The 72,089-nt window shown below is 34.2% G+C and overlaps 4 protein-coding genes across 5 annotated transcripts; 2 read left to right on the forward strand and 2 right to left on the reverse strand.

Annotated features, from left to right (window-relative positions):
* Positions 1-764: 764 nt before the first annotated feature.
* On the forward strand, positions 765-9,980 carry LOC123554325 (inactive pancreatic lipase-related protein 1-like). The gene is made up of 8 exons (XM_045344406.2): positions 765-1,142; positions 4,544-4,772; positions 5,360-5,479; positions 5,724-5,849; positions 7,001-7,237; positions 8,298-8,412; positions 9,158-9,340; positions 9,851-9,980. The coding sequence occupies exons 1-8, from the start codon at positions 801-803 to the stop codon at positions 9,924-9,926; spliced, it is 1,428 nt and encodes a 475-aa protein (XP_045200341.1). The 5' UTR covers positions 765-800; the 3' UTR covers positions 9,927-9,980.
* An 8,283-nt stretch (positions 9,981-18,263) lies between these two features.
* On the forward strand, positions 18,264-27,994 carry LOC123555898 (carbohydrate sulfotransferase 15-like). The gene is made up of 5 exons (XM_045346486.2): positions 18,264-18,381; positions 21,261-21,364; positions 23,870-24,086; positions 26,227-26,328; positions 27,598-27,994. Exons 1-5 carry the CDS (start codon positions 18,288-18,290, stop codon positions 27,756-27,758), a joined length of 678 nt encoding a protein of 225 aa, XP_045202421.2. The 5' UTR covers positions 18,264-18,287; the 3' UTR covers positions 27,759-27,994.
* An 11,042-nt stretch (positions 27,995-39,036) lies between these two features.
* LOC128558557 (BTB/POZ domain-containing protein KCTD14-like) lies at positions 39,037-49,401 on the reverse strand. Of its 2 annotated transcripts, none has more exons than XM_053548210.1 (3): positions 47,461-49,401; positions 42,635-42,967; positions 39,037-41,258 (listed from the first exon to the last, which is right to left on the reverse strand). In XM_053548210.1, the coding sequence occupies exons 1-3, from the start codon at positions 47,509-47,511 to the stop codon at positions 40,575-40,577; spliced, it is 1,068 nt and encodes a 355-aa protein (XP_053404185.1). In that variant the 5' UTR covers positions 47,512-49,401; the 3' UTR covers positions 39,037-40,574. The 2 variants fall into 2 exon arrangements, with proteins under 2 accessions (XP_053404185.1, XP_053404186.1); XM_053548211.1 differs by lacking the exon at positions 47,461-49,401 and adding an exon at positions 43,603-45,282 and having other exon boundaries at positions 39,038-41,258.
* Positions 49,402-59,275: 9,874 nt separating this feature from the next.
* LOC128558558 (BTB/POZ domain-containing protein KCTD21-like) lies at positions 59,276-70,409 on the reverse strand. The gene is made up of 2 exons (XM_053548212.1): positions 70,218-70,409; positions 59,276-60,199 (listed from the first exon to the last, which is right to left on the reverse strand). The coding sequence occupies exons 1-2, from the start codon at positions 70,248-70,250 to the stop codon at positions 59,522-59,524; spliced, it is 711 nt and encodes a 236-aa protein (XP_053404187.1). The 5' UTR covers positions 70,251-70,409; the 3' UTR covers positions 59,276-59,521.
* Between the last annotated feature and the right edge of the window lie 1,680 nt (positions 70,410-72,089).

Below are 72,089 nucleotides of genomic sequence, written 5' to 3' on the forward strand. Positions count from 1 at the left end.
TTTGTTCTAAGTATACGAAACTTGAATGCATTTCTTAACTAATCTATGAGATAGAATGTCCTTAAGAAGGAGACAATAGCTATAACATACATGTATATGTAAGTTAGATAAGATTTTAACGATCGATATTAAATAGCTTATCAAGTATTTCAATTTCATTTGTAATAATAGCCTAAGGGCTTTTTAATGAAATGGCATATTTATTATGATACCACTTGAATCTTAATAAAACTTTCATAAAACAAGATACCTGTTAATTTTTGTATTTCTAAATGTGAGAAGAAATGTCTGACATTACATGTATACATATCTATGTGACCGTATTTCTTATCGTTTTCAATATCTAAAATACATAATATTGCTATATTTGTCACGCGCTAAAAACATTAAACTCGAACAATTTACAAAAAAGTATATTCCTAATTTTGACAAAAAGATAAATATGTACTGACATGATAAAAATAGTCTTTAACACAGAAATTTATACACTGGGGATAATAACAGTCTTCTGGCCTCAGATAAGGCATTATGAATTGACAGCAGCTAAAATGTTTCCATGTTCTGATTTTAAGCATAATTTACAAATAGTTTGAAGACGCAATATTTGAGCTTTCCGGCTATTTTATCAAGTGTAACCTTGGGAGGTTTTAAATAGTATCTGACCGTATAAATGTTTCCAAAATCGGGACATGCATGACTTTGGCACAATTCATTTTCTCTGATAAGATAATCATTTCGTATGTGTTAAATTTAAATTTGTCTTCTTGTATTCCGCTATCATAGTCGTCCTGAACATCAGAATGGTGGTTTCGTGGCTCGTGATTTTAAGTGCCGTGCAGTTTGCCGCTGCTAATAGCATACAAGCACGAGATACGCGATGCTACACAAACCTTGGCTGTTTTTCTTCGTACGCGGATATCCCTGCGCCACAGTCACCAGATCAAATCGCGACCACATTCCGTCTGCACGTTAGAGGCACGAGCAGTTCTTTCAATCTAGCGTCGATGCATTATCAGTCTCAGATAAGCGGCTGGGTGACACATTTTGATTCCAGTAAGAAAACAAAGGTCCTTATTCACGGATACCTCGACTCCGGATCAACAGCATGGATGCCACAAATGTCAAGCGAGCTTCTTAAGAAGGTCTGACTTTATTTTCTTTATTGCATGTAACTTGTTAACACTTATGGCCGAGTTTCTTGCGCTCAATGTTACAAAGACGTCTTTTCTTACATTTGAATTTTTGTTTTTATTTGTGACTTTTTTGGAGTGTTGCAGATTGGTCCGTAGGGCAATATCAAATTATGAAGAAAGTTACTCTTTTCTGAAATTTCTAGATTTTATTTGATAAGTGCAGTTAAAGATCCCACATATCTCGCCTTATTTCAGCTTTGATAGAAACTGATATAGTTGACGGACCATGAAACAGAGCCGTTTGTTTATACACCCCTTTGAACAATCTTAAGGTACTGTAGAAAGACTTGAAAAAATTGAAAGACGCTAACTAGAAGTTGGAGTTTCGTATATTATGTTCGAAATATAGGGTTTGTAGTGGATTTATTTGATTTTCAAATAATTTTGGCATTGTATGTAAGTGTATGTTACTATCTTTAGGTGGTTCTTTTGTCTGTTAATTATGTATAAATATTATTATCACCAGTCTGTTGTAATTGAAGTCAGGCACAAAAAATCACAAAAGGTTCGATCCGGTGAGAAAAATAAGGTCCTTCATATTTACTGAACCCCACCTTTAGGACTTTGGTTAAGTAACCAATTTACAGGGCGAACTAGCATATATTTGCTGCGTAGTCATGTATCATTATGACTGTCACATGTAGAAAGTCAGTCTGACATTGCGTAAATGCTCTTCAAATAGCGTAAAATCATTCAGCCACAATAGGTAGTGATACCAAATGTACGCTTATTTGCAAAATATAAAAATGAAATAACACACACGGAGATTTACCCTTTTCGACTGCAGCGCAAATATTCTTTAATTACGAAGTAATGTCACTCGCTTATATTCACGCTGTGTACGCCGAGTTAATGGTATTTTTTGAGCCTGGATTTTGAAAATAATTGAAAACCGTCTGTTCAAAATTACTTGTCCCGCCATTTGTGTTAAAAGATGTTAGATAAAAAAAATGCCAATCATTCTCTAATAAAACTGAAATGTATATTACTTAACACAAAACCTCTCTAGATAGACTCTCCTGCTTGTTTTCGAACAACTTCGTATATTTTTTTAAATATGTTTGGAGGAGCAATAACCTGTGAAGTATGAACGTTAAGTTGAAAACTCGATGATAAGAAACAACCACTGTACATTACCATTAACCTGAACGTCGGCAAAACTTAGAACCAAATCGGGTCTTGTTTCTAAACACATAAAAAAATGAAATAATGCAGACAAATTCTGGTAACCATTAATTACACAAAATCTGTATTAGTTCTTTAAGCAAATTTAATCAAATATTTCTCTACCGGGCCACGCCCTAGCAGTGACGCCTGTTGTCAGCTTCTGACAAGGTTATTTTATATAATTTTGGTTGGATGGTTAGACCTTTTGGATTGAAATGTCATTACATCCATTTCCACATGAAATACATTGCTCGTGATTATATATTCAAAATCCGTCTCCATTTCATATAGCTTTCTGTTCACCATCCATCATATTATTACTGTGATGTAAAGTTTTCATCTCCTACTCATGAATTCTCAGATATTGAAATTTCTAGAAAATGTCTTTTTTATCTATATCTTTTCACAAAATTGCAGTCATTATTATCTGCACAGTTACTTTTCAGTTGACTCTTACTAACTGTACTTCGTGACACTGTCTTTATAATAGTCTCTACTTTTTTATTTGATTGTGTATAATTCGTATCTTAATAATTCTGTCGTAACATGGTTATCTACAAATTTACCCCCCTTTATAACGTCCTCATATTATTGAACATCTTATATATGTCACAGTGTTGTTGCTTCTTAAACATACATTGTAATCCATCTTCCACTAACCGGTGGGAACGAGATACATGCAGTAACTCGCGGCCATGGGTTTGTTATCGTATGGCTAAGAGATACTATCTTCTGTTAACGAGAGAATATCGCGAGCGATTTATAACAAACCACACATTTGTCCCATCTGGGCATCCGTACATAACAGAGAGATTTCAGATCATTTTTATTCTAACCACATGTACATCTTTTCAGCTTCTAATGTTGCCTTTTCAAAAAAACTTCATACGGTTTTAATGATACTTGATTTGATTGGTCACAAAAACGTTGTCTTTTTCCACGTCAGCCTTTCCTGTAAAATCGTTTAATTTTGCAGGTATAAATTGTGTGTTTTTTTTGTTGTTTTTTGTTTGTTTTTTTTTTTTTTGGACTAAACTGCTCTTTCGTTGGGATAGAAATTCGTGAATTTCAACTTATTAAGATAAAAGAATGGGAACTTGTGATTTTACGGGTTAACGCAAAAACGAAATCCACGAAAACTAGTCCATTACGCATAGTATGTTACAATTGTTAGAGGCTGACTACATGTATGTCCTCGTTTAATTCACCATCATCATCATCATCATCATCTTCATCATCATTATTATTATTACTATTATTTTTATTATTATTAAGGGATTTACAAGTAAGTGCAAATGCACTAAGAACTAAACATAACTCTGTCTGTGAAAATAAAAGCAAAAAAACGAAACTTTCAGGAGATAAGTATGTCTATAAAGTACTATCACCGTATTTTAGGACAGTAAAAGGTCATGGTTTTGTATCTATAAGTGCTACATCGAGTCACGTTTTGATTACCTATAAAGTTGCTATATCAGCGTATCTGGGGCACTAAGTGCAGCTATTTAAACTAAATGACCAAAATTAACTGCACATTTTCGTTCTTTTTATTTTTCGTATGAAAACTACGTATTTCACTGAATAAGAAATACAAGTAATTACTTGGTATTGATTTTCAGAAAAAAGTGCAATTTTAGAAACAGAAATTACTTCTTACTGTCTATAGATCCTTTGATATTTTTTTTCTTTTCGCACTAACACAGGAGGACATGAAAGGTGGACAAACTGCTGGTTATTGTACCGTCGTGTCATGGCGTTTAGACGAAATAAAACACCTTGAAACAAAATTATTAAATGGGCGAACTCACGAATTATTCTTTTAATAGACTTTTGTGCTAAATGTCATATCGATGCCATTTATTTGCCATGTTGTTATGCCTTTGCCTCTGGCACACAAAGACACAAAAGGTGCCATCAAGTCGCATTTAGAAAGTTTATATGAATTATTTAAATTCAAATCATCAGTCGTTTTTAAGCAACAGTATTCATGAATTCTTTTGGATTTTTTAGACGTTTTGACAATGAAATAGCAAATAACCAAATTGCTCTTACATCACGGATCACACTGCGTTTTAAGCAGGTGTGAGGCTGCAAAGGAAAAAGGTTCGTACGCGTGTCTCTCGTACTTAGTAACCTTAGATATTACCCAGTAACCCAATTACAGGTTATTCTTTAAACCTCAGGGTGACTTCAATGTAATAATTGTCGACTGGGGTCACGGATCAAAAACCGACTACCAACATGCGGCTGCAAACACGTTTGTAGTTGGTGCAGAAACCGCGCTACTGTTGAAATATCTCCACGACGACCACGGTCTTAACTACGCTGACGTGCACGTAATTGGACACAGTCTTGGCGCACAAACAGCCGGTCACGTTGGACATGCTATTCCACACTTAGGACGTATAACAGGTATAAAATTTACAAATTACATTTATTAGAATAATTAAGTATATGAAAATAGTCTAACAATAAGCTAATTTGTACACGGATCGAGCGAACTGCCCTGTCATCTAGAAAAATAGTATTGCCGTTACTTCTCATAATAATATAGGCACAGACTAGTTAAAAAGTCACCATAATACCGGCTTAACGTTAAATACTTAACGCAATGATCGCATATATATAACGACATCAAATACTTTTTAAACCTTTTATTTATGTTCTTAATACGCTACCATGTTACGGCCATTTTTTGCTGAATACCGGACCTCTACTAAACGTCTTCTATATCGTCTGTATTAGATATTTAAAATTCTGTTTATTTATTTTCCTATAGCTTTATAATTAGTAACGTGTAACACAGGAATTTTTGCCGGTTTGTTTCACCTCAGTTTGATTGTGTGAAGTACATTTTATGTTTGACCTTCTGTATCGCGAGAAACACGTATAACTGTGAGATACAAACACATGGCTAACACATTCGCTTGTAAGGTCTCGCTTAATTTATAAAGGTCAAACATCCTTAAAAACCCGCGAAATATTACTCTTTGCTACAGGTTTGGATCCAGCTGACCCTGGATTTACTGGACGACCTCTAGACAAGCGTCTTGATGCCTCGGATGCTGACTTTGTTGACGTCATACATACAGACGCTTCTAAATTCAATCTTTTGTCAGGTAAAGGGTATCTAAATTAATAGAATATGGCCAAATAAAATATTATTATGTGGTAGATCTATTTACGTCTCAGATTGGAGAACATGGATTTTGAGCGCAGACTTGATGTAAAGTTATCAATTGTTGCCGATAGTAATGATTATTTTACCATTCATGTTTATGTCACCAAGAAATTTATCAACAAAAATGAAAATAACGACCGTTTGGCTGAGTTTTGTTTTATAGGTTTTGTTTCCATTTTTAGGATACGGAACCCGTGACGCAGTTGGTGATGTTGATTTCTACCCTAATGGAGGGGATCATCAACCCGGATGTGCCGAAAAACCGGCTTCAGGTGCTATAGGAAGTATTATACAGGGATCCATAGGAGGTATTGACTTAATCTTATATACCGGTACCAACTTGAGTGGCTTGCAAACAGCTTCCGGTTCAACCAATCACAGAAGAATGCTAAATTCGAGAATATACCGTCGAACGTTTATAACGGTGTTACTCGTTTTGTGCAAAACGTTTCTTAGCAGTAAAATTTGCGTATCGGATAAATTTCATTGAAATACCTTGGTGATATTGAAATTTCGGGTTTGAATGTAGAGTTGTTGAACAGCTTCAATGAAATATAACAAAAATGGCGAGTTACGTTGTGGAACAGCCCCATAACGAGGTGTAAGCAGTGACTTGAACGTCAACAACGTTTGTCACTTAGCAGTTTGTATCATACTTCTCAATTTAATTTGACGTACATGGTAGGTACCACTATGACTACATACAAGATGTTCATATCTATAGGCTATTTTCGGGTAGTAGAATGTTATTGAGATCAAGCAAGGACGGATCCAGGGGTGGAGGCGCCCCCCCCCCCACCTAAAATCGCCGGAGCATAGGTAATTTGTCTTTTGTTCTTGTTGAAAAATATAAAATATGCAATTTTCTCGCTCGCTACGCTCGCATAGGTAATTTGTCTTTTGTTCTAGGTGAAATATATAAAATATGCATTTTTTCTCGCTCGCACTATAAAAATCCAACAAAGTTTGCATGAGCTCCTATAAAGCTCTTTACCATTCCTATGTTCATAGCCCTTGGTAGCCCCTCCCCATAAAAATCCTAGCTAAGAAATTCCATTGTGAGATACTTCCGCAAGAATAAGTCTGACAAGTCATAAAACGTGGAATATAAATAGCATGTTATTTGGGTTGATTTTGTCACAAATCCTGTCCTTTTAAAAAAACAAATAAAGTACATGTACCTCAGAATGCACCAGATGGATCCATTGTTTTCACAATTTTCCGGGTAGCATGCCCCCGGAACCCCTAGTTGCGCCCACCCCAACACCAAATCCTGGATCCGCCCTTGTCAAGTCTACTATCCCCCAAACAAAAGCACTAATTCCATGATGGAGATGCACTTGTAAGGTAACGCAACTTTTATTACATTGATATGCTTACTTATGAATACCGGGCCATTGAACAAGAGAGGAAACCAGACTGAGTGTACCCATAAACTTATATTTATTTGTAATTACAGGTGTTGCCAACTCAATCACATGCAGTCATTCTAGATCAAGGGAGCTATTTATGGAATCTATAAACTCCCAGTGTAAATTTTACGCACATACTTGTCCAAGCGGCGACGCTTTTGAAGCCGGAAGTTGTCTTGGCTGTCCATCTGGCGGATGTCCTTCGATGGGATATGACGCGGATAAAAATAATGATCTGCGGGGCACCTATTATCTTAGTACTTCCGGGCAAGCACCGTACTGTGGTAAGAGTTTAAATCCACAATTTTGAAGATTGTACTAAATTGTTACACCGTGCAGTATAGTCCTTTGTAAAACGAAGTAACTGTCTAGAAAGTCTGTACATGTAATACCTCTTTTCGTCGGCATAATGATGCCTTTCTCTTTTGTACCTATCATGCTTAGTCCGTCAGAAAAGGGGACTGCTTGCATGAGATTCAAGGCCGAAAAACACTTATCCCCACATTTCATTTTCACGTAATCTTGTGGGTTTTCTTTGAAGCATTCCGAACACATGATTCGTCTTCATAAATCAAACATGACGTAAATTTGCAGGTGAAGTAATGGCTAACATGTATGCTAGCCATAATTGATTTCTTTGCTTGATAATCTTTCATTTTGTGCTTGTATAAATGTTGTGTTTGTATTGTTTTTGTAGTTGTAAGCGCTATACCCGCCCGTTTAGCTCAGTAGGGAGAGCGTTGGTCTACGGATCTCGGGGTAGCGAGTTCGATCCCCGGGCGGGGCGTATGTTCTCCGTGACGATTTGATAAAATACATTGTGTCTGAAATCATTCGTTCTCCACCTCTGATAATTCATGTGGGGAAGTTTGCAGTTACTTTCGGAGAGCAGGTTTGTACTGGTACAGAATTCAGGAACACTGGTTAGGTTAACTGCCCGCCGTTACATGATTGAAATACTGTTGAAAAACGGCGTTACCCCCCCCCCCCACCCCTAAAACAACAACAACAACAACAAAAAACAAAAAGCAACTATCCAGCCTTTAATGTTGGGAGAAGACAGTTGAGGCCCACTCGGGCATGATTTAAAGCACAAGTTGGCGGTTGGATAGAAACAACGATCTGTTGTTGGCCAATTGGGTGCTATCCTCGCTTGAAAGAGTGGAAGCCACAGAGGCGAGGGACAAGTGATTCCAAGTTACTATGGAGCCCCCTCCCCTTTTACACAAGTTTCATTTTGATCAGATGAAAGGACCGAACCAACTTAACAATGTGCTTGTAATTTAATGCAAAGGATCCGATTGTTCACATATTATGTCACAAACAGATAACTGTTATATTTAGGTCACGAGTATTTCATCGATATCCGTATGTCTGACCGGATGTTCCATACTTATGGAGAATTTATCATAACCCTTGTTGGTACAAATGGCAAATCGGAACCACTCAAATTCGAAAGGTTAGTCATTACTTTCGTTCAGAAATGATACATTATTAATAAACACTTTCTTAAACTGCAATATTTGTTTGGGACCGAACAATTGATCTTCATTTGGTGACATGTGGATTCATTTAGAGCCAGAATGTCTTTTTTTTATTTGTGCGAAGGTCATATTTTCTACAAAATTTAAAGACCAATGACATTCTCTTTTTTCCAAATGTTTATTTGTTATAACTTCTATGTCTTATTTGGACCACCTAATATTTCCAAAAATAAAACAAAAATTGCCCCTAATGCCATTCCGTGGTAACAAAAACAGAAGAGTTTGAAATATAAAACCGAAAATCTAAAACATCAAGAATATCAACATAACGGAGAAGTTTGGCGTATAAGTTTTGTAGGTTTTGAATCCAAACAGTAAATAAATTATTTTATTGGGAGACGAGCCTTAAAACTCTAGCATCTGAGTGATCGATTTTGATCTTGATCTGTATGACAACAGACTGCATTCTTAACCTTTAGCCTGCTAGTGGCAAACAATTTTGTCAGGCCAGGATCAGATTTCACGTCCATGCAGGCTGATCATGGTCTGCACTGTTCACTACTTAGTCAGTGAAGTTTCAGTGAACATCCCTTTGAATAATAAGTGGTACTGCCAAAATTAAATGACGGACCAGTCCATTTTTGAAATTTAGCATGGTAAAGGTTAATCTGGTCTCCAAACTCTGTTTTATTACTTTGAATAAACAATTTTTATTTACAGTTTAATGCATTCCCTCGACCACGGCGATGACGAGAAACATGTCATATCTACACACACTGATATCGGAACTGTGACGTCAGTACAGCTTGAGTACGTAAAGTCACGTGATCTCCATGGTGTTTTGGCTGCTCCGTCTGTAAGAGTACACAGTATCGTAGTGGAACCAGCTGAAACATCCCAGAAGTAAGTCTGTTAAGGTTGTCACATGTTCCGGTTTAGACCGAAGAACGACAAATAGACACGCCATTTCAGCAATACGGTACATTAGTCAATACAACAGCAACCCGACAGTTCAGTGCTCAATGAAACCTTACGACATCGCGACAGTACTATTGTACTGACGTGTCGTTAGATCTATAACGGTTTTGTCGTGTCTTAATGTAGCGCGTCATGTCGTATTGTTACATGTTGCGTAGCACTATCGTAAAGTCGTGTCATATTGTCGAAATGCTGTGTTACAATGCATTAATGACATCTTGTATTGTCGTTATGACAAATTGCATTGCCGTTGTCTCGCACCGGTTTACGCGTAGAATTTACACGATATCGCGACATTGCATCACGGCACTACAAAAAAGCGACACAACGTAATGTTTTTGTTTATGAGGTGAGTGCAGCTGTTACCGAACTGATGACAGATAATTTTATACATTTTTAAGCAATGTGTAACGTGAACTGTTTTATTTTCTTCAGAACAACATTCTGCGCACACGAGCACCGCTTCAACTCTGGACACCCTCAAACAGTCACTTCCCATACAGGATGCTAAACGTCATTTTGTTGTAATAAAATTCAATAAATCAAGTCTATTCAGAAGGCTTAATGAAGTGTGTTGTTTTGTTTTAGTTTAAGTATATCGGTTCTATTCAGGAGCCTATACGATATGTGTAGTTTTAAATAGAAATTTTAAAATATTCATAAATTCATAAAGTTAGGTCTACTCACGAGGCTTCACAGTTCAATGCGTCATGTGTATTTAGAAGTCCAAACGACATATATCGTTGCTGTTTGAACTAAGTAGGTACATATATAACTGATTTATTTCCAATCATTTATTATTATATGATAACAATTGTTACATGTTAATAAGAGGTAGTTAGATTTGTACTTTTACAAATCAATACAACAAACTTAGATTCCACTCCATGTAGAATTCTGGAAACCTTTATTAAACTTGTGTATTTACACATTGTACCTTGGCAAATTATTCAAATTGTTTCTGCAATACACGTACAGCATTACAGCAATGAATATGATATTAAGTGTAAATGTTATTGCAATCCGTATTTCCCGGTCGAAACAATATGTTATTTCCTAGTTGTAATTAGCAGAATATATATTAATATTGGAACTTGTGAACAACTTTCACAACGCCGGTTTCACTGAAGGGCTTGAACGTATAAAAACCAACAAAAGTATCAAATATATTATTATTATTATTATTATTTACCAGACTTTTATAGCGCTCTTTTCATCCATAAAATAAACGTCGTTCAAAAGCGCTGTACAGACTACATCACAGAATGATAATGGACACACAATACAACACAAACATATATTTAAATAATAGTTCAACATTAAAAGGTTGTTAGCTAGTATCAGGTTTGACTCTACATATTAATTATACTAGATATTTCAAAGAACAATAAACAACAGTAAATAACTTCTACTGCACAGTCGTACAGCAGCTTGTTTTCCAGTACAAAGTTGTTTCAATAGACCTTGAAGAAAAAGTGTGCTTTTAATGATCTTTTGAAAGCATCCAAACTTTTAGCATCTCTAATGATAGCCAGAAAAGTATTCGGCGCAGCTGACGAAAAACTACGATCGCCGTACCTCACAGTTTTGCTTTTTGGAACAAGTAGTTGTTTTGAGTTGTTCTTGGATCTCAAATTCTTGCTGGCTGATAGAGTTCTAGCAAGTCTTTAACATAGATCGGTGATTGGTCATGCAATGCTTTGTATGTGTGAACTGGAATCTTTAAGTCAACTCTGTGAGTAACTGGTATCCAATACAGTTTTTTAAGACCAGTGTAATGTGATCATAACGCGATATTCTCGTATTGATTCGAGCTGCAGTGTTCTGAAGATTTTGAAGTCTATTCAGCAAGGACTTCGAAACAATATACAAGAGCGCATTGCAATAATCAAGGCGTGAAGTGACGAGTGATTATACTAGCGATTTTGTGGCATCTGCATTTAGATATGTCCTGATACGGCCTATATGACGTACAATGTAGCTGTCCTTATCCTGATCTACAAACTGAATTAATATGTTTTTCCATGCTCATTTTGGAGTCTAGAAAAGCACCAAGATTCCTTACACATTTAGATGTTTTAATGTTCTATTCTCCAATTTTCACAGAAACCGATTCAATATGTTTTTCGTTTCTTTGAAAGGTAAATACAATGACTTCAGTTTTATCGGCATTGATTTTCAACATGTTGCTGACCATCCACGATACAATCTCCACGAGACAGTTTTCACACAGCGTAAAGCATCCTTCTGAGAGACCGGATTTGTTGGTTTAAAGCATAAATAAAGCTGCCCATCGTCGGCGTAAAAATGGTGATTTAGTCCATGTTTCTTGCATATTGTACCAATTGGTTTAGCGTACTTGTGAGACATTTTGGACCGAGAACAGACCCCTGTGGAACACTGTATTTCATTTGCACTGGTTTTGACAATTCACTACCTATGGTCACAGTTTGGTAGCGGTCGCTAAGATATAAAGTTATCCATTCGAGTGGTTTCACTGCGATACCAAAGTGGTCATGGAGGCGGTGCAATAGTGTCTTGTGGTCGATGGTATCGAAAGCAGCTGATAGGTCAAGCATCACTAACATTGTTACATCATTTTAATAAAGGGAGTTGAGAATGTCATTTTGAACCTTCAACAATGCAGTCTCAGTGGAGTGAAATTTTCTGTATGCAGACTGGTGTTCTTCGTGGAGACTGTTCAAAGACAATTGTGGCTTTTCAAACGAGTATCGACTACCTTTTCAAGTATTTTAGATACGTAAAGTAGAGACAGGTCTAAAGTTCTTCAGAACATATGCATCTAGATCTGACTTTTTGATGAGTGGTCTGACCAACGAACGTTTGAAGGATTTTGGTACATATGCTTTCTCCAAAGAATCATTGATAATTTTAGTGAGAGATGGTAGCAGTTCTTCTAAGCATTCTTTCAAAAGCCATGTCGGAATTGGATCTAGCTCACATGATTCACTTGCAGATTTTGAAATAACTTTTTTTTCACTTCATCCCGTGAGACTGGAATAAATTCAACAAGTGTATCTATTTGCCTGTTTGGAATTTCATCGGTGGTAACCGCACCTGTTTGTAATTCTGTTTCTGACCTAATTTTATTTCTCATTCCATAAGTTTTATTGATGAAGAAGTCACTAAAATTCTGTGTCAGTTCTTTGGTAGAGGAAGATGTTGGCAGGATGGCCTCCTCGTCTCGTCTCTACCAAGAACATTTTTTGTTACTTTGAGTAAAGTTTTCTGATCGCGTCCACAGGACTCTATCTATTCAGAATAGAAATTAATACGCGAGTCACTCATGTTTGTTTCAGCAATTTATTAAGCCAAGGGGCGTGCTGGTCAACGAGTGATATCAAACTGTTGTTTAATGATTCCACGTGCTCGTCAACATCAGAAATTAACTTACTTGTGTCGAGAATCTCCAAAGATTTTATTTCGTTTCTGAATGATTCAATGTCGATGGATCTCAACTTTCGAAAGGTCACATTTCCTAATTGGAGCAGGGTTTTTTTTTTGCTCGAATATGAAATATCACAGCGAAATGGTCACGTGATATCTTCCCATCAGAATCAGATAGTCCTAAGTCAGTAACTTCTATATTTGATACGATATTTTCAGTGTCTCTTGTGATAAGCACATCTAAAGTATGTCCTGCAGCATGTGTTGGTCCACGAACATGTTGTTCCATACCAAATGTTTCTAGACAGCTGTTGAATTTGGAAGCGTCACGATCCGTAGGTATGTCAAGATGGAAGTTTAAGTCACCAACAATAACTATTTGCTTGACAATGGTTGTGTATTTTGAGAGAAACAGAGGCCATTCATGCTGAAGGAAGCCATTAGTACTGAAACCGTTCTTTTGTGATGGTGGTCTGTATACTGAAAGACGCAAGGAGTTCTTATTTGTAGCAATATTACAATCAATGTGCTCAAACGTTTAGAAGTGTCCGTCACCGGAAGATGTCAGCCTTTTAAATTCTATATTGGCCTTACAAATAATAGCGACTCCACCTCCGCGCATTTTCCCGGGACGAGGGCTTGCTTCATGTGATGCCCGTCAGGGACAAGCTCACTACTGCATGTATTTTCCACGATATTATCAAAAAACAAAGACAAATATCAAACAGGGATTGTCACGTACCAAAAACGCAGCCTCCCCAAAACGAAAACTACAGCACGCAGACGTGCACACCACAAACACACACATACATACACGCGCACACACACAAAGCTAACACATGAGGACAAAACGAACAAAAAAAGGAACACAGTGGGGCACCGCCTTGGAACGGTCAGTGGCAAAAACACCACTGGGGAGCTTAAACCGGTTTATAGTGCGCACCCAACCTCACTCTTACCCCCACCATGTTCCAAAGACACGGGACAGTATAAATAAAAGTAATCCCCTCCAGGTGAATCTCTAACACACGTAATGGAAACAAAAAGGCATGGCATGTAAAACACAAAAATACTCGTGTATAAATATATAAAAAGCAAACCTTTAGAACCAAAAACGTATGTACTCAATGCCTTTTCAGAAGACAGAGCAACAAGAGAAACACCCTTAAGGGTCCGACGAAACAGGCCAGAAGACAGATATCAAAACAGTTCAGTTCTGGTAGGATTTAAAAACTGCTTATCATAGAGTCCTCCCCCTCTTCCGTCAGATCAAGCCATGTCTCTGTGATGGCAATAACGTCGAAATCGTTTGCAAGGATAAAATCACAAAGTGGTATTGTTTTGTTTTTTTACACATCTTGGGTTTATAGAACATACTTTAAGGGTTTTCTGACCTTTTGTTATGTTGAAAGATTCACATTTTATCTTTGTAATATTATCAATAGTATGTGTATCATTGTTCCTATTTTAGAAGCGTCTTGTTTGAATCACAGCGGGTATTTCTTGTGGTAAAGTTTGCAAATTAATTTCATTCACTCCTTGATTATTATCCCATGTCCTTCTCACGTGATTTTGACCACCTCTCTTTCCTCTTTTGTATTTTTGAATGCGTAATTGCTTGGTTTGTTCCATGACAATAGGATTAGGTCGACTACCCTGGGCAGTCACTGATTTTCCAATATTGTATCTTTCATATTTAATCCGCATTGATACGTGTTCACTCATCATTGCTGTAGGTAAAATATACATTATAGGTATAGATTATAATATTTTAATGCTGCAATTTTATCAACAACTGGATAGTTTAGGAAAATTAAAATAATTGCGACTGATGATTGTACGTAAAACAATTGTGACTGCTGACGATACGTCAAATTGAAGGTCAAAATAATTGCGACTGCTGATTGTACGTCAAATTGAAAATCAAAGTAACTGCTGATTGTACGTAAAATTGTTCTGATGCTATTGAAGACCACTTAGAAACTCTGTGTGTTTTCAAATGCAAATATCTAAACATTATTAAGTAATCAATAAATCTCGGAACGCTTTCCATTTAGTACAGTAAAATTACTTAATGCCCAGACATATTTCTTCTGTGTCGAAAAAAGGGTCCTTGACATTTTAAAAATATTTTGACAAGTTTACACCACACATTTATATGATAACATAATGATAACATAACTAGTTAACATAATAAGACGCTATTTGGACAGAAGTAAACATCGCACGTTTACATAATAACATAACGTATGAACATAATAAAACACTGTTTTGACAAGTTAACTCTACACGTTGACAGGAAAATATAGCATTTTAACGCAACGACACGCTCAGTAGACAAGATCGCACGGTACTTTGACATGATAACACGCCTAATTGACATATTGTCTGTAGAGTTTGATTTTGAGTTTAAACAGGCTATGTTATCTTGTTAAGGTACCGTGTGTGTTGTCTACCGAGCGAGCTTTTATGTTAAAAAGCCATGTTATCTTGTCAAAGTGTTGTGTTATCTTGTAAAACAGTGTCTTATTATGTTGAAAGACTATGCTATCATGTCAAAGTGTTGTGTTATCTTGTAAAACAGTGTCTTATTATGTTAAAAGACTATGTTATCATGTCAAAGTACGATATTAACATATCCAAATATTGTCTTATAACTAGGCATGTAATCATGTAAGAGTGTCGGCCTGTCTAAACAGTGTCGTATTATACTTTTGACATGTTAGTTAACATAATAAGATACGCTTTGGACAATTTATCATCACACTTTGACATGATGACATAGCTTTTTAACAGAATAAGATGCTATTTCGACAAGTTAACACCACACATTGACAAGATAACATGGCTACTACACTGTTTCGACAAGTTAACATCACACATTGACATAATAGCAGATCTTTTGAACATAACAACACACTGTTTGGCAAGTTAATGTCACGCTGTAATATGAAATGTCTAGATAGAAGTCAGCTTCGATGTTCCATACAGATTCATACTTTGTATGAGTGATTGAATCTTCAAGAACGACAACATTAGGGGTCTTCAGATCTGACAGTTTCCACCGAAATATCCCCAAATAGCACTTCCACTATGACATTTTTACTAATCTAAGCTTAAAGCTATTTACCACGATTAGTACACACGTGTGTTTTAATCCTGTGAATTATATAACACAAGCATCTTATAAGCGCATCTGTGCACATATAACACATTTGTTTGCAAGATGTTGACCCCAAATGTTCGGCTTCATTTTACTTGAAGGTAGAGTTGCTTTTGCCAAAAACATAACACTAGCATTGTAAATTGATCTACTATAATCCAGCCCTTCATACTGTTGACATAAAATTTTCGTTACTAATACTGGTTGTTGCTACTGAAGTACCATATTACTAGTACCATAGTACTAAATTGATAGGTTCATAAAAGGTAAATTTATTCCAACAGGAAGAATTTGGACGATGTCGGGAAGTGCATCAATTCAGCAAGGAACTAGGAATGCCAAATTGAAGTTTAGGGCATTAAGTATCAGCACTGACCTCTGTTTGGCATAATAAAACACATGGCATGGTTTTTATTTGTTAGACATAAACTCCTTTTAGGCGATATTGTATGGTATGGTGGATGGGGTTTCCTCGAAATGTGCTTTGAACGAATGTCCACTCAATCGAAAACTTTCTTGAAAAATGCAAACTTCAATAATAATTTTGAGACTTTGAGACATATACCTTGGACCATATCTTATATCAAAATCTATCCGTTGTCAACTAAGTAATCACGTTTTCTAAGGAAATCGAGGTGTTTTGACTAAAAATGCCGCACTCGGAAGTGTTTCGCGCACCCGTGGATGACGTACATTAGCACCACTGTATATTAAACCTACACATTCCACTGAAAATACTTCACGCTATTTGAGACACTGTTTTTTCAGTATGGAAAGATCGGATATCTATCCCTGGTGATTGTTCGGAAAAATACATACATTCTCCGCTAGGCATGCAAGCATTATCATTTCGCAGTCAAAAACATGACTGCAATTATTCTTTGATATTATTTATTGTAATCTTATTTACTATTTCGTGTTCAGCAGACACAGCTGTTTCAAATGATACCAATAAAAAACTATAGGGTCACCAAGCATCGAAGTGTTACTTTCTTTGTGGATCGGATACCTCAAAAGGATCAAAATTAATAAAATTTCTAATTATTAATAGTGCCGCTTACAATGGCTTCAATTGTTCAACATTTAAGCAGAATTGTGACATATAGAGCTATACATAAAAAATAATAAAATAATAATGTAGATCTATATTATTTTATTCTGATGATTTTTTCTGAAATATCATTTTTGATAACTTGTTTCATTGATGTTAAAATTGTCAAGCCCAAATTAAGTCCGTTATAAATCAGATTTCAATTCAACTATTCTGAGGCGGCTAATTGCAAGTTATTTATAAATCTTTGATCATCTATTACTATACATTCAGCGATTAATTATGCATACATGAACAATACTACCCAATTCTAGGACATGCTATCAAATAGAGGGATAGAAATGTATGGTGCATGCTAATCACTTTACAAATAACACGGTATAAATAAACTGGAAATATGTGAATAACATACATCTCTCTGAATGTTCTGCTTGAGGTCATTCGGAAAACAGAAACAGGGACTGGTTAGAATGGGAGATAACTAGACGCATTAAAATTGTATTTTGAATGAAGTAGCACATTCACCTCTCTAAAGTATTTGCTATAGAACATGTACAGAATAAATTAATTGTTTTATCATGAAAAATGATAGAAAGAAACTTATTGTCAACAGATATGGAAGACTTGACGCAAAATAAAGACTACACTTAATTTCTCAGTAAAGTTAATTCTATTCAGCTAGATGTTTAAACGTTTCCTTAAATATTTGAAATTAAAATTCTAAAGTTCACGACAAAAAGGTTTTTAATTTTACTGTAAATTTTTCAATATACAAAGCACCATGGCTATTGTTATCAAATATATGGAGCCAGCATAACCCGACTTTGCAAAATGCAACGCTCAAAAATGGAAAATTTAGACTTCACATATTCTGGCTTCTTAATCAAAATCTCTGTTTTGGTATTCATTTTCAGATTATTCCGTAAAGGTACCGGTAATTCCGCTACATAGATCTGGATCCTCTTAAACTAGACGGATTTCCCACTTGTATTCCGGGTTTTGCAAAACTGTCCTGCCCTTGCGGGAGTCTATCATTCCAGTGCGATAACATAGGATTCAACTGGAATCAAGAAGAATTTATATTGGATTTGCATAGTTATAAAGATATTTGTCTCGATTTAGCGTTAAACCCATACTTAATCGTGCAGATGGCGATATAATCAGTAGTGTAATGTAATATTAATGCGATATTCTATAAACAGCGACAGGTCCAGCATGTTATTGCAAACCAGTTGTTTCCTTTGTTGCTGATGGAAAATTGGGCAAAAATTAGCTTAATAATTATTCTCGCAATATATATTATTTTTTGTTTCACTGCGAAGATGACATGGATTTCTGAAGACGGTAGGTTGCATTTGTTTATGATTAAACAATGTTTTCTCAGAAATAAAAATAAGTAAAACAGTTTATAAATATAATTAACAAACACTTGATTTTTTCATTTAGTGATTAGAAAAGTCGAAATATATGTACAGAAATATATACAGAAATAATCTTATATACCAAACCGATAATATACTGCATTTTTTTTTGCGATACAGGTATATGTTCGTTAATGATAGGATGTACTAGCATGTCAAATCTCGAGGAGTTCAGACAACATTAGCTTAGTGTGTAAGGTCGATGATTTTAAATAACGCCGTTAGATTAAAACTTATTAATCAGTTAATTAAGAACACTGTCTGAAGTTTCAAAAATCAGATTAGATACTTAACCAAACTTGTTTTTATCAGTACTGGTATGCTGGGCTTATCTATTACTGTTAGTGATATTCTTGAATGATGAAACTCCAAACCACAAACAGACCTGGGTTTAATTATTTTCAAAAGTAATTAATTAATTGCAATTAAAATAGAAATGCTTCGATTAAATTACAATTATAATTACTTGTTTTTATCAGAAGTAATTAATTAATTACAATTATTTTAAGGAAAATAATTAATTATATTTAATTATTTGGCAATATATTCACAAATAGAATCATGATGTTACTATCAAAGACATGTTAATGATGCAGATTTATAAGTGCTTATTGAATTTCAAAAACATGAACACCTCAAAGTTTACTGTCTGTCAGTGAACATCATTCACAGATTTATGATGCAGTACTTGTCTATAAGTCCCTATTGCATTTGAAAAAACATTAATGCTTTAAAGTTACTGTCTGTTAGTGCCCTACTCTGTCAGTTTTATATCCTACATTGAACACAGAGCTTGTGAACACTTCTTACTTACCCACTCTATACAACTGATAGCATTAAATTCTCTTCCTTCAGGCTAATTATACCACCAGTTATTGTAATTAAATGGCTTAATATTCATCAATGGTCTATCAACAGTTTCGGGTTCATATCCAGATTACATCAACACCCCTTTAGATGACCAGCAAGTATGAAATTTATACCCCCAGGTGATACCAGCTACTGCACAATAACCTGTATTTTTGCCAATATTGAATTGCTAAATGTTTGTGACAGTTTGCTATATATGTAATTGAAGAGTAATTGAATTTAATTGACAATTATTTTGCATTTGTTTGAATTTTAATTAATTAATTACAATTAAAATAATTAATTTTTGTCTCAATTATTAACTATTTTCAGTTAATTGAAAAAACTGTAATTAATTACAATTAATTCAATTATAATTGTAATTCCACCCAGGCCTGACCACAAACCGCTTAATTTGGCCGTACCATAAGAAGATATATTTAAAAAAAAAGTATTTAAACATTCTGTTATGCATTCTATTTTAAAGTATTTACGCTGAATAAGTTTGGAAGTGGCTTCAGTTATTTTGCCTTTGTTCGGTTTCTTGTGTTCTTTAAATCCATGGATATGACTTTGTACTTCTGTATCGGTTTGTTTATATATAGACTTTTGTCAGTTTGGACAGTGTTTTGGAATAATTGATATTTTTACTCTGTCCAAATATCTAACTGTACACTAAAATGGCCAATGCTGTTGTTTCGCTTCCTTCGATCCTTCAAAAAAAGTCTTTATAGATAGTATATAAAAGTTAACAGTTAGATATCAGAGAAAAGAAACACAAACCACGGTGTCACATTTCCAAAGCTATCCCGGACAACACGCCGAAACATATTCACATAATATGATATAATACTGGCGAGCATTATTAATGAGGAAGGCTTAAGATGTTACACTAAACACTAGTGATTTACATATCAAATTTAATGTGTGCAAACGTCACACTGTAACAGTTGGAAAGACAAAAACACATGTTCACATGTCAGCAATAAATCAAAATAGTTATTTGGTTTTCACACACATTTGTTTTGGCATTTAGCCTATGGTAAATTCTACTGAAGGACCTTCCTATAACATTGAATAAATATTGATTAAATACAACTGCAAATTATATTGGATAGTTTATTGTATTGTTCTCTTACAAACAAAGTTGCAATTTCTAAAGAAATACGAGAGCAAGTCTGTTCTTAATTTTGATTAACATGCATAGTTACATACATGTAAATATTTATCGAAAATGTTTTGTTACTTCAAAGCAAACGTTAACCTGAATAATATAAATGATGAAGAAATATGTATGTTTATTTATTTTTTAGCTGTGATCACTCACCTTGCGTTTTCTGTCAATTGATGAATCTCTAAATTCAATTGATTGGAAGAAGTATTTTTGTTTATAAATTGCTATTCACAAATGTTTAAAAAAGTAAAGCTTCTAAATCTGAAACGTTAGCCTTGTTAAGTTGTTACTCTTTTGGATAAATGTGTTCCACTATTTCTGAAAAATATAGGTTGTTCAAATTAAAAATATCATCAAGATTCCTAGAGGTTCCATTAAAACATTCAATATTGTAAAATTGTTTTTCAGTGGACAAATTGAGCATGAAATCTAGTTCATAACTATACAAGAACAAATCAGCAATGAGTGGGACACAGTTATCCCATCGGGATACCATTTTTTAAATTTTTGATTACTAAGTTTTATTGCAAAATTTAATAAATGTGTTATCTAACAGCTGAAACCTTAGCGCTTCACAAACCTGACTACAACTCCATAATTCGTATTTGGAAAAAATGCTCTAGTTTCATTACATGCCAGACAATTAACATTTTCCCTTGCAAATGTTTTCTAAGTTGATGCTACCGGTTTTTCTGTATATCAGTATAAAGAGTAGAAAAGTCATAAGTTCTTTTTACGAGTATATTGGAAGTTACCATTTCTTATTTTCCTTTTATCAGACTTTCAGCAAAAAGACTTTCCGCCTATGAGTGAAAAGCTGAACAACTGGAATTGGAATTTCACAAAAACTTACCAACGGTTGGATACCACTCCTGAAGAAACGGTTGGTGATCATAGTTTATTTCTGTTTGAATGCCATCTTTCCTATAGAAAAACTTTGAGGCCGTCGGATGTCAAATTGAAGTTCAATGATGTGTTCACTTGAAACGTCTTTGGCATTTTTCGTAGCCAGCCTGCATTTTAAAACACAAGTCAGTTCTGCATTTCTTAGTTTTAAATGGCCAAAAGAATATTAATACTTTTTGTGAAAAAAATCAAAACAACATAATTGTATAATTCAGAAACCGATGCATTGGGTCCGCTGGGTTGTAGTCTACTTAATGTTTGGGACTATCCACCCAAAAATTTCAATTACTGTTTATTATTTTTATATTGTTTGCAATATGGCAACACGTTTTTAAAAAAGTGCTACTTTCAATTTGAAATGTTTGTAATACTTTTATTTCTGAGAATGTCTTGGGAACAAGTCAGGTACACATTTATTACCACACTAAAGAAGTATCTTTTATGTTGAGCAAAGTATGCATTTCCTTACAAAATAACGTCCAAAACATTTGTTTTCAGTAGTTTCACTGGTGCAAGTGCTACGAAATATGTCCAAGTGATTCATGTTACATTAAACGCATGTGTATCTATATACAGTACGTAGTAATAGTTGGAAGAAAATCAAATGATACTTTCGACATACGATTTTATAAAATAATATCTTGTGTTTTGATATAGGGTCCATTGAAAGTTTAAACAAAACATGTTCCCTTTATGGACATAATCAGGCATCATTATCCTTAATATGATGTTGGTTTGGAAATTTACACGTGGATAATATCAGTACAAGATGCTCCATTCTCATACACCGAAACACACAGTAACTACTAAAATAGATGCTAAAGTAAGGTTCTAGATGTAATGCAGTTGTTAAGAGATTCTTTCAAAGCATATACTGCATCTAGCAAAATAATGGCTATCTTTGTTTGATTAGGTTAGTTTTACTTATGAAAGAGAACTAAACGTGCGCTAAAATCATACATTTTTAGCAACACAGCGGCTATTATATGTAATATTTAGATAATCAGCCATTATAACTTGATGAAGTCATCGTTTTATTTTATAACCTTAAAATAATTTAGTCATTCGTGAAACGGTGATAATATGAATGTACCATACCAGTTAATGAAAACATAAAAGTTGAATTACTGTTTGAAATTCTATATAAGTCACCTTAGTGAATTTGGACTTGTAAACTCGCAGAGTGTATTCGCACATCATCTCCAGGAAGATCTGAGGTTGTATAAAATGAATAAAATACAGTGCAATTTTCACAAGGGATGAAAAAAATTTATAACAAATGCTTAATTTCGGAAGACTAGAACAGCCTAGATGTTGTCTAGACGTTCTCTGCTCAAATTATCGTAAATAAATGTAAATTGTGTTTGATTGTTTAATGTTTAACTAAAAATTGCAAATGATTAAAGGAAGTGATTTACATCTATCAATCTTAGTTGTACAATTGATACACAAGTCCAAAAATGGTGAATGATGCGAGTTTATTGGGTTGATATATTGTGTTATGGTCTTCACTCTAACAACCGAGCTTCAAATACAGCCCACTATTACAAAAACAATTAATATAAGCTATCTTAATATCAAACTGAATATGATGATTACTTCCTTACACTACATTGGCAAGCTGTAACGGCGCCACATCTGCTCCACCACTAATCTTTTCTGTCTTTAACTGATGTTTGATTGATTCTCTCCTTTCTATTAATATGTATTAAAGAAAATTAATCCTCTGTAGAGTGATAATTTCGTTCATGAAATCGATTGTCTATTGTTTCAGAACATTTTGATTCATAAGTCCGAAATTTTATAATTGGGACAATTGAGATCCCAGATAGTTTTCAAATATAGAAATATAAAATATACTGGACGTGTAGATGAGATAAAAATTACATGCTTTGTTCTAAAATCGGATTGTTTTTAAAATTATGCAAACGTAATCGACATATTTGACAAGACTGTGATAAACATATGTTTTAATGCAAAATTCGAGTTATTCATTCAGTTTACATATCCTATACCATTCAAATTAAGAGCCATACGCTTACACGCACTTAATTAGCTACAACTACAGGGATATTCTCCATATTATTATTCGTAAAATTTATGATTTAGATTAAGAACACTAAAGCGAAGCATGTACACGTATAAGTGAAATGACTACCTCTCTGATATGATAAATATATGATTAAGTGCAACACTTTTATTTCCCACAAGTGAGCCGTATACATGTAAGCGAAAACACACATCGAGGGCTGAGCGCGAAACTATTGTATCTTGTTCTTTATTTATATACAGTTACAATAGTTTCGCGCTCAGCCCACGACATGTATTCACATCGCTATCTTTCTAATATCATGATTCACTAATCTTTAAGAATTATTTTTTTTTACAGACACTTCTTTTTGCGTGTCTTTGTAAGTCTTTGTAGGTCTTTGCATGTCTTAGCATTTAGACTTCAGATTTAGATATGTTTATTTCCTTACAGGGACACCTGCCGTTTCTACAGAATTTCAAAAATCCTTGTTGGCGAGAAGCTGATTCAAACTCTAGCATGCGCATTCGATGTCTTCCTTATTTCTATCTCGTAGGTGCTTCTAAATGTGGAACTACAGATTTACACAGAAGACTGGTCATGCATCCTCTAATTTCAGAAAAATGTCGAAAAGAGCCTCACTGGATAGCAAGAAAACGATTTGCTGAAGGTAATGCTTTAAGATGTAATATGCTCACCATCATCAAAATATTTTCAGACAAAAACTTAAGTGTCCGTATAATTAAGACAGCCTTGTACGAAATCCATAGTTTACACATACGCATATTTATTATCAAATTAAGGTTAATTTATAGCCCATGTAATGGGATAAATGTTTTTATGTGTTTTGTAGTAAAACAGGAATTTTATCAGTGATTTAGAAGGTAGAGATCCATTTTGAAACTCGCAGAGTTGAAAGAAGCAAACCGATAAAGTATGGGATAAGTTTAACATAGCGCTTTTGTACTAAAACTAGCATCTAGTATCGTATCTAGTGTGACAACCTCTTCGATGAAACCGCCAATAAGCAAAATCGCATTGACCTGACATAACGTCTTATAACGTCATTTGAAATCTTATTCTATTCAAACAGAAGCGTTTTTCAAGATCTTGCAGGTTGTTGACAACGTGACTTTTTTCTCACTTTCCTCGAAAAAAGATCCCAAAAATGCTCTGTGGGATCAAGATCTGGGAAATATGAGGGCCTTGACAAAACATGAACTTTTTGTCCTGCAAGAAATCGTATTTATGAGCAGCTATACATGCTCTGGCGTAATCATGCACAAAATTGCACGGTTGCCGAAGAAATGAAACTGCAGCTAAACGCAGTACCTCATTCACATAACGCTGAACAATTCAAATCAACATGGTTAGTTTTTCTTCCATCTATAATTTCAGCATAGAACATGATCCTTCCGCAATCTAAATGGTTATTAGCAAAGATTTCCCCTTTCAACGATGAACACGAATCCTACCATCTCTAAAACTAAAGCCACCTGAAAACAACATGGCTGAGAACATGATCCTCCTGTTATTAAACGATTTTCAGCAAAAATTTCCCTTTCTACGATAAGCACGAGTCCTACTGTCTGTAAAACTAAATTTGAAGCAAAAATAACGCCTCGAACAACGCAGATTTAACATACGATTACGTCCGGTTAGGATACTTCAACAAACAGCCGAAACTATGTCGGTTTGCAAACGTTTCAATACTTCTTGCGTACCGTGCCGTACACGTCGCCGTTTTGGAACGTTGGCGTAAATGCGTAAGGGTAAGATAACGGTCTTGCCTAGCTGTAGTTTCCCCTCGGTCTACCTGACCTGGGCCTGTGAGAAAAATCTCCAGTGTGTCGAATTTGAACATTGAGACATGAAATTGTATTCCTATGACACTTTACTTGCGTGCAACGTTATGAACGGCACATCTAGAGGCTTACTCTCTAACGGTACTAGCGCTTGCAGTCTCTTGTGGCCTCGGTATTTGTGATAAAATTTAGAATACATGGTTTCTTGTTAGATACCCGTTCGACATTGAAATCACAAGAAAAGACTGATGCATGGTGTCAACGTGCAAAATATTGCATTCTAGAGTACGTCAGATCATAGGACAGTGAAAATAGCAAAATGACCTCAACTGAGTTAACTTTAATGGTATCTGTGCTGAAAATTTGACAAACATCGGTCGACTTGTTACAAAGTTACACGAGAAAGAGACATGCACGCTTTCTTTTATGACTGAGTACTATTTTATCATTAAATATTGATTTTAATCAAGAAATCGTCATGCATATATTTAAGTAACTCATATGTTTATGAATAATACATAATAATAATACTACGACTATTAATGTAGACTTGCAATCACAAAGGTTATTTCAAAATATGACACTTTGGAATAATATTTCTTTAAAACGTTTGCTTTGTATCTGGACCAAAGAGAAACTAGTACGGAAGGGCCTTTTAATACAACACTGTTTTGATGTTGTTTTATATATATTAATCTGATGTAATTTATCTTAATTCGATATAATATAAAAATAGGGCAACATTTCAGTCAATATGCAGTTTACGGACATTGTAGTAAGTCCTATATACTAAATACTATTTGGTAAATATCTCACTGCAAGCATATGTAATTGCTCTTTATCATACAATTCTTTAATTTTATTTTGAAAAATAATTGCTGACTATAAAATATACAACTTCTCAACTTCTTTATATTTAAATGCTATAATTCTCACTCCAAATATATCAGAGAACGATGCAATTGTATAATAATTATTATTTTTAAGGGTATTTGTTCATTTCAGGTAAAAGTAGAAATCTTTCAGACTACCTGGCATATTACGACAGGGCTGTGAAGAGAGATATATCAAGAATAGAGACAAATGGCTACCATAACGCTATATTTGGTATATTTTAAACTTATTTTCCGTATTTATACTGACGTTTGGTTGAAATTAAACTGTTTATTAAATAACCTATCCAAACTTTTTTTCTGAAGCAAAACTTACGAGACCACGTTGTTCAAATATTTATAAGAATCAATGATATGCTGTGAAGTGCTCAAGTGTAAGATTTGACTTGCTTTATCGTGACCTTGATAGTGTTTTCTTTGATCCTAAATTTGTTTCACAGTTTAGCTTCTGTAAAGTTATCAAGTAAATACGTTTACGGTTCAACCAGTTTTGATTTATACAAGTATATTTTTACGCGTGCATATATGTGTTTTTAAAATGTGTACCTATGGTTTCTTTTATGTGTAAGGGGGAGTAATTTTCATACTGTCTCATATAATACAGGAATATTGTGGAGGTTTAAAGTTGAAGTTATGCGCAAGTTAACTTGTTTAAACTCCCCTGTTGTGTTTTTGCAACTTATATATTTCCATGTCGGTGCCCTGTTGTGTGTGTCTGTGTCAGTTATTTTTATGTTATTGTTGGACCTTCGTCTTCGTTTCTAGACTTTACGTTATTGGTTAAAAATACTAATGATTAATATTTAAACGGCATTATATTGGCATTAAAATCACCACGGCTGTGCTGGTATGCAACTGACAAAATATATGTATAAATCATGAAACCTTCACATACATTAATATTGTCTTGCAAATTGAAGGTTGTACAAATTATAATAGCTGGAATACTAATTTGTTTACAAGGAAATGACAATGAACGAACACATGGTTTTACTTTTTAGTACGTTACATCACATGAGAACAACTACTTGAGTCAGACAAACGTCAAGAGTGACCCAAAATGATTTTATTCTTGTTTCACACAATTATGTCGTTCAAAAAAGTGTTTGTTTCTTATTCTATATTCATGCTAGGAAAAACAGCAGCCAGTTACATTATATACATCAGCAATAGCTGGCCAAAATATGTCCTTCAATACATGACGACACTCGAAGATCTATCGCCGAGCACCGACGAGATGAGTTTTGGGAACTTTATAAAAATAAGAAATTCTATGACACTGCACGTTGAAACGTTCGTTCGTGTTCATGGTGATTTCAACATTTGCCATGGGATGTTTTACTGTAAATGATGCTAATACGATGATAGACACTTGTCTTGCATATGAATAGTCACATTTATCATGCATATAAATTGGTATGTGTAGTTACAATATAACCACCTGTATTAAGACGTAGCAAACATACACATTCTTATATTTCAGGTGATTGTAGCACTTCCAGTTTTTTTGACAACAGCTATTTGCTACGAGCAGAGAAAAGCAATAATATGACGACACCCCCTTTTACAAACGCAAATGTGATTTATAACTTGAATCCACACGCAAAAATTATCATTATAGTGAGAAATCCAATATCAAGGTAATTGTGAAATATTTGTCTGAGATTTTCTTACTTCTTTACTTAAAGACTTCAATAATACTTAATGGAATGAAATTGAACCTCAGTGGACAGGAGTATTTTTCATGACAATATAGCGTAGCTACATTATATATTTAAAATACATCAATAGTGATCTGGTTTTCAATATTCGTTTTAGAGAATCAGATGATTTCAAAATTTAGCCATTTATTAATTACTCTTATCATTTATTTTTTAAGACTTCAATTTACTGACGTATACCTGTACGAAAATTTCGAATTAATAAAGTAGAACGCTTTTCTCATTTAAACACATATGTTAGCAAAATCATGTTTCTGCAATGTTACGTGTTACCCATGTTACACATGAATATGAAAAATTTACATTAAAAACTTACTTGTTTTCACAAAAATGGAAAATGAAATCTGATTAAATTATTTATATTAATTTGTTAATTGATTATTCTTTACAAACGCTCCAATTACTTCATCACTTTAAATGTGCTTTGAAATATGTCTTTCATTCATCATTTATCCCTCGATAGAAAACTGTTTAACTATTTGAATACATCAGTGTACAAATTCATTCATCTTCTTCAAATTTCAAGTTTGTCACTTAGTGTTATTGAAGGTATAGGCGCCACTTCGTGAAAAACAATATTTTATTGTGTCAACGAATACAAATATAGTCATTTTATTTTACTGTACCCGAACCAAAACTAAAAAAGATTTAAAGATAAAAATGTAATTACCTGCAATCTTAGAGCTTCCTTTACATTAAAAGCGTCGACGGGATCAGAAAGTCATGGTTCCAACGGCGGACGGGGGGCACATTTGCCATTTTTCAACCATTGAAGAATACTAAACATACTTGTCAACTTTAGATAGTCTGGATAGTTTCTGATGTGTTTTAACATGTATCAACGTATTCGTGATAACGATTAGAATTACGAAAATTATTATTGATCAATTTCATGCTCTGTTGAATGTTAAAAGAATTATTTGCACGTGCAATTGTTGTTAAATTCACATCAATGTTCTTGGGTGACTCCATATCAAAAAATAGGAAAGTTTCCAAACAAAAAGCAAAATCTCCTCTTAAAGGTCCATTACTAAGGGAAAGTGAGTTGGCAATTTTTTTCACAGCCAGTGCATAGACTTCTGCAAGACACTAAATAATGAAGATTGGCAGGTCAAAATTTACAGAAGGTCTTTGGAACTCAAAGAAATGTATGTGTATTATGTTGAAATTTCAATGAATCGACAGAATGACCCCCCAGGTCTTTTTAACTTTCTTCATACTTCATAGAAAAATAATTGTACATATACTGCGATTTATTTCGAATTTCTACATACCAACTTTCATTTTCCAATAAAATGAAATAGTTTCTGTGCTTTTTAAAAGAAATCAAAATGTTCACTTTCCTTAGTATTGGACCTTTAAATTGTTATTCTAATTCTTATGTTCAAGGATTTTTGAAAAATCACATTTTTATTATATCAGATTGAAAGAAACTAACTTATTGCAAATATCCTTTCCTTCCCTGAAGCTGAAATCCGCTTTTTTGATTAGTAGTTGATTACATCTTTATACGTGTACTTCATTAAAATCGTCTGAAATTGTTTCAAAGTTATAGATAATTGTGCCTGGAGTAATTTCAATTGTGAATTACGGTGAAAAATCACATTAAAGTAACTTTTATAACGTTTAAAATAGTTTGTATATTTGCGCCACTAAATGGGAAACCTTTTTAACCTATCTACTCTTTGTTCAGCACTTTCTTTTTTTTTCTTCTCCGGGGCCGCCCATCTTAGACGACGACGCAAACACATCAATATACCACTAAATTAATATTTCGAAATAAATTGCAAACCACTTCTATTTTTAAGAGCGTTAAAGTAACAGTGAGAAATAATAAATGTTAAAACCAGATTATTTCTGATGCAATATAAAAGTGCTTATCATATTTTATGCACTGTTATACTAAATTATAACATGGAATTGAGACCAGTCAACAATGCCTAACCTTGGATGACGTTAAATAAGTTAGAAACAAATGTCTAATTTATACAATGTCTTAGTCATTTGAACGCAAACCAATGATGTTTGGCAGTAGAAGTGCGATATATGGTCAAAGAATGGCAGCTAATACAATCTGTTACCTTTAATTACAATTTTCAGTTCAAGCGTTTTAAACATTGGAATTCTTTTCCTCGGACACATCTTTAGTTCTATATAGTTGAAACTGGGTGTATAACAACCACTTTAGCTCGGAGACGAAATATGAATATAATGCATTTGCTCTAAAAGACTGACTATAGATAGAGTCCCAGTACTGTTTAATTCATAGTATAGTCACTGCATGTATAATATAAGGATACAACTATATGTACGATCTGTTCTAAATCATACTGTTTACAGAAACTGTAGCGACAGTTTGTTTAATTTCTGTCGAACAACATTCCTTATTTCAGATTTAGTCATACGTTATCAAGTTATCTTTACTAAGGAAGCATTTTTGAAATTTATGAAGGTAATTGTTGTCGAACAATAATGAGAATCTACTAATGAACAAAAAAAAGAAACATGATTTTGACAGTCCAGTCTCCACTGGTATCCCACTGGTTTGAACCAATGTCCTTTTGCTTGTGAATCCAGTGTACTAAGGGCTCAACATACTGGGGGAACGGTGGTTGCAGATTAAAATTTTAGGTTTTGTATATATCTTCTGGCCCTGGTGCAGGTACACGGAAAACTTGGCATATGTTTCGTTGGGAGATCGTGGGCCCTGCAGATAAATTTTGGAATTCAGTGAGACAAATTTCTGCATTAAAGTCATTTCAGGCAAAACAATTCGAGCAATTTAAATTGAAATAGTACACTTTTCTAGACTGAGTCATCGGAATTCTTGTAGGGTAGAGTTAGAGGTCTTTCCGAGAAAGTTTGAAATTCACTAAACAAACTGGTGTTATACATTTGAATCTGTTTCAAAGAAACAAAACTAAGTATGTATTTCTTTACTATAACAATTTTTGAATTTATCAAAGACGAACAGTCCATTTTAAAATGATCTAGATATACAATTGTAAGCAAAATTGACTATGGTTTGTGTACAAAAGAAGTATATATCTTGATGGATCTTGATGACCCTGGATCGCTCACTTGAGTAATATCAGCTACATGTTTCAAATGTCAAACTGATGCTAAAATATTAAAGAAGTAGATCAGTTGGTCACGTTCAAGGTCACTGAAAGTCAGTTTTAAGATCGCTGGGCAAAACTGTATGTCATCCAAATTTCAAGACTGTATCTAAAAAAAAACAAAAATATACGTCAGTATGTCAAGGTCAAAGTCAAGTGATCCCTACTTACTTTGGGTCATCAGGTAATTATTTTTAACAGACTAGGAATTAAGACCAGAAAAGTTTGAAGTATTTTTCACTATATAACTCATATAACAAGTGACCAGGGCGGGGTCTCTTTTTGCCCCAGGAACATAATTTGAACAATCTTGTTAGAAAACCACTAGGCAATGCTGCATACCAAATATCAAAGGCCTAGGCCTAGTTTTTTCCTATATAAGTCTATGTAAAATTTGGGACCCCTTGGTAGAGGACCACTGGATGATGTTACATACCAAGTATCAAAGCCCTAGGCCCTGTGGTTTTTCAAAGTTCCCCTATTTAAATATTTGTTAACCATGTGACACCCAAAGAGGGGCCATATTTGACCCTAGGAGAATAATTTGAACAATCTTGGTAGAGGACCACTAGATGATGCTACATGCCAGATATAAAAGCCCTATGACCTGTGATTTTGGACGAGATGATTTTTAAAGTTTTTCCTTTCGGTTGCCATGACAACCAGAGTTCTGTATGGAATTCAATCTTTTAACAATATTTAAAGAAGACCATCCAAGGAACATCCCCGTGATGTTTCATCAAAATTGGCTGGTGGTTTAGGAGGAGATGTTGTTTAAAGGAAAATGTGGATGGAAAGACGACGGACGGACGTACTACGGACGGACGCCAGACGGAGAGCGATCACAATAGCTCACCCTGAGCTCACAGTTTAGCTAAAAATAATTGAATCGGCATTTGAAATAGTTACAGTTGACTGTGCCACCAAACAACGGACACATTTCACTTTGTCTGTTAGTGAAAAATACGCAAGGAATAATTTTCACGGAAATACATATATATGACCGGAGAAGGTTTATTGTGAAACATCCATTATAAGTTTGCTGTAAGTGCAACATAGAAATATTTTGATATACAAATCAAAGGCATTTCTCATTTATTATATGAAATAAATGTTCGTGCATATCATCATAATTATCTTAAAGTAATATACATGTATGTACTAGAATGATCTTGGATGCTAAGTGTGATGAAAATGATTTTTTATAGATCTAACAAAACAAAACAAAACAAACAAAAAAAAAAAACAACAAAAAAAACAAAAAAACAAGGCATCAGCCCCAGTGTAGGGACATCACTTTCAATTGATATAAGTTCTACAGTGCAGAAGTAACATACAATAGGTCGCCATTTTTCGTTTACATGTTTTTCATTTGAGAAATATTCTTTCAGACTGTATTCGGACTATATCTATTTTAACAAAAAAATTGCCAGTGCAGCAGATTTCCACAGTAGAGTTGTGTCTATGATTGGCTCATTTACCAGCTGCTTGAAGATTCACAGTTTACGTTACTGTGCATTTTTCTTGGATTATACGGTAAGACAGCAAACTGTATTGGACAATTACATAACGTTACTTGTGTTTGCGTATTTAATTAAAGTAGAACGCGACACTTTGCGAACTTTCGAGTATCGTCTTGACATGTGTAAAGTTGACCATATTTCAAACAAGGTGCAGTTTATTTTATACCAATAGAGCCAACCAGTTTTCGAACACGAGACGTCAAAGTTGACCACCGAAGCCCGTTTTTGAAATTGACGTGGCCGCGTATCCTTGGCAACTGTTACGGGTACTGCAACGGCACCAGCCAACAAATTCTCTTGAATTATACACTATTCGACGATTATTATTTTTTCCTTTATGTTGATATAAAAATCATTGTTTTACGCCGACAAATATTTGACAAATGGAAAGAAAATCGCCGTTTTTGACTAAATATTGACGTTCAGTTTCGCAGCATTTTTCGGCTTTAAATCAGTATATTAAAAAATTCATGAATTAAATTTTTGATTTTTTTAATACACGGTGTTTAAAATGTATACCGAGTCCAAATGACAAATAAAATTTGGGGGTCACCGACTTAGGTTTTTCGGTACATGTGATTTTATTTCCCCCACCCCCCATGTGTAAATTGTGTACCGTAAACTGACGTCTGCAGATTCGTTCGAGACATCATAATTCGGCCATTTTTGAAAATTGCTTTAAATATATTTTCTATTTAATAATGATTATTTTTACATCTTTTTCTTATTCAAAGTACCAATTAACAAGTTTTCCGTTATAATACTCTGCTAAAATGAAGAATTCATACATATGCAATTGTGTAGATTGTTTGGAGATTTCACATTTGAAACAAAAAATAAAGCATCATTATTGTAAAATATCATAGACCAGTATTATACAACAGCTCTATATATTTTTAAGTTTGCCCATCAAGGGAGTAAAGCTTGATTATTTCATGTTTTTCTTGATATTATCCCTAATCCTCCATAAGCACGCACGCACGCACATCTCAATGTCATACATTTTTACTATTTCGTTTCTTACTTCTCCAGCCTAATAACATATGGCAGTACGATTAGTTTCCATGGGCTTATCCTGTTAATTATTCGCTCCATGCAAATGTTCGCATATTTTGAGGGTGGGATTTTGTTTTACTAGTCAGAGTTAATTTTTTTATTATTTTGAAATTTTATAGCAAAGGGCACTATTTGAGATATGAGTTCCATGACAATCATGATATAAGAGGTTTCGCTTTGAATACTATCCCAAAGTTACATAAACGCGTAAGCGTAGCTTTATAAAATTCCGACGAGTGAACTGCTGAATGTTGACATCTCAGACGCTTATTAAAACAAAAGAAATCTTACACATATACATGTACTCGTACAAATCCTAGTATCTCGTAAAAACGAAAACAGGACTAGCAAGTTTGAGCCGCCGGTCCTACGTACAAAGTTACGATTCTTGAGTCACTCATATAGATAATGGCAACATAGAATTATACATGTTGAACCGCATTCAACCGCTGTTGAGTTACAGCGAGTTTCAATCACAACCACTGTTTTCTGTCTTTCTTTTACCCCACCCGCTTAGCTCAGTTCTATGAATCGTTTGTTCGATCCCTGGGTAGGGCGTGACAATTTGGTAGAAAGTATCTGTCCGAAATCATTCGTCCTCCACCTCCAATTTTATGTGGTGAAGTTGGAAGTTACTTGTTGAGAATACAGACTCCAGGAACACTGGTAAGGTTAACCGCCTATCGTAACAGAAAACAGCGCTAAACCCAAAACAAACAATCAATTTTCTTTCTTTTTTATACGCCCGTTTGAAAAACGGGACGTATTATGGGAACGCCCCTGGCGGGCGGATGGGCGGGCGGCCGGCGTCCACAGACTTTGTCCGGAGCATATCTTCTACATGCATGGAGGGATTTTGATAAAACTTGGCACAGTTGTTTACCATCATGAGACGGAGTGTCATGGGCAAGAACCAGGTCCCTAGGTCTAAAGTAAAGGTCACACTTAGAGGTCAAAGGTCAAATTCAAGAATGACATTGTCCGGAGCATATCTTCTTCATACATGGAGGGATTTTAATGAAAGTTGGCACAATTGTTCATCATCATGAGACGGAGTGTCCTGCGCAAGAACCAGGTCTAGGTCTAAGGTTAAGGTCACACTTAGAGGTCAAAGAATACAAGAATGAAAACTTTGTCCGGAGCATTTTTTCTTAATGCATGGAGAAATTTTGATATAACTTGGCACAAATGTTCACCACCACGAGGCGGAGTGTCAGCGCAAGAACCAGATCCCTAGGTCTAAGGTCAAGGTCACACTTAGAGGTCAAAATATACAAGAATAAAAACCTTGTCCGGAGCATTTCTTCTTCATGCATGGAAGAATTTTGATATAACTTGGCACAAATGTTCACCACCATGAGGCAGAGTGTCATGCCCAAGAACCAGGTCCCTAGGTCTAAGGTCAAGGTCACACTCAGAGGTCAAAGGATACAAGAATGAAAACCTCCGGAGCATTTCGTCTTCATGCATAGAGGGATTATGATATAACTTTGTACAAATGTTCATCACCATGAGGCAGAGTGTCATGCGCAAGAACCAAGTCCCTAGGTCTAAGGTCAAGGTCACAATTAGAGGCCAAATGTCAGATACAAGAATGACTTTGTCCGAAGCATTTCTTCTTCATGCATGGAGTGATTTTCATATAACTTGGCACAATTATACATCATCATGAGACGAAGTGTCATGCGCAGTTTCCTTCTTTAGAATTACTTCCCTTTGTTGTTACTATATATAGCTTATATTGTAACTTTTTCATTACTAGTCGTAGGAAAAAATCGAGATCACTTTTCTGTAGTACAGCATGCATGCTACATCCAGTTTTGAGGTGTATTTTGACCAATCTCTACCTGGTAATGATTTTTTAGTGGACTTACAATTTTTTTTATTTATTATTTTTTTTTTATTATTATTATTTTTTATTTTTATCTTTTTTTTTAACATTAACTTCCCTTAGTTGTTACTATAAATAACTTATATTGTAACTTTTTATAATTGACCGTAGGGAAAAACCAAGACCACTTTTCTGTGGTACAACATAGATGTTTCTTTCCAATTTTAGGTGTATTTTAAGTTATCTCTACCTGGTAAGGAGTTTTTTTGTGGACTTAGAAAAATAAAAGACTTACAATGATTACTAAACAACCAGAGTAAAATAATTTGCTGTGACGGGCGTATATTGTGACATTCTGGCACTCTTGTTATTTTATGGAATATTTAACATTTTTAGCAGAGTATTTACTCCTATTTGTTATGTTTGATAAGTTTCTAATGTTAGGAAAACTATTAGATATGGAATATGTTTCTATTATGTGTCTATGAATACAAGGATAACCTTTCTAAAAACACATCTCTGGAGAGCTAAAACCTCTTTGTAAAGGATGGTGTTTCTATCTAGCGTTGTTAAATAAATTAACCTTTTCAGAGCAACAGTCTCTGTACAGCAAATGTATTCTGTTACCCCGTGGTTGCACTTTATTTGGAATCGGGGTGTCTGACTACTCTCCAAACAAAATATTTTCAAAACGTAAAATTTATAATAAAGTTAAATAAATTTATGATGTTTATTCCAACATGATGATATAACGACATCAGGGCTTTTTATTTTTTCTACAGTTGTATTAACTTCGGCAATTAGCATTTTTTTCCAAGTTATATGTTATGCTAAAATGAATATTTCTCATTTTCACATACGCTTTACTTCTCGCACTGTGCCGATGTTGGCTATGCTCTATATACCCCAGTGTTATTTTTTGACCCCGCTTCCTTAAGAAAACACAGTTCTGTATGTAACCATTTTACGCATAGATGATACGTGACGGGAATAGAGGCACGTAAAGGAATTCTATACGGGTACAGGTACGGGTACAAAAAAGGTTAAAATGCGCATTATATGAAGAATATGTTGGATTTTATATTAAACAAAATGTCGAAACGGAACCCAATAACGTCAACTTAGGCGCATTCCACCTTAATTATAGCAGATTTTGTCCACGCAAAAAGATACCAAACGCTTCGGATTTTTTGCGCCAGTGGCACGTTATATATTATAATGAAATGTATTTAGATTTTACTTATTAATATGCCTTTCATCATTGTTTTATATATAAACGTCTTGCCATGGAACAAAATGTTTGTTCTTGTTTTGTGTAAAGGTCTTTGAGGACCAGTAAAACACTAAATGGTGCAGCTGATAAGCTAAACACAATGGCCGAATTATGATGTTTCGAACGTATCTGCAGACGTCGAATTACGATACAACATTTACACATGGAGGTGGGGGAAATAAAATCAAATGTACCGAAAAACTTGAGTCGGTGACCCCCAAATTTTATTTGTCGTGCAGACTCGATATAGATTTTAAACACCATTTATTTAAAAAAAATCAAAAATCTAATTAATGGATTTTTAAATATGCCACTTTAAAGCCGAAAAATGCAGCGAAACTGAACGTCAATATTTAGTCGAAAACGGCGATTTTCTTTCCATTTGTCAAATATTTGTCGGCGTAAAACAATGATTTTTATATCAGCATAAAGGAAAAAATAATTATCGTCGAATAATGTATAATTTTAGAAAACTTGTTGGCTGGTGCCGTTGCAGTACTCGTAACAGTTGCCAAGGATACGCGGCGACGTCAGTTTAAAAAACGGGGTTTGGTGGTCAACTTTAACGTCTCGTGTACAAAAACTGATTTGCTCTAGTAGTATAAAATAAACTGCATCTTGTTTGATATATGATCAACTTTACACATGCCAAATTTCAAGACGCTACTCGAAAGTTCGCAGTGTCGCGTTCTACCTTAAGGTGATTTTTTTTGTACTTTTAATGGAAAACTATTCCTATATAGTAAGACTCTATGCTGCGTAAACCATTGAAGCTTTATGCGTTACAGCGGCAAATCAATGTAATTAAATGTTTTTACGAGATTTTACGACACATTTAAGGTATTTCAGCAAGTTCGGGTAATTTTTTCTACGATGTAGAATTTGATTAAACACTGATTTTTCAAAACTTCGGAATATAGATCTACTTAGAAAATGCGGCAAATAAAAAAAACAGGGTTGTGTGCTTGATCTTTTACCAGATCGTTTCGAAATAAAATGACCTCACACATGTTTTCATAATGGGAGTCTAACGCAAAATACGATTTTGATAACATTTTTACGAATGGATTATTATGAAATTTCTCAAAGTTTTCAATAGACATATGGCCTTTGATATTGTGTAATAAAATGTATAGGTTCGTGTGCTTGCGTTTGAGGTATTTGTCCATTACTAAAGACAGCCGCGCATGTCGAGCTGATATTAAGACATTTTTAACGTATCGGACGTCTTTTGTTTTAGTATCATATTTTAATTTTGAAAAGTTACTCACCAATTGCCATTTATTCATAAAATTATTTTACGTTTTATGGATAAATGACGTTACATCATTACTTTCGGTTTTTAAAACGTTCAAAACTACCTTAAAAGTGTTTTAAAATGCAAAATTCTAATTGAAAGTCAAAATGGTATATTTATTATTCTACAAGTTATCAAGGGCGGAAGGAGGATTATCGACCTAAGGAAAGTGGTATTGACAGAGTGGGTAGCCTGGGTTGATATTACTTTTCCAAGGTTGATATATTCTCACACTGACCGATGATAAGTCCACTTAATGGTTTACCTTTCCAGTTCATTTTGACTGAAGTAGACAGAACTTGAATAATTACGATTGTAAAATTTGCTTCACAATAATCAAATAACATATCACTGAGATCACTCAAATGATCATAACTAATAGATGTTCTTTTCATCAGTATTCAATGAAATTGATTTTGAGATTTACTTTGAGTTTTCGTAGTAAAATATGTTAGTACTAACATTACCTCATGATTATTTAATGTTTTTGCAGGTTAGAATACAAATTGGTATTTACCATATTTACATCGAAGATTACATGCGCGTATTTCCAAAAGAACAAATAAAGATTATCAAACTAGAAACATTTTCCAAAAGTAAATACAAGTCCATGACAGATATATTCAGCTTCTTAGAAACGAGTAAGTTAAAGTTTTTCTAAGATATCATATCAGTTTTATAGAACATTAATATATCATTCTGTATTTTAAGTATATTTACACATTCCGCCCTTAGTGTATTCAATGACCGATATTTAAATTTCATTTTTTTCGCATTACATAGTAAGAAAACAGCCGTTTATTTTCATACAATACAAGAGTGTCTATTTTTGACGTCATTCACAAAAAACAAACATGATCAAATTGGCGTTGGAAACATTTTTCAAAAACTTTTTCATTACATTTCAACGTTGACAGACCCTTCAAAACGTTCACACACCTGCTTTATGACGTAATTTGATATCACGATACAAAACGTTATGTGGGTGTTAGCTGTCGCTTGAATATATTATACTTTTCGAATTAAATTGTTTTCATATGTATGAGCTAATGAATTTCAAAATGAAATCAACAAAAGTGTTTTTACAGGGTTGCCATCCACAGGTTTGATGGAAAAGATCGCAGGACGGACAGAGGCAAATACAAACTTTAAGCGTAAAGCAGAGGTTGGAGAAATGTGGCATCAAACATACAAACTTTTATATAAATTTTATAAGCCGTTTAATGATCATCTCGTAAAGTTACTAGGCAATAGATTTAATTACAACAGAAAAAACATATCCCTTCTCAGTTCCTAAATGTTTGAAATATGAAAACTAACGTTCTTGTACAAATCAGTTGACAACTCAGTAGTTCGAAATTGTTGAACTTTATTTCAGTTGGTATGACATATAATACGTACATGACAAAAAGTCAGTATACCAAACAGAAACAAAAACTTATTCTGATTATTTGAAAAGTACTTGAAAGGTAGTAGTATTTTCAGCATTTTTTATCTTAACAAAACGCGATGAAATCCCTTAACAGCAAATACCGTAACGTCAATATCCGGAAATTCTACAGCCAAACAACCATGTATGCGGAAACGTATTTATTATCATTATAGACGGGTATAGAACATACATAAATAATACAAAGTTATATAAGAACAAAATCAGTACCCAGTCTTACAGTGCTAATCAGTCATTCAATGTCAGCAAGGATTTCGGTATACAGAAGTCATGCATTATACAACTGATAGTAAAAAAGAAACACACATAATGAGATGAATACTATATAACATCTTCAAGTGAGAACATTGCAATCTTTGACATATGAGCTAGATGGTTCAAAGTTTTAAGGCATCTATGATAAATATCCCAACATAAACAATATTCCTAGTTGTCGAAAAAATGTGATTCAACAATGTTATTCCATGAAGAATTAAAACATACTATATCGTTAATAGAACAGCGTAAGTTACCGTGCTAACGGAACACTCATTTATTGACTAATATTTACACAACAAGTTTTAAATGTCACAATTTTCATAGGAGGAACCCTGTGCCCCCTTCTGCAGGGTTAGCTCCGCCTTACATAATTTCCTCAACCATTTTCGGGTTACTATACCTCTTGTGGCCAATATATTTACATATCAATCATATGATATACATACAAACATACATACATTTAAACAAACAGACAGACAGTAGAAATAGATTTGCTTTGTGTATATATATGATAGTGGTTAGAATTTACGTCATATTATAAAAATTACCAAGGAAGTGTAAGGCAAGGTAATGAAACGCACAACACACCTCACGCTCTTCTAGCACGTTATTATGTTATGTTTTGTTTGTTGTCAGAGGTTAACTGCACCAGGATCGTAATCAAGACAGTCAGTATCAAAGATATAGTCAATGATAGGTATCTTACTTCATATTTATGTATATAGTTTTTCCACTTTAAACTAATGTTTTTGACTATTGTTATGTAAGTATTTCAGCTTTCTATATTACAATAGTGAACGCATTGCTGTACAAAAGTAAAATGTTTATTATAAAAGCTTTAAAAACATGTTACTGACATGTTTGTGACATTGTTCTTCGTGGTTACAGTTAGTCTGTAATAAATTTAATGTTATTGTTTCAGTAATTCACAGTTAATGTGTAAGGAGTTTAATCTGTTTAATTTCCTTATCGCTCCTGCATTTCTTGCAATGATTGTTCACTGTCCTAGTAACGGTGTATTTAGCAAAACCAAGTTTACATAGCTCGTGTGCTAGTAACGCCATCATGTCTTCTGTCAGATACGTACTTTCAATGTCAATCAAAATGTTGACAGAAGTAGTAAAATCACCGGGCGTTTCGCATCTGTCCATATTAGGGATACAACAACAGTGACCGTAACTACAAAAAAAATGTAACACTTTGTTTTCTTGTGGACCGACATTACTCTTTTCAATTGCATTAATAGCTTTTTCTTTCACTTTTTGATATCCCTTGCTCTCTACCAGTTTTCTAAGTTTTGCAATTTGATTTCGATATTTCACGGAATGAAAGATTTCCAACTTTTTCGCTAGTGACACAATTTGAAGATACTTGGCAAGGTCAAAAACATCTAGAGCCATTTCCTGTGGTGGTAATTTGCCAAAACGGAGATAATCTAAGATGAACTTGAATACTTCACCATCAAAATCTACGAAATAGCGACCGTCTTTGTCCTTACTGACAACTTGACGTCCACTAAACATGGCGGCCAGCATACTGTCGGGTTCCTTTCTTAGCGTTTCCAGCAACGTTGTCATTAGCTTTCCATCGACATTCAGTTCGACGACATCTTCAAACTAGATAAAAAAAAGCTTTTAACGTTTAACGTATTGGTCACATGTACACATACATTTATAAAAAAAACACGTGTGTGTAATAAGGGTGGAGGAAATTATAGCGTTTAACCCAATAAACCAAACTCTTCCTGTTACCAGTACGAAATAATAAGTTTCCAAATATGACTTTTCGTATTGTTACTGGGGCAGTCTTTTTTAAAAAATGTCAAAATGCTCGCAGGAGTTGCTTCCCCTCGACTTCAGAAATCTATTTCTATAAGTAAGACACAAGGATTTTATTTGATTTGACCTAGCGACCTAGTTTTTAACCCCAGATAACCCATTTTCAAATTTCGCCTAGATTTTATCAAGGTTATTATTCTGATCAAAATTCATGAAGATCAATTGAAAAATACAGCCTCTATCGCATACACGATGTTGTTCTTTTTATTTGACCTAGTGACCTAGTTTTTGACCCCAGGTAATCCGTTTTCAAACTTGGCCTAGATTTTATTAAGTTGATCATTTTTCCAAATATTCATGATGATCAATTGAAAAATACAGCCTTTATCGCATACACAAGCGAAATGTCGACAGACCGGCAGACGACGGACATAGAGTGATCACAATAACTCACATGAGCATCGCTCAGGTGCGCTAAAAATGAAAGTATAAACTGGCTATGGAGTTAGAAATGACAATCGTAATTTAATTGTAATAAGCTGGGGCAAGAACTCTTGATAAGATATTGGAAGAGTTATTATAGAATTTGTTTTACAATTTTTAGATTGATAAAATATTTTTGGATTCAATTTATATGTTTTCAATAAACTGGAAATCTTTATCTTATAGACAAAAGATTAACAAACGTTCGCTTCATTTCATTCTAATATTTGTCGAAATTTACTTATTTATATTCCATTTTTCAAAGAAAATCTGCATTTGATAAAACCTTTTCTTTTTTTCAACTATAATTTTATTTAGAAATGCTGTTTAGTTGACATCCTAGTTAGATTTAACATAGGGTGGTTAACAGTGATGTGCAAATACTAAATAGTGCCCGTTTTTGAAACACTAGTTTTCCGGACCTCTTTAACCCTCGCCCTGCTAAATTTCTATTTTGAATTTGCCTATCTTTCAATTTGCACAGTACCTTTAACTGTTAAAAGGGGTTCTTACCAAAATGATACTGACTGAATAGCGAACAGTGTAGATCATAATCAGACAGCACGCATGTGCAGGCTGATCAAAATCTACACTGGTCGCAAAGGCAGAGCCAATCGTGTCAAGCATGATAAGGGTTAAATTGGATAAAACAATATAATGCTTTGTTTTCTTATTGACCGGCATTACTCTTTTCATTTTCGTTTCCCCTCTCTATGTCCCTTGCTCTGTACCTGTGTTTTAGGTTCGGCAATTTGATTTCGATATTTCACGGAATGATAGGTTTCCAATTTTTCCGCTAGTGACATAACTTGAAGATACTTGGCGAGGTCATAAACATCTACAGCCTTTTCCTGCGACTTTAATTTGCCAAAACAGAGATAATCTAAGATGTATGTAAACACTTCACCATCACAGTCTACGAAATAGCGACCGTCTTTGTCCTTACTGATCACGTGACGTCCACTAAACATGGCGGCCAGCATACTGTCAGGTTCATGTCTTAGCGTATTCAGCAACGTTGTCATTAGCTTTCCACCGACATTCAGTTCAACGACATCTTCGAACTAGATAAAAACAAAGCATTTCACATTTAACTTATTGCTAGCATATACACATATGTTTAAAGCACAAATTCACATTCTAAAGATACAATTTTATCAAGTGGAAGTAAGGAATGGACATTTCAAAGAGTTGTTAATCAGGTAATCGTGGGACAATATACACTGCACGTTTATAATTAAGGTAAGACTTAGAACATTTATTTGGTATTAACAGATTGACATAGATCAGGTAATAATGTGACTTTTTGGTCTTTTATTGGCAGAGGAAGATCCTAGGTACATATCATATTTGAGACGCTTATTTAGAACCACTGATATCCGTAAGTAAGCTAGATGGCTTTCTCACATGACGGCCGGAATGATACTCAAACCGACAGAGGCGAGGCACAAGTTATTTGAAAGCCTGTGCGAACAGAAAGGTTTCCAGTGTTTTTTTTTTATTTTGATAATGCTAATACATATACTTTAAGTTCATCGTTATGACGCATATAAACAACAAAATGAACTGGAATCCAAACTCCAGGTACCTGATATGAAAGGTGTTTTTACGTGGCTAAAAAAGTGAATCTTCCATAAAATGAATGTAATTAGGCAAGATTACTTTGTGATAAATTCATGAAAGAAACTTATGCTCTTACCGTTGTGGTTTCCATTGCTTAAAATATGACTGTTTATGAATATTCAAAACATTTATATTTCCCTATGTAATTTGAACAAACTGTTTATATAACTACTCAGGATGAATAATTTTATGAGCCGGCGTGCAGATCAGCATTGATAAACACGAAAGATAAAATATCACTTGAGATTTTGAAATACATCTTGATCAATTTAGAATGTTTGCTCTGTCACGTTATCTCAAAATGAACGGATATTACGTGGCAGATCCACGATTAGGAGACGTATCTTTTAGGGGATACCCCGGATATAATCAAAAATGTTTTGCAAATGTAACTCAAATGGTGCAATCCGAAGTATATTTAATATAGCTATATAGTTTGAGCATAAAATTAAGGCCCAATGTCGTATTTTAAATTAGTAACGTGTTAAAATAGGTTTGACAAGTTGATAGCTTTTTAATTTGAATGTCGAACGGTACCACGTACCGCTTCAGCAATTATAAGTACTACTAAACATTTTGATCAGATTGAATATTTTAGGCTAGTGTCTCAATTTTTGGCTATGAAATATGTATGCTCAAGGGAATTTAGGGATGCACCCCCGTTGAACCCAGCCTTGCCGATCCCAAGAGTATTAACCAACCAAACAAGTATAAATTTGAATTTCGTTAACGTACGTTGTGAGAAAAAAACTCAAACATCACCAAATCATAGAAAGAACAAGTTGTTTCACATGAAAATTAAACAGAACGTAAAACATGTATATTACTCTGCGAAACAAGTGTCAGTATATTGATATAAACATTGAATTCTGGAAAAGGACCGACTTAAGGGGTAACACTTCCGGACAGTAGAACGCATTTAAAATCTCGCCGTTTGCATAGAACTGTTACATATGTTCGTTTTGATGCATTTTCAATAATGTACCATTATTGAAAGTTCACAAAACTAGGTGAAACGCAGTTTTCAGCAATTGTTTATTTTTATTTCTTACAAATGACATTCATTTTCAAAGTGGGACAACTTTTTCAGAATATTTTAGGTATCCGTCGTGTGGGACAGTACGGCAGAATATGTTATGGTTAGGTAAAACATCGGTAAAGATGTTGTTTATCAAATACGTCTGTGCTTCGATGATATACTCCTAAACCATAAGACAGAAATTTTCCTTGTCACCCTTTACTTCATCAGCCCCAACGACTAATTTAATGTGAAATCACTTGATGTAACTTGAGGTTAGCTACATTTCTTACTAATGTTTGCGGAGGGATAGCCAAAGAAGCAAAAACCGCTTAGTCGTCACATGCAGTTTGAAACACGAAGGGGAATGCGTAGGTTGGAAAATTGGTAACTGACCAAGTATCAATTCTAGTTAAGCTGAACATAGCATATAACCAAGGTACATAATGTATAATAATGTGTAACAAAAATTATGTAAATTGTAGAAGTAAGCGGTGTTTACCATATAAAACATACAAAACAGTCCAGAATAAACGGTTGTTGTTTATTATATTAAGTTACTTAAATAATTTGGTAAAAATATACCATAGATCCGTTTTATTTTTTACTTTATCAGTTTGTTTTCTTATTAAGAGTAAAACTGTCTTACAAAGAAACTTCATATGATCAATGAATGTTTGTCATTGTATTTTCTATATGTTAGTTTATTTTTTTTTGTTGGATTAAACGCTGCACCAACACAATTATAGGTCTTACAGAACTTTTCAGCCAACTTAACTGATGATGGAGGAAGACACAAGATGCCCTGAGTGAGGCTCGAGCCCATACCGGTGAGGGGCACGTGAATCAAAGTCAGCGACCTGAACCACTTGGTCACGGAGGCCCCTCTAAATAAAAATAAAGATCTTTCTGATAAACACTATAAACATATTAAAATAAAATAAACGTTTTGAAATGGGTGCCATATTGATGATGTCATAACTCAGCCTAGCCACTGACCTGGAGAGAGCTATATGCGGAATTGTGGCCATAGTCATCATTCTACGAGTTGATATAGGTGGCTACTACTATGGCCTCTATATTGCCTCGAAAAACATTTATACCCGACACAAATTACATTGTTTATTTCATGTTTACATTAATACTGTGAGTTAACTATTAATATGTTTGGCGTAATATATCTTTAACGCGGAAGTTGTGATACTAACACAGCAGTTATGATTTAAGTCACAACAACACAATTTAGTTGTTTGGGCAATTTCGAGTTTTGATGATACAGAAATAACCCAGTTATAGGTCCTCATATATTTCAGGCATGGACGGGCTCCTATGTTAAACAACAGCAAGTTGGATATGTTCTACACATGACGACCTAATAAGGCTTAGGTAGGCCGGTGGTCTAGTGGTAACACGCTTTACTGTCAATCCAGAGGTCGGGGGTTCGAATCCCGGTTCAGGCACTGGAAATTTCTGAGATGCTCTTGAGTGTCTCCCACCTAAATAGAGGCCTGTACTGGTTCTTCACAAGAAAGACGGCTTCGCGTATATTGGTGCTATAACGAACCAGACTGATTATTCGAAACAGCCAGGCTAAGTTAGCCGGACACGTCTGTATCTGAAAAGTTCTCTCTGGCTGTTCTGGGGGCTATATCTCACTCTGTCTCTCTGGTCAGATTGCCCTGTGTCTGTACTAGTAGAGGACGATTTCGCGCCGTGTGTGGCTGCAGTTGCTATATGTAAAGCGCTTTTGAACGTGTTTATCATGAAAAGGGCGCTATATAAATCAGGTATAATAATAATAATAATAATAAGGCTGAAACTCACAGAAATGAGGAGGTGCAAGTGAGTGACCCGAGGCCGGCGGCTTACACTACTAGATGGTACAAATTTTACCTTGATTTTAAAGTACATGTATAATTTATGCAGTGCTCGATTGCGATAAGAATGCAAAACAAATCATGTGAAATACTTCAGACAATTAATTGTTTCTTCCTTCTTCAAATCGGAGGAAATCTAAGATGCATTTTCAACATCACTTTCCATGAAATAGCGGTCATTTTGTCTTTACTGATCTCGTGAAATCCACTAAACATGGGTTCTAGCTTAGTTTTAGTTTTCATTCATAGTGTACTCAGCAATGTTGTCTTCAGCTTTCCTCCGACATTCAGTTATACGACATCTCAGAACTAGACTCAAAATATATTATACAATTCGTGAGAGAAATTGAAAGACTTTCTTGCTTAGAATTAGAAAAAGATATTATCTGCACATTCATTTAAATCACTGTTTCACATATATTCGTCAAGTGTGATTTAAGCACTGTTAACATGCGCAAGATTTGCAACCCGCGCAAAATGTGTGCCCACGGAAAAGCCAGTTCAAATACTAATAACGAAATGTTAATGTTTATATTTTCTTTGTTGCTTATTAAGTGATTGTAACATACACAAACAGAGCCTTTAAATATTCAGGTGCAAACTTGGTTTGATAACATATAATTTGTGATTGGCGTGCACATATACTACACTAAGAATGCACAAGAAATATTGTGCGAGATTTTGAAAGAAAATGCCTTTAGTTCTCTTGGCTACATGGTATTATGTAAAGTATGAAGTTTCATTTAATTCCACACTGCTGCTGAAAAGATTTTGTCCGGACATAAAAGTGGAAATTTAAGTTCACAAAAGGAGATGATTTTGAAATTATTAAAAATAGAGTTATGGTTCCAGTTTTCCATCCCCTTTATTCCAACCCTTAAATTATGTAATTTCATTAAATTCCTACTGGGAAGACACAATATTATGGCGCTACAGGCAGAAATATTGAAATATTTCCTTTCCTTTGATAAAGTAGTCTAATATAAAAGGTAGGCGTAAAGTTTCATGTTTAACGTGAATAGTCGACGAAAGTACCCACCTGGAATGGATGGAACAATTTATTTCCAGCCGAGCCCACGGAAGGTGTCATATTTACTTCTCCAGCATCCAGTCTAGGCCGATGCTGCTGGAATTCAAGTAAATCACCCAGCACTGAAAACTAGTCGGAATATCAGCCGGGACCAGGACCACTGAACCAGGACCGCTGGCGATGTAGTCCAACCTGCTAACCATAGCGCCACTGTCTCCCTGTATATGTGTTTTTCATGTGCTAGGACAGTGACTGAGACATCTGACAAATATAAATGCTAAAAGTATAGATGATCATTAAAATATATGAAAAGCTTGCTCTAATTGTTCTTTATATGGTCAGTATGTGTGTAGGTTGACAGCCCTTATAACAAGTGCTCTTTGCCACTGTTGCAATGAATCACACAATGAAATGAATGAACTAGCACGCAGAAAAGTGATATGCAAATATTTCAAATCAAATGTAACCACAAAGGCACCGTGTTCGAACGTTCAAATGGAGGATGGATAATTTTATTTAATTTGAGCACAATCACACTCATGCACCAAGCATCATCGCAATTGGAAATTCTACAATTAAACATGAATACAAAATTTAATTTTAAATTAACAGTTCCATAAAGTCTGTAAATACTATATTCTTAAAGAATTTAAGGTATATTTACATCCTTGAAGGCATTTAAATGTGTACCATGTTTGAAACAAATTTATATGTCCTAAGCTTTTAATATGTTTTAAGGAAATAATATTGCTGAAACATATTTTATTATCATTTACTGGAAGATTTGTACCTTAAAGTGAGAACGTTACATTCTTTCATATAAGAGCCAGATGGTTAAAAGATTTAAGGCATTTAATAAATAATCTAACTTCAACAAACCTTTTAGCTCTCTAAAAAGTGTTTAACCACGTGATTTGACGAAGAATTTAAACGTCTACTCAATCTATATCGTTAAAAGAACAGCGTAAAATTCCATATCTAGGGGAACATACTTTATTTTATGACAATAAATTCATCCCAAAACTCACCAGAGCCCAAGAATTAGCGTTTTAAATATAAAAATTTAAGCAAGGACCCCTGTACCAGCTATTGCAAGAATGGTTCCGCCTTACATAATCTCCCCCAATTTTTTCGGTTACTTTGCCGCTGGTGGCCCGTATTGTTATGTATCAGTCAAACATACTTACAAACGTTCATACATATATGTATTCATGCTTGCAATTCAAAGCGGCAGCCTGACGTAAATTCTAACCACTATCATAAACAATATGCAAAAGTACGTACGTACGTATGTATGTATGTGTTCATGTATGTATTATTTTGGTATGCAGATTTGAACCATTGTGCTCAAGGAAGTAAAAAAACAAAGACTAGTATTTAGCTTTTTCATGTACTTAGGCACAGAACCTAACTTTATCTTTATCACGCTTAAAAGTTTTTTTAATAACAAATGCATAACTAAACGTATTTTGAAGAAAAAATAATGTCTTTGGTATATTCTGAAAAAAAAGTTCTGAGGAAAAATATCATGACTCATACAAACAAACAAAATTTTTGTTCTAAAAGACTTATTCCAGGTCCCGCCAACCCTTCCGTCAAAAGTTCAATTGGCTAGCTTGCATGACAGTGAAAACTGAAGTGTACTCCATTTTCAACAGTTTGTTCATTTTATTGCGTACAAAGTCTTTTTGCAAACGCAATGCCATAATAACAGCAACATTAAATTTGAATATATAGAGTACGATATCTGAGTAATTTCAGACCCGATTTGCTCACTACTTAGTGTTTAGAATGGAAACAGACAAAACAGACGAATGTATTTATGTACTGAAATTATCAAAAGACTGTATGGAAATGATCGGAATACTAGATAAGTTAAACCCTATATTATTTTTTTTCTAGGAGAACAAGATTTCTAAAATCAACTTTACTCTATGACATACCTTGCTGATTTGTCGATTCAAACATTTATTTTTTTGTTTAGAACTTATGTTATAGTAATGATATATGCTTACATTGGCAACCTTGACGTGGTCGGGGCCGATGAAATGGTAATTACATTGAACGTAGATACTTATTCTTTCGTTTGCTGGCACGAAACAAAAGACCTTTAAGGAATCTCGGATATTCTGCATTTATTCAGAACATTTTGTGGCCTTCTAAATAGATGTAAATTCAACACTACTTTCTTTTCTTCAACACATTTACCTAAAATCAAATGGAAAGATATAGCGTTATGTTTCACGTATTTATTTAAAGATGTGTTAATGTCTTAAATGAATAAAGGGAAGTGAATGAAATAGTGAAATACGAAAATGTAAATGTATTTATATTCTCATTGAATTTATGATTGTAAACATCTTCATACAGTCTTTGAATTAATAAGTTAAAACGACGAAATTTGTCATTCGTTTGAAATTTTCATGTTGGATGTAAACTGTACCCATGCAGAAAATCTCACTTGAGCTCACCGAATGTCAAAAATATTCATTGTAAGCTCTAGTGTACGGTGGGTTGGCCTGTTTCATAGAAGAGGACTAAATAACTCAAAAACAACTTATCAGAGCTCGAAGCAGTGTAAAGTAGGTGTAAACGAGGACAATGCAGGTGTGCATACAATCTATAAGAAAATCTAACTTTCTTATTCCTGGACCTGATGGACCTGGAATGATCGATGTTGCTCGAAGAAGTGCCGCCATGAAACAAGTATTGGTATTGGAGTATAATTAATTTCTTAAGAAAAGATTTGCATATTTTTTTAAAGCTGCATGAAAACGTAATGTTCAAAGCTGAGTATCGGTAGTGTACTGAAGTCAAATAACATCTAGATATGTTAATTTTGTTTGTCATTGTCATAATATAAAATCTAGAACTGCCTGCAAATCAATGGTTCCTCTGACGTTATAATGAGTACATAGTGCTGAACGTCTGAAAGGAATAACACAGGTCTTTTTATATGTGCCAAGAGAACTGAATAAAATCTGTAAAAATATCCCTTGAAAGCATAGAATACAACAAGAAAAATTGTCAGCAGCCTCGGTTTGATCGAGTCTGTTTTTGAGAGACAATGAAATGTGCAACACATTTCACGCCCCTCCCCCACCGCCCCCCCCCCCCACACCCCCAGCACCGGCTTAAGCGGAACACATATGTTGGATGGACTCATGATCCCAAAAGGACCAGAAAATATTACAAATGTGAATCAAAAACTGATCGTATAAATATTCAGGTGCATATGTTTTTATTACCGTGCAGATAAACAGCGATTAACATGAAAGATAAAATATCACTTGAGGTTTTGAAGTACTTCCTTAACTAGTGATAACATTTGCTCTTTCCCATTATTTTAGATTAATGTTACCACACAGGAAGATTATATTAACTTTTTTCCAAATATAGTTAATATGATTTTTTTACCTTTGTACTTCCAGTCTACCATTAGCTCATGCAGAGATCCAGTCTATTTCGATCATGAGTGGATCCAGGATTAGAGGGCAGAGTTTCTAGGTGTTCGACGGCATGCCCTTCTCCGAAAATATTTGGCAAATATATCCCCAAGTGTACAATCCGAAGTATATTTAACATAGTCCAAGTCTAAATATTTGACGCAATGTCACTTTTTAATTAGATAAATATTCTTAAAACGAAATATGACAAGTTGACAGCTTTCTTTTAAGTTTTAATGTTGTCCGGTTCCTACACTTCAACAATAACTGCTACTGATATAAAGGTTTTCGATCGAAGCGAGACGCAACTTTAATAAAAATGACAGAGGTTTCAACTTCAGTATGCTCGCCGATTTTTTATGGGAACGTGCCCCGGCTGTGCCTCTTTTGGATCCGCTCTTGCCGATCATAGGAAAATCCACAAAACGAGTATCATAGTGTCATCTAGACAGGAAATTTCCTATCACCCTCTGCTACTTCCGCCTCAGATGATTAGTTTAATTCGAAATCACTTGAAGTAAGATGACATACACACCTTATGTATCTTCCATAGAGCCGCCAATGGCGGCGAAATTGTTTCGTTGTCACATGTAATTTGACAAAAAGCGGAAACTGCAGGTTGGAACTTTGGTAACTGTCAAATTTTTTTCAAAGCGCAGACATTGTTGTTCAGCTAAACATAACACATTACCAAGATATACGATGTGTAATAATATGTAACAAAAGCTTCGTAAATCCCACAAATTAGATTGTACAAATACGCGATGTTCAGTTATTACAAAACATACAAAAATGTCCAGAAATTTGTATCATTTAAGTGTTTTTAGTATAATTAGATTGGTACCTGATCATGTTTGTGTACAAACTAGGGAAATTATGTCCAATGCAGCACAGTGTATTTTTGAGATCATAATAATAATAGGGAAATGATCCTCTTCTTTAGTGTTACTTTGAATCCAATAAAATCTACAAATTTTCTTTTGAAAAGTAAAATAGGAGACATGAATTGAGTCTGTTGATGTGAAGTAATATATGACACTGGAAAAAGAAACCCAAACTTATCACTGTATTTGGTTCAGAGCCGGTCTTGTTTTTGCAAACTTTTATATTTATCACATGAATAGTGAAATAACAGACTATTATACTTTGTTCGATGCCTCTAGATCTGTAATGCCTGCATATCTTGTTTTTTGGTTTCACACTTACACATACAAAATTGAAGAGAAATTATTTGACTCTCTGTGTTGGCATTATGTTCATGATCATAGATAGAAAGAGGATGCAATGGATAATACTTGTTTTCAAGAGCTGTTTTAACAGTTCAGTAAACGTGTGCTAACAAGGAGATTACATGTTGTGAACACATATTTTATATATGCGTATTCAGTGGCGAAAAGTTAGCGTACTGCTGTCTAAACAGGCATAATCAAACACACTTGAGAGGACATGGATTACCTACAAAATGTTAATGTAAAATAATTTCGTACACGTTTTATTCCCTATCTTGGTTTCCTAACAGCATATGCAGAATCCCCCTACATATGGGCGAGGAATTACATATCGTCATATGTAATTTGAAATATCAGAGAAGAAGAAATAATTGATATCAGTTTAATTTCCTTAAATTCAATGACCATGACAATGAATTATAAGTTAAAGTTCCTAACGTTGTATGGTTTGAAATAAGTACATTTGGCCAGTGACCAAACACGACGAATGGAAATCACCAGACAAATTTTTTGTCCATCGTCTCTCAATAAATACACATGCAATTAGAATGAAGTTGTTATTAGCTGAACACAACATTAGTAAAGAAAAAGTACATATATAGCCACTTTCCTATTTGTAAACCAGTTTGAAACCAATCAAACAGGAGAGATTTAATTTATTAATAAATTTCATTATTACAAGGAAAGTAACTGCTATTTTCATTTTGGCTATCACAGACTCCTCGCCAACGATATTCCATATGCATACAGCGATTTTAAAATATTGCTTTGACAAGAGGGATTTTTTCTCTCTTTACATGAACAACGAACACCAAAAGCAGCTATTCTTTATAGAAAAACTCTGATTTGATGTGAAAATTCACAAACAGATATTATAAAAGGTACAAGCTATTCAATTATTATCTTTATTATGGTAAAAGAGACCATCAACCTATACAGCAATGAAATTTACAAGTATAGGTTGTAAGTTGAATTCAACAGTTTTAAGATATTAATTTCGAACGGGCGTTGTTGCTCTATTCAGCTTATAACTGTCTTGCAGTTAGCCATTAAATTTAATTTAATACATACAGTTGATGTGACAACTGTAAATGACCAGATGTGAACAAAATGGAGCAATTCCCATTGGCAGAGGAAGTTGAGCGAACTGTAATGAAGATTTGTTTATGATTATAAATACATACCGTTACATAAAGAAGAAAACTTGTATATTATAATACAAGCCAATAATAAGTATGACGTATACTGGTTTCTATTTACAAAATATTTGAAATATAATGTATTGAGGATGTAGTACACCTTTGTCACCAGGGTGAATTAATATCTATCTTAGCAATAAAGTGTACTTCGTATAATCAAAAGTTTAGCTGCTAAACAGCAAAAAGGCTACATCAAATTTTTCGTGTTCATGCAAATAATCTTCTAACGCAATACTTAGTCTTTTTCCAATACATTTATTAAAGGTTTAACCTTTAGCCTGCTGGCGGCGAGTCATTTTGCCTTTGCGACCAGTGCAGACAAAGATTAACCTGTACCAAGCTGATCATGGTCTGCACTGTTCGCTATTCAGTCGGTAAATTTTCATTGAACACCCCTTCAAATACTAAATGGTACTGCCCAAACTGAATGATGGACCAGTCCATTTGAGGAATTTAGCAGGCTAAAGGTTAAGATATTACACTTTTTTTAACCTTTACAATTAAATTTCTAAAATGGAATGGTCCATCATTCCGTTTGGTTAGTACCATTTGTTACTCAAATGGGTGTTCACTGAAAATTAACCTACTGAACAGCAAACAGTGCAGACCATGATCAGCTTGGTACAGGCTGGTCTTAGTCTGCACTGGTCGCAAAGGCAAAATCACTTGCCGCCAACAGGCTAAAAGGCTAAAGGTTAAAGGATCAATTGTTAATAACATGATAAACGGGCAGCAAACTTGAATAATGTAGTCACATAATTTAATTTCATTTTAATACCTCAATCCATTTAGAAAACAAGAAATACTTTTAAAAAGATAGTTGGCGAATTGTAATGAGACAAGAAGATTATGAGGGTTTCATATCATTTGTGTTACTCTATCATCTGTCTAACATTTTGCAAACAGCAAAACTAAACACGAAACTTTAATAATTTAAATGGTTCTCTTTTAATTTTTCACAAAGGTTTCGAAAGGGTGCACTTTTGTTTCGTTTTCTCTACGACGAATATTTACAACAGTGGTCAGGAAGACACTTATATGCCTTGGAGACTTTAATTGATCGGATAATCAACCCTTATTCCTGTGATACGCAGACCTCATTCAGCTCTCTCTGTCAGTTGATATCTGTTGGTATTTGAACAGGTTTTTATAATATTTATTAAACTTTCTTAATCATTTTAAGATATATATCAATATTCTTGCTAAATATACTGAGCGAAACGTACCTTTCAGCTGTAAGTAGCGTCATTAAGTTTAAACACTTCGTCTGACATTTCACTCAGTGTTGCACAATCAGAGCAGAGTGAAAAGGTAGAGTGTTGCATAAATCGTTCATTTAAATAAATTATCTATAGGCATACAGACACAAAATAGGAAATGGCGCGAATGAAAATGGTATTCGCACAATGGCGGATACAAATAGTCCTCAGATTTTTTTGCTCTGTAGAACTATATTCCTTATTTTCTTTGCAATTGATTTGCTTACATCACACGTCAGATCTATGCTTGACCTGTAGGTAGCATTTTCATAATGAACTAATAACATGACACAATTTGTCATAGAAACTTAGACCATACAACACTACGCTTTGGGTCTCATTTTTAGCTGGTTTTGCAGTTTGTGTGTTTGACTGAAAATATTTTTCTTGTATCAAACACGATCCCAACTTTTCTTTTGATTTTATTCAACACTGACAATATTCTTTAAGTAAATGTAAGTTACAGACATTTAAAATGGGTCCTGATGTGCGCTGCAGCTATTTGAAATATGTCAATTTTATATAGAATAAAGAAGAACAGCTATTTGGTGTGTTGTAACCTATATAGAGAATAGCATGCTACTGTCTTTTGATATCAATGTTATCAGGTCAAGGTTGATATGGGCTGGAAGGGGTGAGGGAGTTTTAGAGTTTTGGACCAGGCCTACTATGAAACCATACCAAAATAAAAAGTTGTCCAACTTTTCGTCGCAAACGTAATCAACTGAAATTATTAACGAAGACTTATGGGTATCTTTATAAAGTAATCACTTCTACTTCAGTTAACACCATTAATCAAATTCTGCAAGCAAATCTTACAATAAAATCGCCGATTTTTACAAGTCACTGTTAGATCAGCATCATTTCGGCGGCCATTATTGAACAGCTACAACGAGATTCTCGCATGACGTAACCGCGCGAGCCGCTAAAATATACATGTAGAGCACCTTGTAAACAAAAGAAATGATTTATACATACAAGTTTTCTTAATGATTTATCTATGAAAGTAATAATTCAAATCAATTTCAATAAGAAATAACTATTTTCCCAAGTTTTTTGGCCACCGGGATGCTAAGGCAACTTAAAACGCGAAGCGGCACATGTAAGTGCTATCTTAGCGGTTCGCGCGGGTGAAAGGTCAGTCTCGTATTTCAAAGGAGCAAGATGGCGGCGTAGAGTAAACGTTTCAGACCAGTTCGAAATTGTCAGGTAGTTCTGCCATCAGTTATGGGTTTTAATGCGTAAAATTTGGCACAATGGTAGATTTTACTATATATTAACTGATCAGAAAGTGCTGCTGCCGATTTCTTTTAAAATGTACAAACGCGAGCGTGTCAGATTTCTGGCACGATTATTGGTATGATTTCCCTACGGAGTACACTTCAGCGCTCCCTTCCAAATCCAGTATAGGCTGAGCACCACTAAATCCAGCTGTTCTTTATTTCAAATAAAATCCACTCACTTCATAACGGTTTTTCGACATTTTCTAGCAAATCAGATTTTCAGAGACTTATATTCCCAGAAAGAACTAGATCGCTACTTTAGAAAAACAAAAAGAAAAGGGGGTGTTAACTTTTATATAAGAACACTACAGTTCGTTAAATACAACCCTCTGAATTTACTACTTTTCGCTTCTTTCAGTTTCTCTTTTCGTAACATTAAATTCTTACGCCGCCATTTTTATCTAGCATGCGATAGGAACATGCCGATGTCAATAGAATGCAAAGTGATACATACTGAAACGCGGTAGGGTAAAAGTAAGCACGTTGCTGCCGAGAAAATGCACTAGGAAAGGAAAAAAGATTAGTACTATTTATTTTGGACTACTTGTGACTAGACCTGCGGAGGCTTACATTCTATTTGGTAGTGATCAGCCTATAAGAGAAAATTTTTGTTTGATTTTTCCATGAATTTGCATTCATTCTCAAGGTACACCTATTTTACAATGATTCTGCTTAGTTTTGGTGCAAAATATTGAGAAAATGTAGAGAAATGACAATTCATTACAGGTCACCCCATTCCCAAAAATATGCAAAATTTAGCCCTGTGCAGGCAATATTTCAATTTATTTTACCTAATTCGTGGAATTTACATTTAACATCCATTTAATCGTTACAATCTTTGTCATTTTCATTCAGAAACATGCTAATTTCCGTATTATTTAGACATCTGAAGTGCTAAAATGCGAGAAAAGACTTTTACTAGGTCCTGAAACGAACCAAAATAGTGCTACCTGGTCGAAAATTCCATCTAAATTCCAAAAACACAAGAAATCTAAGCGTTTTCAGCCATTTGTTACCGTTTTACATCATAAAGAATAGATTAATGGCATTTCCATTCATTTTCGAGGGGTTTCAGAAAATACCATGTATTGCTCCTTATAGGCTGAACACCACTAAATCCAGCTGTTCTTTATTTCATATAAAATCCACTCACTTCATAACGATTTTTCGACATTTTCTAGCATATCAGATTTTCAGAGACTTATATTCCCAGAAAGAACTAGATCGCTACTTTAGAAAAACAAAAAGAAAAGGGGGTGTTAACTTTTATATATTAAGAAAACTACAGTTCGTTAAATACAACCCTCTGAATTTACTACTTTTCGCTTCTTTCAGTTTCTCTTTTCGTGACATTAAATTCTTACGCCGCCATTTTTATCTAGCATGCGATAGGAACATGCCGATTTCAATAGAATGCAAAGTGATACATACTGAAACGCGGTAGGGTAAAAGTAAGCACGTTGCTGCTGAGAAAATGCACTAGGAAAGGAAGTAAAATTAGTACTATTTATTTTGGACTACTTGTGACTAGACCTGCGGAGGCTTACATTCTATTTGGTAGTGATCAGCCTATGTAAACCGAGAGCGCTGAAGATCTTAAGCTATGATATCAAAAGACAGTAGCTTGTGAATTGTATTTATCATGAAACTCATACAACCTGCCTAGAAAAACATATGTCTTCATCACTTATTTCGTAAACAATGTCTTCTGAAGCAAAAAAATAAATTTATTATTTACGGATTTGAAAATTCATCCGCCCCTGAAACTTCTGAAAGAAACAATACGGCGGCCATATTGAATTCAACTCCGACAATGTTTTTGACTTTCTGCTATTCTTGTAAAAATAAAATAACAATGAAATAAACTCTTACCTGCGTAAAAATAATAAAACATCCTCTTGAATTAACCAGAACATGCTTTATTTTCATAGATCTATCATGAAACTTTTGACTCATGTCCAAAGCGCTGAAAATTTCACTTCCAGTTCCAGACTTTATAGTTTTTAAAATCACTGAATTTACACTGATCCAAGAATTATAATTAACTGTTTCAAGAATAATAATTAACACAAATACTTTTGCTAATACTTGATAAATGTGTATGCCTTAAATATGGCATAAATCAAGTATATCATACATTGTCAAGTGTATTGTAAACCTTTCCGAGAATCGATCCATGTAAACATTGTGATGTCATGATGAACGTTTCACAATGACGTCATTCAGTGCTATTGTCTGTGTGATAAAATTAGAGACAACCATATTCATGGAAATTTGTTGAGATCACAGAATCTATTTAGAAAAAAAGTTGTGCAACATCGAAACTGGACTGTAATAAAATTCAATCTGGAAGGAAACTGATCAATGTAAAAACTAGTCCGTCAATATGGGAGGAGCTTAATTTTGATATAAGGTCAATGACCTGATAACAAAATAAAATATCAGGCAAGTGATATCAGGCACTTTGTATAGTAGTTGCATGATAAACTATAGCATCAATATAAGGAAACTTTCATTCTTTTATAGAATTACAGATTCATACCACTGACAATCAATAACCAGTAAAGTAAATTTACATAATTATTTAGTTAAAACATGATTAAAAAAAAAACAAAAATAAAAACAAAAAAAAAAAAAAGAACACATAACTTTTTTCCTACAGAAAGTACCTATATAGCTGCAAAACATAATAGCTCCCATCTATTTTAGAAAAAATGTTTCAAACCTGCTGCCGTGGAAACTTAACAAAATACATTTAAACAACAAAAAACAAAGAACCCTTTAGAAATTTCCAGCAATTTTCTTTCCAAATAAGAAACAGCTTTTTATTATAATGTTGTAAACAAAACATATTCTGGAAAGTATGGAAAATCTAGAAATGCAGGAACGCTTATATATAAGGAAACATTTTCCTATCTTATTTAAAAAAGTCATCTTCGGAGCTAAATTCCTTTGTACAAGTTTTATTACAATTAATTTTTTTTAGAGAATTAATACCAGAATACTGGATTCTAATGAATATCCATTTGTTGAGGATTACTTTCAACAAACAGTGGGAATTACTTTCACAAGTGTTGTCGGCAGACAATGTTCATAGAAAGTGTTTGATGTGGATTTAACATTAAGGAACATTAATAAAGCTACAAACCGTCATACAGTGCTTGGATGTTATATATTTTAGGCTTTGTTTAGGGTTGCATTGTGAAAATTTCCTGAAATAAATTTTGGTATTGTTTCTTTCTAGTTTCGCACGGCTCCTAACACGTTGCTGACAGTGTGCTTTCGATATCAGTCAGAGTACCACATCTGTACATAAAGGCTTTAAGCACTGTTATAACCTCTCAATCCTTTCTCAAATACATGCAAAAATGCACTGTAGATATAGCTTTCTCGTCAGTAAATGGCTCCTTGAAATAGAACTTTTATTGTACACATGCATAATGTCGAAATTTACATATAGAGATGTTCAAAGGATGCATGTTCAAATATTTTTAACACTTTCCAGTTTTTTAATTATAACCCCTAAATGTATATTTTAGAGTTAAAAGAAATTAACAATAATCAACGTGTACCGCTAGCTAAACATAAACAATATGCCATTGGTCATTACATTGTTTGTCAGTGCATGTCAGTCTTTTTGCTTTATATTTACATTTATTTTGCGACGAGAACGATCTCAAAGCCTTTGAACTCAATGTTACAAATGTCGCATTTACGATTTATTTTCTTAGTAACTGTGGATTTCGCAAATCCAAGTTCACACAAATCATGTATCAGTAACGCCCTCATCTCAGCAGACAAATTGGAGGGCTGAAGAAACACATGGGCAGGCCTTATTGGGCAAAGGTCGCAGCTGCCTACGTTACTAGTCTCGTATATTGTAATATCTTCTCTGGGCCTGCAATGAATGTTTTCGACAATATTTTGTTTCAGTTTCTCAATAATTTGAGTGTTTCCCTTTTTTCCCCAGTATTCTCTTATTTCCGCAATTTTGTTTCGGTACTGAATTGCATAGAAGCGTTCCAACTGTGCAACCAATGACTGGATTTGAAAATGTAAAGCGAGATCATACACTTCTAAAATTCTTTCCTGTCGTGGCAATGTGCCGTATCGGAGGAAATTTAAAATGTATTGAAAAAGTTCACCATCGCAGTCAATAAAAAAACGACCGTCTTTGTCCTTCGCGATGTCTTCAGGTCGGCTAAACATGGCCGCAAGCTTACTTTTAGGTTCCTTTGTCGGCGTATCACATTTAGGTTCCTTTGTCAGGGTACTCAACCATGTTGTCATCAATTTTCCACCAACATTCAATTCGACGACATCGTCTCGGAACTAGATAAAAGATACAAGTCGTAAAAAATATTGAAATACTTTCTCACCGATATCTAGGAATGGATATCAACTGTACATTTATTTGAATCAGATGTTTACATTACTGGCATTCATTGAGTGGATCAAGAGTGTGGTCCGTGGCAAAACAAAGTTAAAATCAAAATAGAAAAGTAGAATATGTCTTTTCTATATTACTTTTCATGTGTTATCCTGACCGGGCATATGCAGATCAGATAAGCATGAAAATTGCGCATTCAAATCGTCAGAGTAAGAAGAAAGTAAAATCCAAGCATTTAAACTGTCAACATTTTCCTTTTTATGACAGATATGCACGTTGCTTCAGTTAATGATAAATAGAATCAAACGACTTTTGGCTCATAACAGCTTAAATCGATAAATACTTAAGTGTTAACAATACCGTTAAACAAACAATTGCGATGCATGTCAGCCTATGATTATGCTAAAATATTTTTAAACACTAGCAAGCTACGGGGTCTGATGCATTGACATTGATCTGAAAGCGTACAAAAGTACAGTTTATTGACACTGACTTATTTATTTTTTTAAAGATGAAATTTAAAATACTTCTGAGCTATAAATTTTACGAATCTGTTGGGTTTTGGATAAAACACTCGTTTCTTATCATTCAATGAAGATAGCACTTCAAAGTGCTTTTGTTAACGCAATACTGTTTCTTTCGAAGTGTACAGAAATCATTTAAGTAAGGTCTTTAGCTTGTTGCAAACACTGTTCAGTCAACACTGTCATGACATCTAATGTTCGCAAAATGCCATCCGCACGCATTACACTTACAAAATGTATTATATAATAGAGGATATTCTTTCTTTTACATGTCTATGTTAAACGTTAAAAGATTATCAATAGTGGATATTGTTTATTTATTAATTTTATAACAACAAACTTTGTTTTTAGCGGTTTACTGTACTTTCCAAGTTAAAGACGTCCTTGTACACCGATTAACATCATTCATGTTACCACCGAGGAAATCAAAGGGATTTATACTAGATATCTACATGATTTTGGGAAAATATAATCTAACAAAATTACATTCTAAACTTTTACTGCACAGGGATATTTCCTAATCTAAGTAGCTGGAAAAGGAATGTCAAATTAGCAATAGAAATAAGCAATAGAGTTTGACTGGCAATTTAAAACCGTATATGTTTTATGGAAATCTGAATCAGTTTATGCTGGTAAATTCATTCTTTGAACCCTGTAACCTGTGGTGTTTTAGACGTAGTTAAAGATATCTGCAGGCTGAGTGCACATCCACATTCATTTTAGTGTGCCGATTTTTTCCTAGAAAATATGAAACGCACTGCACAAAGTGTAAGCAGGTAACGATTGACTTGAGTAAGCATATTTTCTTGTTTTGTCCTTCAAATGAAGCGATGAGGTCCTGGTTACGGGTTACATCCTCCAAAATCATGTCATTGGGTATAAAAAAATACTTTCAAACACTATGCGCATTTTCTCCTGACTTATAAATAATTGAAATGTTTCGTGGCTTCACATCATTTTGTTTGAGCAACGAGGCCAGGGTGTATAATTTTTAAGCTTTTGTAAAGTGTGTACATCTGAAGAACTGGCTGTAAAATATTTTTCATTTCTATGTGAGATCAGCAATTACATGTACTTAGTTGTAGTCATAATATATCAGCAAAATAAACAATGATAGTAATAACAGCTAGGTACTTGCACATTGTAATAGTCTTAATGCTTTCGTTTTGATTAAGGCTTTTGATCTGGGTGTTTTTGTATATATTTTCGACTGAGATGGATTGCTCATTGTTGTTTACATCAAAATAGATTTATATATTAATTTCGTTTTAGTATTAGAAAGACCTCAGTTTTGTACTTATGTCGTTTTACTTATTTACTGTTTATGTCTTTTCCATTCTACAAGATTTGTTTTTCATTCATGATTGCTCATGGACTACACACACTGGTTTTCAATCATGTTGCTGCGAGAAAATTAAATTAAAATCACAATAAACCGTTTGGCATAATGATAAATGAGGCTGAGATTCAAACTTGTAAAATGTAATTGACGTCTATGAACTAGAAACTAGCCTAAGGACAAAAGTACATAATTAGGTCCATGCTTAAAAAATTCCGAATACCATCAAATTATAGAACGAAATACATGTAGTTGTTGTACATGAAAACTGAACACCATATAAATCGTGTATATGTCGCTAAAAACGATCGTAAAACTGGTGAATGCCTAGATTTTTGTGAAAAGACTGCCTAATGGGACCACACTCTGGGACATTTCAACATCTTTAAGAATGCAACATCTTCAAAGAACTGATACATGTTCTTCGTTTTGATGCATTCCCATTATGTCCCTGTGCTGAAACTTCACATAACTAAGTTCTACACGAAGTTTTCATCCTCTATCTCTTTACAAATGCCATTCTTTTTCATTAGCGGACAAATTCTTGACAATAGTTGAAGTATTCAGCCACTAGGATAACACATTGTTTGTCCGGACCATAACTTTGAAATGCATGGTCCTATTGAACCAATCTTGTGTAGATTTGGCATAAATGTTAACCTTAACTAGGCGAAGTCTCATGCGCAAAGCACAGGTCACTATCTCAAAGGTCAAGGTCACAGTTGAAGGTCAAATGTCATGTCAGATCTTGTCCGGAAGAAAACATGTATTGAGGAATCTTGCTTATAATTGGCTTGAATTTAACCTCAGTGAGACAAAATGTCATGTACAAACCCCAGATTCCCACCTGATAGGTCACGGGCCCAGTTGGAGGTCAAATTCCGGATTTATTTGTCCGGCCCATAACTTTGACATGCACTGAGGAATTTTGTTTATATTTGCCATGAATGTTTACCTCAGTGCAACAGAGGGTCATGCGCAAAACCAGGTTCCTACATGAAAGGTCAAGAGCACAGTTGGGAGGTCAAATTTCGGATTTATTTGTCCGGACCATATCTTTGACATGCATTGACCAATCTTGTCTATAATTTGCTGTGATGTTAACCTCAGTGAGATGAAGTATCATGCGCAAACCCTGGTTCCTGGACGTCAAATATCATGTCAGGTCTTGTTCGATCCATAACTTTGACATGCATTAAGAAATCTTGTTTATATTTGGCATTAAATTTACCTCAGTGAGACAAAGTGTCATACACAAACCGCAGATTCCCACCTGAAAGGTCAGGGGCTCAGTTGTAGATCAAAGTCCGGATTTCTTTGTCCGGGCCATAACTTTGACATGTATGGGCTAATATTGGTCATATATGCTATGTGGTTAACCTCAATGACACGGAGATTCATGCGCAAACCCAAGGTTCCTATCTTAAAGGTAAAGGCTACAGTTGGAGTTAAAAGTCATGTCTGATCTTATCCGACTCATAACTTTGGCATGCATTAAGGAATCTTGTTTATATTTGGCATGAATTTAACCCCAGTGAGACAATGTGTCATGCACAAACCCCAAGTTTCTATCTAAACGATCAAGTTCACAGTTGGATGTCTAATGTCATTTTAGATCTTGTTCGGCCCATATTTTTTAAAATGCATTAGGAAATCTTGTTTTTTTTTATTTGGTATAAATGAGACGGTCAAGCTCACAGGGGTCAAAACACGGGTTCAAAATGTTGCCCGTAGGCATCCAGTAAACCTTATTTACTGAATTCCGTCAGCTGTGTAAAATCGTTCTTATTTTGAAGATATGCAATATAAATAGAATAATCATTATTTCTGGATTTACACAACTTAATACAAGAAGAAATAAAAAAAAAAAAAATATGCAATTTAATTCCTTTTCTTAAACTGCTAGCATTACATTTACAAATGCAGAAAAGTTTGATTGAACGATTTGTCAATTTATTATGCACACGCTTGTACAGTTTTAAGAAAAAATTGTGTTCGATTAAATGGCTACTGTTGATTAAGTTACTTGAATAATTTGGTAAAAGTACCATAGATCTTATTTATTGTTTTGCTTGTTTTTTTTTCTCTTTTTTTATTATTATTTCAAATAAATATTATATGATAAATGCACGTTAATCAATATATTTTTGGTATGGTAGTAGTTATAGAAACGGTTAAAGGTGAAGGTCTTGTTAATTATATTATTAGAAAAGGGCCAGCCTATTTGGCTTATGAGACATCTTTAGTATGCGTACTAATTACCTCCCAGCTTCTACCACTATGCCAGGCGCCAGGCGAATAGAAGTCGGTAACCATACATTTAACTAGGTCGCGTCAGAATATGAATATGAAATTCAGGCGTCAGTGTATTATTATTATTATTATTATTTACCAGATTTTTATAGCGCTCTTTTCATCTATAAAAAAGCGTTCAAAAGCGCTGTACAAACTACATATCACAGAATGATATGGACATACAATACAACACAAAAAAAACAACAAATAAATCAACAATAAAAGGTACTTAGCCTGAATCAGGTTTTACCCTACATTTTAATTGTCCTGAATATTTTTTTAAAGAACAATTAACAATAGGTAATAATTTCCATTGCAAAGCTTGTTTTCCAGTGCAAAGTGAGTTTCAATAAATCTTAAAGAAAAAGTGTGTTTTCAATGATCTAATGGTAGCCGGAAGAGCATTCCATAACTTCGGTGCAGCTGATGAAAAACTACGATCACCGTACCTCACAGTTTTGCTTTTTGGAACAACTAGTTGTTTTGGGTTGTTCTTGGATCTCAAATTTCTTGCTGGCTGATAGACTTCCAGCAAGTCTTTAACATAGACCGGTGATTGGTCTTACAATGCTTTGTATGTGTGAACTAGAATCTTAAAAGTCTACTCTATGAGTAACTGGTATCCAATGCAGTTCTTTTAATACCGGCGTAATGTGAACATAACGCGATATTCTCGTTATAATTCGAGCTGCAGTGTTCTGAAGACTTTGAAGTCTATTCAGCAAGACCTTCGGAACACCATACAAAAGCGCATTGCAATAATCAAGGCGTGAAGTGACGAGTGAATTTACTAGAGATTTTGTAGCATCTGTATTAAGATATTTCCTGATGTGGCCTATTTGACGTAGATGTCCGTACCCTGATCTACAAACTGAGTTTATATGTTTTTCCATGCTCATTTTGGAGTCTAGAAAAGCACCAAGATTCCTTACACATTTAGATGGTTTAATGTTCTCTTCTCCAATATTCACAGTAACCGATTCCATATCGAGGGGTGAATGCGACAAAGTGCTAAGTGCATTTCATGAAATTTTACAGAAGAAGGAAAAAACATTCCTGTTGCTTTATAATTCTGGCAGCTGTTGTAATATTTTTAAATCTGATTGAAAACAACTTTATTTTTTTAAATCTAGTGGAATTTTTAAAGAAATGTCTGACAGAAAAGAAATTTTAATCAAAATGTCACTTAGAACTTTTTCGCACTCCAAATAGATCCAAATTTGCAAAAAGGTAAGCGCGACAAAATTCTAAGTGATTTTATATTTTATTATTGAAGGGACATAGAATTCATCATTTTGTACCCAGTTTTTTGTAGTGTTTGAAATCATTGAATAAAATGAACCTTACTAAAACCATGTCACTTAAAACTTTTTCACAGTCATTTTTGTTTACTATTATAAAACTTTGTGACTTCGAAAAGAGTCTAAGTGACATTATAAGTAAGCCCTTAAAATGTATAGGTCATCCAAAGTTTTTGTTTTTGAGCTTATTTTTTCTTTAGAAGGAAATATTTTTCATGTATCTAGTAAAACAACATGGTGTTTGATGGCTGGACACAGGAAGTGGGCCCTTTAATTTCTTTCACAGTAATCAAAAGTAGTGTTCACTGTACAGAGCATAGCATAACGAATGAAACTGCTTTATCTGCTGATTATCTTTTCAATAATACATGAAAATATTTATCACACTAAGAAACAACACATAATTATTTTCCATTTTATTTATTTAAAGCTTTCAAACTTCAGTAATTTCTCACACTCACAATTACACTGAACAAAAATGGCTAGCCATTCACAATGTATCTTTATAAATTATATTCTTTGGCTTAGTTAGTGTATCAGTTTTAAGAGAATTATAAAAACTGTATTTCAGACATGATATTTTCCTCAGAGTAAAAAATTCATTTTAATATGACTAGCAATGCATTAATCATCACAACGTTATTATGTTAACGTCATGTCAACATGATATTTAGCACCATGTATGCATCTAGAAATAGTGCTTTCAAATTTGATTCAGTATTTTACTTAATAGCATTTTTAAAACGAAATGTAACACTGCACAACTGTCTAGATTAATTTACGCACATACTAATCTGGTATATTCGCTTTACAGAATAATTTGTCATCATTTTCGCCCAAATTGAACTGTTCCGCAAGACGTATAACAATTTCCAGTCCTGGTGTGTATAAACAAAGGAGTGTGATGTGAGGGTAAAAGTATACATTAGTGCATACACGAGGAAACAGTTCCATAATATTGATCTAAATTTTACGACAAAGACATATTAGAAAGGAAATTTTCTATAGCAAAATTATTTATACAATCTGGCAGTTATAATCATTCGAAATAATTTCACTTGAGCTGCGCCCTCGTGAAATTATTACACCTGATGTATAACCGCCTATCATGCATAAATAATGTTAAAGCACTGCTTTGGTGTAAATTATTTCTTAATTACTGTATCACTAGCATTAAATATTTCTAGAAATATTTACAAATGTTGGACAGCTGGTATTGTTCAGTATAATGCTTTGATTCAGTAAAACAGTTCTCTTTCAATAGCAAAATGTTTTTTTCCTGTAAAAAAAAACTGTTTACAATAAATAAAGTTTAAATCATCATGCTTTTTCCTATTCTGTACTTTGATTAATGTTGAGTACAGAAAACAGTGTTTCAATTTATTTTTTGCCCAATGAAGCTTCAATACTTTAATTATTGAGAAATATACATATAAGTTGGAAAGCTTGTTTCAAGATCAAGCCTCTCAAAACAGTATAATTAAATAACTTAACCTGACTTAATAATCTATTATAAGAGTTAAAGTCTCAGTTACACTACATCATATAGCCTTAACGGATGTTTAACGTATAACAAAATTTTCAATCAGTTCATGTCCATTCGCATGTGTTTCTTTTCCGTTACTCATGCGGCACCTGCGCTCCTTGTTCTGCCAAATTCGTTCCATCCCGTGGAAGGTTTTGAGCATGTTCAAAATTTAGAATGTACACCACCGGACAAACTTGTCCGTTAGATGTACGGTAGCAATGCGCTGATATGCGTTTTGTTCGTTACTCGTGCGTTCCCTATTCTGAACTTGACCGGTTCGCATCCTTTCTTGTCAGGTTCGCATTCGTTCTTGTCCGGTGGACCTGATTCACGGCTGGACTACTACCGGATGATGCAACAGATGTAACGTATGTTCAACGGACAATAACTGACAAGAACGTTTTGTCAGTTTCTCATGCGCTACGCTTTTGTTTTACACGGTACAAGTCTGTTACTAGTACGGTGATATCAATTAATTGAACGTTGTTCGTCCTGTATATATGCGTAAATCTTGCTGTCATTGTGCGTAAATCTTGTGTTCCTAATAATTTGCTGAAAGCCATGGTCATGCAGTCATTTCAGTTTCATCATTATAGCAGTTACTGTAATGACTGTGTTTAATGTCATTGAACACTACTGATGCAAAAGTTGTATTATACTGTACTGTTTGTAATCTAAAAACTCATATCAATATATGAGTAAATTTATGAATACTTTTTAAAAAAGTACACAGATTTTCCTAAAAAAACTATGTTTTTCTTATCCAAAGCAGTAATCACCAGAAGCTCCGATATATGCATTCATTCACTGTTACTGGAGACATACAGAAAATGTGGTTAAGAAATTTCAAAAGACACCTGACAAGGTTTAAGTTAACTGTGAAATGACAAAAAGATGAGCAATGAATCTAAATTCCAGGCCAAGATGAACTTATTCGTATATTCTTGTGATTCAATCATATACTATGAAAATGCTACAGTACAACTGTGATTCGAATTAAACAAGACCTGTACAACTGTACAAACAGTCATAACTTGCCGGCTGGTCACACATTAAACCGGAATCCACCTAAAACCGGAATACATCTGTATCATTTTAATTAGAGGTATTTTTGAAGGTTTTTTGATATAATTCAATCAATTATATCATAAATAATTAACATATGAAAGTAAAATAAAATACGTTCACTCAGAACAATTTTATAAGAGATTGAAATTTGGCAACCGTGCGAAAAATCATAACCGAAATACACCTGTATTTTATGAATAAATGGTACTTTTGTACGGTTTATTGCAGAACTCATTTGTATATACAAATGTAATATAAATAATTAATTTACAAAAGGAAAATAAATATGATGATTTGTCAGTTTCAGCATATTAGTTGTGTGCTAAATTACACAATAATTATTGTTCTTAGTATTCATATATTACAATGTAGTTATGTACTTTTTGTTTTGTGTGGTAGCAACACATAAAACACATGACATGCTGCTGGAATAAGAATAAGGTCATAGTATTTGGCAGGCTTCGTGTGATCAGATTCTCCCTAAGCTTTTGCAACAGAGTATACTGCTTGGATCAGGGGGTGTTTCATTTGTACACCTGACCCAAGAGGCAAGATTTACAACACGTTCTAGTCAGAACTAGAGCAGTTGCACATATAGAAATACTTTTTGATTTCAAATAATTATATTTCACTAATGTATACTTTTCCCTGTCCTCATTTAGATAAAAAATCTTGAGACAAATGTTTGAAATAAAGAAAAATCAGAAAATTTCATCTGAAGAACTTTAAAAGCATTCTGTCACTTAGCACTTTTTCACAGTAAACAATACTTGGTTTACAGCCACATGTTTACTGTGAAAAGTAACAAGTGAAAAAAAAGAAGAAGAAAAATCAACTGTTTGTCAAAAAAAAAAATAATAATCCTTTAAACCAGATACTGATAATGATATCATACATAAAAGAAACCAACTTAAAGGCACAATTATTGAAAACTATTTGTCACTTAGTACATATACTGAGTGCAAACTTGATATAGTTTGGTGCGAAAAAGCGCCAAGTGACGTAGGCACTTAGCATTGTGTTGCATTCAAATGGTATATCATTTTCACTTAGCACTTTTTGACCATTTTGTTATAAATTCATTTAATGACTTGCTATAATCTTGATATTTTTACAGGACATGGGCAAGGTCATAAACAGTTGATATATGAAAAAAAGGTATTTTTTTCAAAAACGTCACTTAGCACTGTGTCGCATTCACCCCTCGATATGTTTTTCGTTTCTTTGAGAGGTAAATACAATGACTTCAGTATGGAAAAATATTGACGTTTTCGGTACCAGTGTAACTTAACGGGAAATAGAAACGTGTATGTAATAAACTCTTATATGTCTTATCCGAAAAAATTGAACCAATCGACACCAGTTACGAGTATTGTTCATACACACAAACACGTTTATTTTATGTTAACATTAATATTGTGTGATATCTGTTCATATTTGGAATAATCTATCTTTAATTTATAACTCTGATATTAACACCCAAAGCAGTTTTGTAAGAAATCGCAGCGGAACAACTTAGATAAGGATTTTAAAGGATAACCAAATCGTCCACAATTGTCCATCCCTGAATGTTTAAGGCATGGCTGTTGTGTAGAAGCACCGATTTTCTGCAAATCAGTTGGATGTCTTCCACACATAATAACTCTGTCAAGGTCCGACCCACAGAAATGAGAACCAGTGATTTTAAGCCGTTGACATACCTACTAGATGGAAGGAAAAGTGCAAAGGCGGTTCCACATTGTAAATGTCGATAATTATGTTACTTTTATCTTGATGGCTCAATAAAGAAAACTCAAAGATAGGATGGATTTGTGGCTAGACTGTTAATCATGCATCAAAAGTAGTACAATTCGGCTTGATTTTATATATATATATATAATAAAAACAATAAAAATATATTCTTACCATTGCGGTATCCATTGTAGTATCCATTGCCATTGCTTAAATTAGGAAGAAACAGAGACTATGTGGGGAATCAAATGATCAAAATAATCTCTAAACCAAATTTATTTTGAAGAACATGAATAAATTGCCTGTCATGATAAGATATGAAATCTAAACATAGCCTATCATGTGACTAATGAAAATTGTTATTTTATCATGTAGTTGGCAATAGTGATAGATATCCTGTAATTACAAACACAAGGAAAATAATAAGTATCAGTTTCTTGAAGTGTTTCAGATAATCAGACTGTGATTGTGATTGAAATCTATGTAGTTCTAGGATACATGTATGTTGGCATATGATAGGCTATATTTTACATTTACAGCAAGAGATTCTTCAATATTATCCCATATTATTCATAAATCTATTTTGGTTTAGAGATTATTTTGATCATGTGATTCCCCGCATGTGATTCCCCGCAGTGAGAGATTTCCTAGTGGTATACGTGACAGTCTGATCGTATAAATGTCAGGTAGAAAGGTTACCCTGGTTTTATAGCACAAAATTAATGCAGATAATGCAAAATATAGTGCGATACGATGCGAAACAAATATCGCGCGATATTGTGCAATTCTTCACGTACGAACATTGAAAGTAACTGAAAACGTCTGTTCTTTTTCAGTGTTTATTTACCAAGTTACCTTAATGCTATTACTGGAACTGGGGAATCAGTATTTTGCTGAAATCCGTTAACGTCGGATGTGCTTCTCTAGATATCATGCCTCTACAGATTTTCAAACATGTTCCTCGGAACACCAAGTGTGGTTAGACTCAAGAACCTAAATCCTTAGGAAAATTAAAACTCCACTTGAACTTAGATAAATACTACAAAACGACTGCATAAATTTTCTAATATTTATCTAATACTAGTATGTCTACAACAGTGGTTAAAATGAATCATATACACATCCTATAAACGACTGTATTCCACCTCTTCCTCTTGCGAGTGATCAAAACAATAAACTGACAATAAGAACTTGAAAAACAGCATTTTTAGTGACTGATTTGCTTTGAAGGTATATATATTTTCATTTTATTGGAAGCTAAACTCGATTTGTTTCTGTATATAATGTGTTAGTCTGATGACAGGTAGAATTATAGCAAACAACTCGATTGATCACTGATTTTGTCCAGAAATTGTACATTGTCGGCGACAAAAGTACTTATTTTCTTGCTTGAAGAATAACCTACATTTAAATTCCACCGTGTAATTGATAAAGAAACAATACTACTTTGGTAAAATAAAATAAAATCATTGATACATTCTCCAATTTGTTTATAACCGTAAATGAAAGAAGATTCGGTGTTATTTCCTGACTGTATGCACGCTTGCTTAATTACTGTACAAATGCTTGCGAGTTTGGAAAAGGACTGTATGCCTGTTTGTGAGTGACTTCTTTATAAAATATCGGCGTATCCTATGCTCCTGTAGTATTTCTTCATATTTAGAACCGGCAAACAATGTTTGAAGGAGGGTGGTATAAATCAGTCACCATGCAGTCTGTCTGTTCGGTCTATTTGTATATGTGTTATCATATATTTGGTCGTGCAATTACTTCAGTGCTATTGCACCTACCTCTCCCAAAGTTTACATACAAACATCAACCATATGTAGTTAATGTCCATCTTATTATTTTCCTTTTTCTTTTTAAAGTGACACTTAAAGATGAAACATGGTCTGTATTTCGTTTCAGTGCCATAACATTTTTATGCATTAAGGGCTTTGAAATAACTTGGCAGAAATGTTCACCATCATGAGACCGTAATGCGACGATGTGTTTCATACAGGACTATATTTTCTAGAATTTCAAACCATTGAAACCAATATATAA

Source organism: Mercenaria mercenaria, chromosome 7 (assembly GCF_021730395.1).
Source record: "Mercenaria mercenaria strain notata chromosome 7, MADL_Memer_1, whole genome shotgun sequence".
Taxonomy (NCBI): Eukaryota; Metazoa; Mollusca; class Bivalvia; order Venerida; family Veneridae; genus Mercenaria; species Mercenaria mercenaria.

Bases quoted from the DNA above. Each gene is read 5' to 3' on its own strand.
- LOC123555898 (XM_045346486.2), top strand. From the start codon at position 18,288: ATGGAAAATTGGGCAAAAATTAGCTTAATAATTATTCTCGCAATATAT. The intron at 24,087-26,226 runs GTAATGCTTTAA...TGTTCATTTCAG, and splicing joins AAGAAAACGATTTGCTGAAG to GTAAAAGTAGAAATCTTTCA. The intron at 26,329-27,597 runs GTATATTTTAAA...CTTATATTTCAG, and splicing joins CTACCATAACGCTATATTTG to GTGATTGTAGCACTTCCAGT.
- LOC128558557 (XM_053548210.1), bottom strand. From the start codon at position 47,511: ATGACACCTTCCGTGGGCTCGGCTGGAAATAAATTGTTCCATCCATTC. The intron at 42,968-47,460 runs GTGGGTACTTTC...GTTTTTATCTAG, and splicing joins AATTGTTCCATCCATTCCAG to TTCGAAGATGTCGTTGAACT. The intron at 41,259-42,634 runs GTACAGAGCAAG...TTTTTTATCTAG, and splicing joins TTGCCGAACCTAAAACACAG to TTTGAAGATGTCGTCGAACT.
- LOC123554325 (XM_045344406.2), top strand. From the start codon at position 801: ATGGTGGTTTCGTGGCTCGTGATTTTAAGTGCCGTGCAGTTTGCCGCT. The intron at 5,850-7,000 runs GTATTGACTTAA...TTGTAATTACAG, and splicing joins TATACAGGGATCCATAGGAG to GTGTTGCCAACTCAATCACA. The intron at 9,341-9,850 runs GTAAGTCTGTTA...TATTTTCTTCAG, and splicing joins CCAGCTGAAACATCCCAGAA to AACAACATTCTGCGCACACG.
- LOC128558558 (XM_053548212.1), bottom strand. From the start codon at position 70,250: ATGGCAATGGATACTACAATGGATACCGCAATG. The intron at 60,200-70,217 runs GTAAGAATATAT...TCTTTTATCTAG, and splicing joins CTACAATGGATACCGCAATG to TTCCGAGACGATGTCGTCGA.